General features: G+C 44.7%; 1 long non-coding RNA gene across 1 annotated transcript; it reads left to right on the top strand.

Moving 5' to 3' along the window:
* The first annotated feature begins 34,490 nt into the window (after positions 1-34,490).
* LOC116979376 lies at positions 34,491-42,029 on the top strand. The gene is made up of 3 exons (XR_004413690.1): positions 34,491-34,630; positions 40,573-40,575; positions 42,019-42,029. It is a non-coding gene; the product is annotated as an uncharacterized LOC116979376 (long non-coding RNA).
* Positions 42,030-72,089: the final 30,060 nt, after the last annotated feature.

The following is a 72,089-nucleotide window of genomic DNA, read 5'->3' as shown; positions in this document are numbered from 1 at the left end:
CAGTAAAAGGATTAGTCCAAGTCAACATGGATTTATGAAAGCAAAATCATGCTTGACTAATCTTCTGGAATTTTTTGAGAATGTGACAAGTAAAATGGATGAAGGGGAGCCAGTGTATGTAGTGTATCTAGACTTTCAGAAAGCCTTTGATCAGGTCCCGCACGGGAGACTGGTGACTAAAATTAGAGCGCATGGTATTGGGGGTAGGGTGTTGACGTGGATAGAAAATTGGTTGGCAGACAGGAAGCAAAGAATAGGAGTGAACAGGTCCTTTTCAGAATGGCAGGCAGTGGCGAGTGGAGTGCCGCAAGGCTCGGTGTTGGGGCCGCAACTGTTTACCATATATATTAATGATTTGGAAGAGGGAATTAGGAGCAACACTAGCAAGTTTGTGGATGTCACAAAGCTGGGTGGCCGTGTGAACTGTGAAGAGATGTTAGGAGGTTGCAGGGTGACCTGGACAGGTTGAGTGAGCGGGCAGATGCATGGCAGATGCAGTATATTATAGATAAATGTGAGGTTATCCACTTTGGCGGCAAAAACAAGAGGGCAGATTATTATCTCAATGGGGTTAGGTTAGGTAAGGGGGAGGTGCAGCGAGACCTGTGTGTCCTTGTACACCAATCACTGAAAGTTGACGTGCAGGTACAGCAGGCAGTGAAGAAAGCTAATGGAATGTTGGCCTTCATAACAAGAGGATTTCAGTATAGGAGTAAAGAGGTTCTTCTGCAGTTGTATAGGGCTCTGGTAAGACCACATCTGGAGTATTGTGTACAGTTTTGGTCTCCTAATTTGAGGAAGGACATCCTTGTGATTGAGGCAGTGCAGCGTAGGTTCATGAGATTGATCCCTGCCATGGCGGGACTGTCATATGAGGAAAGATTGAAAAGACTAGGCTTGTATTCACTGGAGTTTAGAAGGATGAGGGGTTATCTTATAGAAACATATAAAATTATAAAAGGACTGGACAAGCTAGATGCAGGAAAAATGTTCCCAATGTTGTGCGAGTCCAGAAGCAGGGGCCACAGTCTTAGAAAAAACGGGAGGCCATTTAAGACTGACGTGAGAAAAATCGTTTTCACCCAGAGAGTTGTGAACTTGTGGAATTCCCTGCCACAGAGGGCAGTGGGGGCCAAATCACTGGATGAATCCCACGGTACGAGTTCATTCCAAGAGCTCTCCCGAGTTTGCCCTGATTCGAACTCGGAGATTTATGGTAATGGCCGCTCATCGGTACTTGGGGCTCTCGTGGACATTTTTCAACATTTTCAACATGTTGAAACATCTTCACGATTCTTCCCGAGCTTGCCTGCCATTAGCGAGTCTTCCTGAGTACCTGCCGTTAGCGTTATGAGCCACTAAGAGACGTCCCCGAGCTCCGACATACCCGCTACGTTAATTCTCCGTGCTTACCACGAGTTTAATTTTTTTTGAACTCGGGAGAGCTCTTGGAATGAATTTGTACCGGGGGACAGGGCCATTAGATAGAGCTCTAGTGGCTGGTGGAATCAAGGGATATGGGTAGAAGGCAGGCACGGGTTATTGATTGGGACAATCAGCCATGATCACAATGAATGGCGGTGCTGGCTCGAAGGGCCAAATGGCCTCCTCCTGCACCTATTTTCTATGTTTCTATGTTTCTAATCCATTACCTCTTCTTACAGCTGAGAAGAAGGGCTTGAGATGAGATAATTAAATGCTTGACCAGAGAATAGTACCAGATATTGTTTCCAAGGTTTCATTTACGTTTAATATCTAGAAATTAGATTTCACACTTCTTCAGTGGCTTTAAACCAAAAGACAATTGACTTCCTGGAAAATAAATATGAAGTTGTCTCAATATATTTGAAATAGAGTACACAAAGAACTGTAAAAGCTGGTTTATTAAAAAAATACACTAATGTTGGAGTAACTCATTGGGTCAGGCAGCATCGTTGGAGAAGATTTGATTGGTGATGTTTCGGAAGGGTCTCGACCCGAAATGTCACCTATCCACGTTCTCCGGGGATACTGCCTGACCAAGCTGAGTAACTCAAGCACTTTGTGACTTTTTTTTTCTTTGATCCACTCTACTGCTTTTGCAGCTTTTTCTCCCCTTCTCCCATCAGTCTCAAGAAGACCCTCAACCCGAAACGTCACTGAACCCAAACCCGAAAGGGATGCTGCCTGACCAGCTGAGTTACACCAGCGCTTTGTATCATAGTTGAAACGGTGTCTGGGTGGTTAACACCCTGAAAAGGGCACTAATCCAGGTTCAGTCTGTGTCCTGAGAGGATATCACATAACACAGGTTCTGCCCAAACCAACTCCATCACAGGTACAGAATGTGCAATGTTCTAGTGGTGCCCACTATTGTTTCATTGTGACTATTCTATTCAAAGAGTTTATTCATATCTATAATACTAAAAGTCTGATCTTGACCACTTCCTATTGTTCTGTATACTGATTTAAAAAAAATGCTGCCACTTATGGCTGTGATTTTTGGGCATCTTACCCAGTTGATGCGCAGGACAAGAGGATATTTCCCATTGATGACAAATAAAAGAGTTATTAGTGTTTAAATGTTGAGATTCTCTCTCCTGAAGGCCACACCCCTTCTGGAGGGACTATAAAACCCGGAAGTGTTGAGTGCCTCAGTCAGTCTCTGCAAGATGGGGGAGCGAGAGGGTCATGTCTCTCAGTCTGAGCTGTGATTTTAGAAAAAACGCTACCATGTACGGCTGTGCTTTTTGGCCATCTTACTCAGAGTCCCCCTCCGCTCATCAGGTGCTGAGGATTTTTGCCCATCGATGAAAAAAAAAAAGTTATTAGTGTTTAAAAAATGTTGTGATTCTCTCCCCTGTCAATCACACCATGAAGCCCACGCCCCTTCTGTTAGGAGGGGGGAGGGGCTATAAAACCCAGAAGTGTGGGCGTGGCTCAGTCTCTGTAAGATGGAGGAGGGAGAGGTCACGACTTGCTGTCTTTAGTGGCCTTGCACCCTGCCTGAAATGGTATGAAACTGCACTTGAATTTGGTGGCCTTGCACCCTGCTTGAAGTGGTAAGAAACTGCATTTAAATTTGTGGCCTTGCACCCTGCTTGAAATGGAATTTCAAGGAATAACCGTGAGTCAACTACCAGCCCACCAGCCGTGAGTGAGTGAGCTGCCAGCACAACAGACTTGAGTGACTGAGCCGCCAGCCTAAGAATCCATTCGGCCCACAATGTCCATACTAGCCCTCTGGAAACCAGTCCCTTCAGCCTACAACACCCATACTAGTGCTCCAGAATGCCCCCCCCCTTATTGGAATTGGTGGAGATGTGGAATATTGCATTGGGGGACCAGCCCTCCTGTGTGAATATGGGACCCAACGGGTCCCACTTACTCTAGTATTCTTATATTCATAGAGTTTATTCATGGAGTTTTACAGCATGGAAACAGGCCCTTCAGCCTAACCTGTCCATGCAGACTATAAGGACTCAGCCAGATTCAGCACAGGCCTCTTCATCATCACAAGAAACTACAAGAAATGATCCAACACCAACAGCATCTGTGGTCAAGATTGAACCCTGGTCTCTGGTGTTGTGAGGCAGCAGTACTACCAGCTGCACCACTGTGCTGCCCAATTAGGTCTTACACTGGAAAAATGTCATATATGCTAACATGAAGACACATCCAGACCTGAAACTTCGACACTCTATGTTCTCAAGATATGCTCCCTGACCTGCTATGTAACTCCAGCACTTTGCATCTTTTTTTATGTTAACATGAAGATGGACATGGGATATGGGCTAAATGGGGCTAACATAGATGGGGCATCTTGATTGGCATGGATGGGTTGGGCTGTATCACTCTATGATTCTATGAAGAGTGCATTGAAGTCCAGCCTCTCCACTGTGCTATTTTACCTGTAATCGATAGCTCGGCCAATCTTACTACAGGTTAGTGAGTAAGGGGTGGCACAGTAACGAAGCGGTAGAGTTGCTGCCTTACAGCGCCAGAGATCCGGGTTCGATCCTGACTAGGGGAGGTGTCTATAGGGAGTTTGTACATTCTCCCTGTGACAAAGTGGGTTTTCACTGGTAACTTTGATTTCCTCCTACACTCGAAGGATGTACAGGTTCGTAGGTTAATAGGCTTTGGTAATTCAGTAATCGTAAAATTGTCCCTAGTGTGTAGGATGATGCTAGTGTGCGGGTGACTGCTGTTTGACACGGACTCGGTGGGCCGAAGGACTATTTCCGTGTTGTATCTCCAACCTAAACTAAAGTTACAAGGTCTATATTTGTATCTAACTAATGGGTTACAACTCAATCTACTTTCTAAACATCAAAATAATTCAAACACGAAGGTTAAAAATGGCTGGTAGCGCCACTGCCTTGCAGTGCCTGAGATTCAGGTTCAATCCTGACCTCGGGTGCTGTCCATATGGAGTTTGCACATTTTCCCTGTGACCCCGTGGGTTTCATTTAGGTGCTCTGGTTTCATAGAGTCATACAGTGTGGAAACAGGCCCTTCAGCCCAACTTGCCCGCAACAGCCAACATGTCCTAGCTACACTAGTACCACCTGCCTGCATTTGGTCCATATCCCTCCAAACATGTCCAATCCATGTATCTGTCTAACTGCTTCTTAAACATTGGGATAGTCAGAGTCTCAACTACCTCCTCTGGCAGCTTGTTCCATACACCCACCACCCTTTGTGTGAAAAAGTGACCCTCAGATTCCTATTAAATCTTTTCCCCTCCACCTTTTCCCCTCTAGTCCTTGATTCATCTACTCTGGGCAAGAGACTATGTGCATCTATCTGATCTACTCATCTCATGATTTTATCCACCCTTCATTCTCCTGTGCTCCAGGTATACTCAACCTCTCCTATACCTCAGACCTTCTAGTCCTGGCAACAGCATTAATTTTATGTGCACCTTTTCCAGCTTGACATCATCTTTCCTATAGCATGGTGCCCAGAACTGAACACAATACTCTAAATGCGGTCTCACCAACGTCTTATACAACTGCAGCATAACTTCCCAACTTCTATATTCAATACTCTGCCAATGTACCAAAAGCCTTTTTGACCACCTTATCTACCTGCAACTCGACCTTCAAGGAACCATGCACCTGCACTCCTAGATCCCTCTGCTCTACATTCCACAGAGCCCCGCCATTCACCGTGTAGGTCCTGCTCATGTTAGACTTCCCAAAACGCAACACCTCACATTTCCCTGTATCCATCAACCATTCCTCAGCCCACCTGGCCAATCGATCAAGATCCTGCTGCAATTTTTTACAACCAACTTCACTATCTGTGAAACCACCTACTTTTGTATCATCAGCAAACTTGCTGATCTTGCATGTATGTTCTCCTCCAAATCATTGATGTAGATGATAAACAGCAACGGGCCCAGCACCAAACCCTGAGGCATACCATTAGTCACAGGCCTCCAGTCCGAAAAGCAACCTTCCACCATCACTTTCTGCTTCCTTCCATGAAACTAATTTTCTATCCATACAGCTATCTTTCCTTGGATCCCATGTGATCTAACCTTACAACGTGCCTACCATCAGAACCTTGTTAAATACCTTACTGAAACCCATGTATACAACATCTACAGCTCTGCCCTCATCGACCATTTAGATCACATCTTCAAAAAACTCAATCAGATTTGTGAGCTACGACCGCCCACATACAAAACCATGCTGGCTATCCCTAAGGTAGACAACAATGCTGGAGAAACTCAGCGGGTGAGGCAGCATCTATGGAGCGAAGGAAATAGGCAATGTTTCAGGTCGAAACCCTTCTTCAGACTGATGTGAGGGTGGGGGTGGCGGGAAGAAGAAAGGAAGAGGTGAAGCCAGTGGGCTGAGGGAGAGCTGAGAAGGGGAGGAGAGAGTAGGGACTACCTGAAATTAGAGGTCAATGTTCATACCACTGGGGTGCAATCTGCCCAAGTGAAATATGAGGTGCTGCTCCTCCAATTTACAGTGGTCCTCAAGCTGGCCATGGAGGAGTCCCAGGACAGAAAGGTCGGATTCGGAATGGGAGGGGGAGTTGAAGTGCTGAGCCACCGAGAGATTAGGTTGGTTATTGCAAACTGAGCGGAGGTGTTCGGCGAAGCGATCGCCAGTGTCGAGCTCTGACCAGCGCGGCCAGTGGACTTCGGGAGCCGCAGTCTCCGGGGAGGAGGCAGCCGTTCCAGACACTCCAAGCCGCTGAAGAGTGTTCTCCCGATGCCGGAGCTCCATCATCCGGCGAGAGGGCCTGTAACATCGGGCCGCCGTTGTGGCGACTGCGGAGGCCTCAAATAGGCCCCGACTACGGGGTGAAGAAGAGGAAAAGGACTGTAGTTTGCAGCCTTCCCTCACAGTGGGAACCATTGTGTGTGTGGGGGGGGGTTGTTATGTTTTATGTTAAATTTTTCTTTAATGTTGTGTCTTATTTTTATTGGTGTGCTGCAAATGGCAACTCAAATTTCACTACACCAAAAATGGTGTATGTGACAATAAATGTCCTTTGTCCTTTGTCCTTTGTCCTTTGCCTATGCTTGGTCTCACCGATGTAGAGCAGCTGACATCTAGAGCAGCGGATGCAATAGATGAGGTTGGAGGAGGTGCAGGTGAACCTCTGCCGCACCTGGAAAGACTGCTTGGGTCCTTGAATGGAGTCAAGGTGGGAGGTAAAGTGACAAGTGTAGCATTTCCTGCACTTGCAAGGGAAGGTGCCCAGAGAGGGGGTGGTTTGGGTGGGAAGGGACAAATTGACCAGGGAGTTATGGACGGAGCGGTCTCTGCGGAAAGCAAACAGGGGAGATGTGGCAAGTGGTGGGATCACGTTGGAGGTGGCGAAAATGTCGGAGGATTATTTGTTGTATGTGATGGCTGGTAGGGTGGAATGTGAGGACAAGGGGGACTCTGCCCTTGTTACAAGTGGGGGGATAGGGAGTGAGAGCAGAGTCACGGGGTATAGAAGAGACCCTGGTGAGAGCCTCATCTATCGTGGAAGAGGGGAACCCCGTTCCCTGAAGAATGAGGACATCTCCGATGCCCTGGTTTGGAACACCTCATCCTGGGTGCACATGCGGCGTAGACGGAGGAATTGGGAGTAGGGGGTGGAGTCCTTACTGGAAGCGGGGTGGGAAGAAGTTTAGTCCAGATAGCCATTGGAGTCAGTGGGTTTATAGTGGATGTCGGGCAGTAGTCTATCTCCTGCGATGGAGATAGTGAGGTCAAGAAATGGTAGGGAAATGTTGGAAATGGTCCAGGTATATTTGAGTGCCGGATGGAAGTTAGTGGTGAAATGGATGAAGTCAGTGAGTTGTGTGTGGGTGCAGGAGGTAGCACCAATGCAGTCGTCGATGTAGCGGAGGTAGAGTTCGGGGATAGGGCCATGGTACACCTCGAACAAGGATTGTTCGACATACCCTACAAAGAGGCAGGCATAGCTTGGGCCCATGCGTGTGCCCATAGCTACGCCTTGTATTTGGAGGAAATGAGAGGAGTCAAATGAAAAGTTATTAAGGGTAAGGGTAAGGACCAGCTCCGCTAGGCGGAACGGAGTATCAGTAGATGGGGATTGGTTGGTTCTGCGTTTTCTCTCACTGACTATCCCTAATCAGCCCTTGTCAATCCAAATGCCTGTATATCCTATCCCTCAGAAAACCCTCCAGTAATTTTACAACTACAGATGTTAAGCTCACAGGCCTATATTTCCCAGCATTTTCCCTGCAGCACTCTTGAATAGAGGCACCCTCCAGTCTTCCGGTACCTCTCCTGTATTTAAAGACGACCTGTAAATTTCCCACATCCCAAAGACGTGTAGGTTTGCAGGTTAACAGCCCTCTGTAAATTTCCCCTAGTGTGTAGGGAGTGGATGAGAAAGTGGGATAACATTGAACTGGTGTGAAAGGGTGATCGATTATAGGTGAGGACTCAATGGGCTGAAGGGTCTATATCCGTGCTGTACTCCAAACTAAACCAGACTACATAAACCAGACTAAACCCCTCCAGATGATTCCATACATTATTTGAAAGCTTATTGCAATAACAGTTATGTAAATGGAATATAAATGGAGATATTAAAGCTCATTATCTTTTTTTCAATGTGTTAGAGAGTCTAATTAGATTCTCATTCTCAAAGTCAGTGTTCAGCACTGAGGCAACTTGTCAAAACAATGGACCTCGGAATTTTCTTCAATTAGTTATTCATGTGCAGAGAGGGAATTTACATCTGGAGAGGTTATGGCTTCACCATATTCTACTCTTCGACAAAGTACCTGCTTTTTAACTTATCTAGTCATAGAGTCATACAGCGTAGAAACAGGCCCAGCTCAACTTGCCCACACCGAGCAACGTGTCCCAGCTACACCAGTCCCACCTGCCTGTGCTTGGCCCATATCCCTCTAAACTTGTCCTATCCATGCACCTTTCCAAATGTTTTTCAAATGTTGTGACAGAACCTGCCTCAACTACCTCCTCTGGAGAGTTCATTCCATACACTCACCATCCTTTGTGTTTAAAAAAAGTTACCCCTCAGGTTCATATTAAATCTATACCCCCTCACCTTAAACTATGATCTCTAGTTCTTGATTCCTCGACTCTGGGCAAGAGATGTGGATTTATCCCATCTGTTCCTCTTGTGGCTTTGTACACATCTACAAGATCAGGCTCTATCCTCCTGCCCTCCAAGGAATAAAGTCTGAGCATGCTCAACCTCTCCCTATGCCTCAGGCCCTCAAGTCCTGGCAATGTGAGTACCAGCTTATGGTATTAGTACTCACCCTTACTGCTCTCTCTTGTCTGCAAGAAACCACAGAGTTGTGGACACAGCCCAGTCTATCACACAAAAGTAGCCTTCCTTCCATCGATTCCATCTACCTTGGGAAAGCTGCCAACATAATCAAGGACCACTCAAATCCTGGTCTTGTCTTCCTTCACTGCTCTCACCTCTTGCACTCAGAACTGAACATCTGAAGTGGAATTTGAACTTGCAACTTTCTTAAAATCCATTTCAACCAGAGTTTTGCCACAAAAAATCTGCTAAAGTTTCACAGCAAGATCCCAGTTATTATCAGACAGCAAGTGCAGTCAACCAAATGGCGATGTCATGTCCAAACATAACATTCCTTGACCCCCCCCATTGTTCCCCATTCACTTTGTTTGTACACAGTGCCTGAACCAACTTCAGCACTGGACATTGCAGTTCACCAATGAATCTGTCCTTAAAGGAACAGCACACTAAATTCAACCAGATTACATTCAGGTGAAACAGGTAAGCAAATACCTCTTCAATCACTACAGTTTCTGTGTTTGCCTGCACTTTCAAGGCTCCTGGTTTCAGCTTAATGTACTAACTTGATACAATGATACGATACCATGATAGTATTATTTGTTGTCTGCAGTCATACAAACAAGAAAAAGAACCAAGACACAACATAATTTACACAAACATCCATCACAGCGAATCTCCTCCTCACTGTGATGCAAGGCAAAGTCTTATCTCTCCCCTGCTCTCCCCATTCTCCTTCCGATGTCAAAGTCAAAGCCCCCGGCGGGCAATGGTAAATAAATTCCAGTTGGAATATTTTGGAGGACCAAGTAACCAAGAACCAAGAACCAAGAACCAAGTCCCGCGGCCATTAAGGCCGCGCCGGGCGATTCAAGGCTGCGTTCTGGGTCTTGATGTTAAAGCCCCCGATGGGCGCTAGCAAGTCCCGCAGCCATTAAAGCCGCGCCGAGCAATGTAAGGCCCCGCTCCAGGTCATTTTCAACCCCGCAACTCGGGCGGGAGAAGTTGCCGTTGTGGAAGCTACAAAAGCGGTCTTCCACCAGGGACCCGCGAGCTCCCGATGTCACCGTCCACCGGGCCGGTGGCTGCAGCCTCCGAATCTCCGGGGTTGGGCCGCATCAGCGCGTCACCACAGCTCCTCCCGTTCCGAACTCGGCCAGCTCCATGATGGTGAGTAGTCCACAGGCTCCGCGACTGGAGCCCCCAGGTCGTTCCGGTTGGAGGCCGCTCCACAGTGTTAGGCCCCAACGACAACGGAGACCCAACAGGGAAAAGTTTGAGTCTTCCGTGCAGGGAAGAGATTTAAAATTTCCCCCCACCCCCCCCCCCCCCCCCCCTCACACATACCCAGTTTTAAAAAAACACTATAACTACACTCAAACGTGACAAGAAAATAAAAAAAGACAGACGGACTGCAGAGGCCGCTGTGACGTGGGTCACAACATTAGCAAAACACGGTGCTGGAGTAACTCAGCAGTCAGGCAGCATCTGTGGAGGACATTGACTTATTCTACCACACAGATTCATTTCCAATACATTTTTCACCACATGTTTGCTTGTCCGTATTTACTTTGCCATTCCCTTCCTCTCTTACTAAGTCTTCCATTTCAACAGCAGAACATGTATTGGCCACAGAAGTTTGTGCCACATGCTAATGTGAGGAACAGCACAACATATTTTGCTTGGGTAGCTTACAACCCAGCAGTATGCACATTAAATTCTCTAATTTTAAGTAACTTTTAGTTACACTCTATCCCCTCCCCTGTCCCCCCTAGCCACCTTCCTCCACACCAGTTGTTTTACCAGTTCCACAGTTCTCCACATTTATCCCACCTTGAGATCACACCATCTTTAGCCAACAATGAACCTACCAGGACATTGTCCCGCCTGATGTCATTTGTCGCCAGCCGTGATTGCCCCTGGTCTTTTCTTGCCTCCAGCTCTTCACCCACCCTTCTCCCCCCCCCACCCTCTACTTTCAGTCTGAAGAAGGGTCCCGACCCGAAACTTCATCCATCCATTTCCTCCATAGATGCTGACTGACCCATTGAGTTCCTCCAGCACTTAGCATCTAACTCGGATCCTATGCTTGCCTCTTTCCTTCTTTTAGGAGTTCAGGATTATTTGTGTCTTGTAATTTATTCACCTTTAAAGATGCCAAATTACTTAAGATGTCATTTCTACCTTAGTTTACATTTCACTTTCGGATTCCTTAATGTCAATGTCTGTCTTCTTCCACTCTTCTGAGAATATTAATGCAAAATATTCATTCTGGACTATAGATACCTTCCTCCTCCACACTTGAGTTACCAATTTCCTCTCATATCCTCTTTCCTTCTTACATATTTATAAAATGTCTTTTAATGCAGCAATTATCGGTACCTCCCAGAAAGAGAAGCTTAAAATCAACCTGGTGAGTGGGCTGTAAGTGCAGTGGTATGGAATGGAGGCGTAGGCAGTGATGATCGATTCAAGCCAGACGACAGTCGTGAGCATCAAATTCCCAGCTGACGGAGCATGGTAGACATGCTACAGTGACAGAGTTGCCACCTTTTGACAGAGGATAAAATTACAGAACTTGTAAGTATTTTGGAGGCAGAGAAAGAGAGATACGTTCATGTTCGTAAGACATAGGAGAGGAGTTTGAAGAAGGCTTCCTAACCAAAACCTGTTCCTTTTCTCCAGAGGTGCTCCCTGACCAGCAGAGTTACTCCAGCATTTTGTGTCTATCCCCCAGAGATGCCGCCTGACTTCCTTCGTTACTCCAGCATTTTGTGGGGGGTTTTTGTAAAGCAGCATCTACAGTTCCTTGTGTCCTCAAGTCATGTTGTGTTTATGGCCATATGCACAAGAATGGCGAGGTACAGATGCAATAAAATCTTGCTTGCAGCAGCGTCACCATGAAACCTAAAGACATAGGAGCAGAATTAGGCAATTCAGGCTATTGAGTCTACTCCCTATTCAATCAAGGCTGATCTATCATCCCCTCTCAACCCCATCCTCCTGCCTTCTCCCCGCAACCTTTGACACCCTTACTAATCAAGAGCCTGTCAATCTCTGATTTAAAAATACCCAATGGCTTGAGCAATGAATTCCACAGATTCACCACCCTCTGGCTAAAGTCTCAAAGACTAAAGGGCCTGTCCCACTTACGTGTCCTTGGCACGGAAATTACGCGACCATGTGGTCATGTTGAGGCACACGGGCATCGTATGGCCGCACAGGGCCGGTCCCACTGAGAAGCGCGGAGAGGTATGTAGTTGTGCACGACATCGCGCGGGGCTCCGAAATTTTTGTAGCGAACTAAACCAGAGATCAAGAAGAAAACCAATGCAGGTCACGGGGAGAAGGTACAAACTCCGTACAGACAGCACCCATAGTCAGGACTGAACCTAGGTCTCTGGCATTGTAAGGTGGGTCCCGAGAAAATAGGGAGACCCAGCTGGGGGCTGCTGAGAATGTAGGGGGACCCAACAGGGGGCTGCGGAGAACGTAGCGGGACCCTGTCACCACCTGCAGCGGCAGGCCTGGTTCACCGCTGCAAGAAGATTAACTTTTGTGACTTTGTTAGCACCAGATCTGCTGTATAAATTTACCGAGTTGTATGCAAGACAGAGCATTTCACTGTACCTAGGTACATGTGACAATAAAGTATCATTGAATCGTTGATTTTGAGCTACATTTTAAAAAAAAAGCAGTTTCTCTGGTGTTGAGCTGAGCAAAGATTTTACCAGCAGGCAAGGCTTTTTTTTTTTAATTCAAAAAAAATATCTGTAACTTGGGAAAAAAACTGAACCTGACCAGAAGCTATATTATTTCTGATTTACAAAATGAAAACCTTCTACTTCATCAGCATTAAAATGGATTAAATTAAGTCCTATTTTGCTGTAATTTTGATGACTGTAATTCATCTTCATGTGAGATATGTACAAGTCAATAAGCTCTCTCTGTTGAAATCTGGGGTCATTTGGAATTCTGAGCTCCGGCATCAATAGTTTTGCATACATTTCCATGTGTTTATCAGTGCAAAGTGCCTCGATGGACTGTTGCTGAAAACATTTTGATCACAGTGAACGTAGTCGCTGAAAATTGATTTATTTTCCGACATTTGAAAGTTCTAAGCCTGTTGAAATGTCAAGGTTATCAAGAGCAGTTATTTCACACAGCTCCACAAAAGGGAGACGTGTACTTACGAACAACTTGTGCCACACTGAAATAATTGCTTTTGGTGTTGGAATGTGGCTTACTAATGAAAGTGCTGAGGTTGGATGTTATCGAGCTGGAAAGGGTGCAGAGAAGATTTACGAGGATGTTCCAAGGAACTAGCGTGACGTTTAAGAAACAACATTTAGACAGGTACATGTAGGATAGGTTTAGAGGGATATTAGCCAAATGATGGCAGATGGGACTAGTGTACATGGGACATCTCGGTTAGTGTGGTCAATTTGGGCCAATGGGCCTGTTTCCACGCTGCATCACTCTATGACACTATGGTATTGGTTTTGATTTTTTGTTTTCACATGAGCCAAATCTTTGTTTGTCGAGCTATCCGGGCAAAACATACCATATAGGAGTACAACAGGTAGTGCAAAAAGAGCCAGGAAATAGAGTGCGGAAAATAGTGTTACAGATACTAAGAAAGCGCAGATTTAAAATAGTGCAAGGGTCACAAGGAAGTTGATTGGGAGATCAGGAATACTGTACATCATAAATTTATGAGAGATCTGTATAAGAGTCTGATAACATCAGGAAAGAAGCTATTCTTGATCTGGCAATATGGGCTTTCAAACGGTTGAGGGGAGAAGAAGGGTGCAACTGGTCAGTGATTATATGGGCTGCTTTCTCAAGGCAGCGTGAAGTGTAGATGGGGTCGTTGGAGGGCGGCTGGTTTATGTGATGGACTGCAGGCACGGAAATCGCTCTCAAAACATGGGGGGGGCATAATTTCATGGCAGTCGCGTGCGCATGCGCTCACACACAAGGCTTCGGCCATGGGCCCTGCGGATGGCATCGGGAGCTGACCTGGCTGGTGACAGACTCCGAACTCCAGCAACAGCAGCTTCGTCCGCCCTGAATCATGGGTCTTCAATCGGTCCGTTCGCGGGGGCTTCAACAGTGGGACGCAGCAATTTGACTGCGGCGCGGTGGAAGATCCCGCGGCTGGGCCGGGCAATGAAAAGCCCCGCGAACGGCCAATTCAAACTCCGATCTATGATCTTTGTCTCCCTGCTTCAATCACCACGCTCTATCCTCAGTCCCACCCCCCTATTTCTGCCTCTGACCCACACCTCCTCCAATGATTGCGCTGAATCATCATGTCTCCCCCCCCCCCCCAACTGCTTGGTGACTGATGTCTCTCTCATCCAATCAGCGCCCTTGATCATTAGTCCTACCCCCACTGTCTCGCGGAAAGCGGAGATTTTCAATAGCACAGGGTTTTAACAGGGTTTTAAAATAGATTACATAAAATGGGGGGGGGGGGAATCATCCCCCCCCTCTCAAAACCTGCCCCCCCCCCGTGGATTTCCTCCTCTAATGGGCTCGTCTGCACTCAACTCTCTGCAATTTCTTGTGGTGAGAAAGACGGGGCAACTGTGTGGTGTAGGCCAGGAGCATTCGGCCCATTGACTGTAAATTGGGACAGAAAATCATGAGAGGAATGGATCGGGTAGAAACACAGTCTTTTGTCCAGAGTAGAGGAATTGAGAAGGTGAGGAGGGAATAATTTTTTAGGTTCCTGAAGGGTAACTTTTTTTTACAAAGGCTGATGGATGTATGGAACAAGCTACCAGAGGAGGTGGTTGAGGCAGGTACTGTCATAAGTTTTAAGAGACATTTGGAAAAGTACGTGCTATATGCCAGAGGAGGTAGGTACAGCAGGTATTACTGTATGATGAACTAATGTTTAAGTGACATTTGGGCAGGTATGTGGATAGGATAGGTGTAGAGGGATATGGGCAAGTGCGGGCAAGTTGGACAAATGTAGATGGGGCATGTTGGTCGTTGTGGGCAAGTTGGATCGAAGGACTTGTTTCCACGCTGTATGACTCTCTCTATGACTTTCTATGAGATCACGAAAAGTGATACCGCAAAGCAAAGCTCATTTCTTTACCTGTCATTGGTAGCTTACAGGGTTTACTAGAATTGCCAAATACATTAAATATATGTGGAGTTAATAACATGACAGCAAATTGTACTTAGACTTACTTCTGACAAACGTCTTCAATTAAACATGAGCATAAGCGATCTCGTGGCAGGAACTACTACATCTCCCATCTTCTTCAGATGTATTATAATTACAATGAGCTGGACTGCAGCTATAATTCTTACAATGCAACTTTCACTCCCGCAGCTACGAGGAGCTACCGACAAGAGCTGAAAATCCCCAAACACCGCAGAAATCTCCAGCACCGAGAGTAAAATTCAGCTCAACTTCAAACTTGAAAGAATAGGATCAGCAGTATTTTACATTTCCAACAGTAAATTATGGATTTTACTGAGGTTTGGCGGAATTGCACACTTAATCTGTTTGCCTTTGAAGAAATTCACAGCTATTTACTGCAGAATGAATGCCGGATACAAATGAAGCAAGAAAAACATCTGAGCAATCGGAAGGGAATTTGAATTTGTTTTTAAAAACTGCAATACTTTTCTAGCAATGGACATACTTTTGGGAATACGTTAATGATAAGGCTGAAGGATTTAGTGTCATCTGGAACATTGGAGATTGAGGAGAGACTTGAGGAGAGAGTATATAAAAATACGGGAAGAATAAATATAATCTTTTTTCCCAGGGTGGAAATTACTAGAAAGCAAAGTTATAAGGTGAGAGGGGGAAAGTTTAATGGAGATTGGCCCTACTAGGGGTAGTGATGGAGGCAGATGTGTGAAGAAGGGTCTCAACCCAAAGGTCATCTATCCCTGCTCTCCAGAAATGCTGCCTGACCCGTTGAGTTTCACTGGAGAACCTGGATCTCTGGAAAGCATGGATAGGTGGCGTTTCAGACTGAAGAAGGGTCCTGTCCTGAAACATCACCCATTCATGTTGCCCAGAGATACTGCCCGAACTGCTGAGTTACTCCAGCACATTGTGCTTTTTTTTTTTAGAAAGCAGCAACTGCAGTTCCTTGCTACTCAATGAAAGTTCACAGATGCTGAGATTAGTGTTGTGTGGTGTTCCAGAACCCCGATGTTACCTTTACTGATAGGCAACAGAATTGTCAGTTCCAGTAGCTGCTAACTTTGTTTTAAATTCCTTTATTATCACATGTACCGAAGCACAGAGGTTTTGTTTTTGCATACAGATCAGTAAGACTATTGCCATACATAACTACAATACCCGGTTAAGCACCTAATGTACAGAAACAGCCCACTGAATCTATATGCAAGAGACGCCAGGTTTTGACACTACTTCAGTCTCAAAAGCAGCTGGCCATAAGGCCCATTGCAGCCGTCACCTCCATCTAGTAGTACCGTGAACCGCTGTCCCTCTGATAACCAGCCCACCTTCAATCTCTGTGCCCCGGGGATGCATCCCACAATTTAGTTTAGTTTATTATTGTCACATTGAACTACAGTGAAAAGCTTTTTTGTTGCGTGCTAACAAGTCAGCAAAAAAACTATACGTGGTTACAGGCAAATCGTCCACCATGTACAGATAAAGGACCTTGCAGCCGACCTTGAATGTGCACAGGTGAGATCTCCCACCCCCCCCCCCCCCCCCCCCCCCATTCTCATTGGTGCTGCAATGGATTTCACTGGAGAAATTTAGGCTAAAAATCTCTACAATTATTTGAAAAGCTATCAACTGGAGGATTACAGCTTTGCAGTGAGGAAGGTTGGCGTAAGTGCTGCAATGTTGTGCCTTCGAGGAGGGGCTAAGCCAACGGCAGGAGAATGGACATCTGAGGATGGAACTGGAAGGGAGAAGAACTAAACTGGGTTCAGATATGGGGGCAAGTAGAAACAATGCAAAAAGGATAAGTGACTAGTACGAGCGGTAATGATGATGATCAGATTGTACAGGCATAAGAATGCTTAAGCCGGAAATATCAACTTTATTTTTGTATGAACTCTCCTCTGAACTTCCTTCAGACTTCAATTATCTGCAGTACTTTGATTTTCAAGAGTCTCAAGACTCAATAATCAAGAGTGTTAAATTGACATATGTACCAGCAACAGATATATATATATCTGGGGATCATGGGGATATAGGACTAGATGAGGCATCTTGGATGGTATGGACGAGTTGGACCAAAGTGCCTGTCTCCCTGTATGATTCTAAGAGGAGATACAAGAGGGAGAAAGGAATGGTAAGCCAAGCAGTAATAGAGGTAATTCATATTTTCTTATGATTGATCAGTTTAAAATGTTCTCTCAGGGCATGAATATTTGTTCATTGTTGCATTGACAATTTCCTTTTTTTTTAAAGTAAACATCTTATGGTGAATACTAAAGATAAATACAAAATGCCAGAGTAACTCAACGGGTCAGGCAACATTTCTGGAAAATATGGATGTGACGTTTTGGGGTGGGACCCTTCTTCAGTCCTGACATTAAACTTCATCTATCCATCTTCTCCAAAGATGCTCCCTGATCCCGTGGAGTTAGTCCAGTATTTTTTGGCAATCTTTGGCAACCAGCAAATCATAGAGTCATAGATTCATACATATACAAAAGGGACGGATTGCATCTTAACAGGTGTGTGACCAGCATTCTGGCAGGCAGGTTTGCCACTGCTACACGGGTGGTTTTAAACTGAATAAGGGGGGTGGGGTGTCGAATGGGCTAGTGGAGGATGGAGTTAAAGGGAAAGGGTTTCTTAAATGTGTGAGCGTAGAGACAGAGGGGTGTAAAATGAGGGTAGAAGCAATAGGTAGCAAGGTGAAAAGTAAAAGTGGCAGGCCGGAACATCCAGGGCAAAAATCAAAAAGGGCCACTTTTCAACAAAATTGTATAAGGGGTAAGAGTGTTGTAAAAACAAGCCTGAAGGCTTTGTGTCTCAATGCAAGGAGCATTCGTAATAAGGTGGATGAGTTGAATGTGCAGATGACTATGATATAGTTGGGATCACGGAGACATGGCTCCAGGGTGACCAAGGCTGGGAGCTGAACATCCAGGGATATTCAATATTCAGGAGTGATAGAGAGAAAGGAAAAGGAGGTGGGGTAGCGTTGCTGATTAGAGAGGAGATTAACGCAATGGAAAGGAAGGACATTAGTTTGCAGGATGTGGAATCTGTATGGGTAGAGCTGCGAAACACTAAGGGGCAGAAAACGCTGGTGGGTGTTGTGTACAGGCCACCTAACAGTAGTAGTGAAGTTGGAGATGGTATCAAACAGGAAATTAGAAATGCGTGCGACAAAGGCAAAACCGTTATAATGGGTGACTTCAATCTACATATAGATTGGGTGAATCAAATTGGCAGGGGACAGGCTAGATGCAGGAAGATTGCTCCCGATGTTGGGGAAGTCCAGGACAAGGGGTCACAGCTTAAGGATAAGGGGGAAATCCTTTAAAACCGAGATGAGAAGAACTTTTTTCACACAGAGAGTGGTGAATCTCTGGAACTCCCTGCCACAGAGGGTAGTCGAGGCCAGTTCATTGGCTATATTTAAGAGGGAGTTAGATGTGGCCCTTGTGGCTAAGGGGATCAGAGGGTATGGAGAGAAGGCAGGTACGGGATACTGAGTTGGATGATCAGCCATGATCATATTGAATGGCGGTGCAGGCTCGAAGGGCCGAATGGCCTACTCCTGCACCTAATTTCTATGTTTCTATGTTTCTATATAGCATGGTCCAACTTGCCCACACAGGCCAACATGTCCCATTTACACTAGTCCCACATGCGTGCGTTTGGCCAATATCCCTCCTAACCTGTCCTATCCATGTACCTGTCTAAATGTTTCTTAAATGTTTTGATATTATCTGCCTCAACTACCTTCTCCAGCAGCTCATTCCATTCACCCACCACCACTTGTGTGAAAAAGTTACCCCTCAGGTTCCTACTAAAATCTTCCCGGCCCCCCCCCCCCCCCCCCCTCCCCCCCCCCCCCCATTAAATGTATGTCCTCTGGTTCTCGATTCTCTTACTCTGGTCAAGAGACACTGTGCATCTACCCATTCTATTGCTCTCATGATTTTGTACACCTCTATAAGATCAGCCCTCAGCCTCCTGTGCTCCAAGGAATAGAGTCCCAGCCTGCTCAACCTCTCCCTATAGTTCAGAGCCTCGAGTTCTGGCAACATCCTCAGTAATCTTCTCTGTAGCCTTTCCAACTTGACAGCATCTTTCCTGTAACATGGTGCTCAGAACTGAACACAATATTCGAAATGCAGCCTCACCAACATTTTATGCTTCAACATCACCTCCCTACTTCTATACCAGTGTTTGTCCTGAATTTCTGGGGTGATTTTAATATGAAATTTATGTGAGAATCCTGAAAATTCTTTAAAAATAATGTTTTAGACTCAGGACAAGATGGGTTTTGAAGATTTGGTAAAGATAGATACTGGCTGTTTCACACAGTGGACTACAATACCAGTGGGAACAGATTGATGTTGAGTTACCTACATCTTGCATGCAGTTACAAGAAGCAGCATAATGTATGAGCAATTAACACGATTCACCCAGCAGTACGTTGCTCGTTATAAAAGTTGTCACGTGATAGAAAGCCTGCAATAATATCAATTTTAAGAGTGCTTTTAACATGGTAGAGCTCCCTACGGTAATTCACTGAAGCATTAGCAGATAACATATGATACAGAGATGCATAACCGAGGTATCAGCAAGAATGGGAAGTAAAAGCTTTGACAATAAGTTAGGATTTAAAGAGCATTTTAAAAACAAGAGAGAGGCCAAGTGAATTGGAGAGGGCCAGTCACAGATCAGTGGAATCTTATTTTAAGAAAGTGTTAATTTCTGTTCCAGAGAATCACATTTCTCTGCTTCTGAACCTTCCCCGATCAGATCCTGCCATGGGCAGCTTAATGTCACTGTTAGTTGCTCTGAGAACATGGAGGGCAGGATCTCCAGTTGGAAGGAAGGGTGCCTAGCACCATTGGATGGACACTTCCACAGTGAACAGTTCAAGGTGGGGCGGCCGGGTCCAGTCGCCGTCATGCGAGCTCCACGGAAACTTGTATGTTCATTTTAAATTTATTTCTAAGTACTAATACTCTAGCACTAATAACGTACGACTGGGAATCACTCGTAAAACTAACTTTAGCGTAACCGAAGACTTTTTAAACACTGTACTCACCGATCCAGAGTGGCCGGCAGAAATCAAAAGAGCGCGTCGCGGCTACAACAATGGGAGCACGGCTCTGAGAAAAAACAGGTTAAAACATCGAGGTAAGCGGGGGGGGGGGGGGGGGGTTGGGGGGGAATTCGGATTAGGCTGAGAACCCAAGCCTTCCGTCCACCTTTGCCCAGCATTCTTCTATTCTTCTGGCGAACGTCCAGTCCCTGGAGAACAAGCTGGATGACCTCAGATTCCAGCGGGACATAAGAGACTGCGCCATCCTCTGTCTGACCGAGACATGGCTGACCCTGTTGGTGCCGGATCAGGTCATCTGCCCAACCGAGTCCTTCACTGTTTTCCGTGCGGACAGAACGGAAGAATCCAGGAAATCCAAGTGTGGAGGTGTTTGCTTCATGACCAACAGTAACTAGTGCAGCCCAAGGAATATTAAAACGCTTTCTCATTCCTGCTCACTGGACCTGGAGCATCTGACGATCTCATGCCGTCCATTCTAACTTCCCCGGGAGTTCAGCTCAGTGATCATCACAGACGTCTACATTCCACCGCCTGCGGACACCGGCATGGCACTCTCGGCACTACATGATGGGCTATGTCGACACCAAAACAAGAACCCTGATGCGGCTATGGTGGTGGCTGGAGATTTTAATGTCAAATCTCAAAAAGGTCATGCCTAACTTCTGCCAACACATCACGTGTGCCACCAGGGAGGAAAGAACTTTGGACCATTGCTACAGGAAAGGATACTAGGCTGTTTCTCTCCCTCCTTTTCGAAAATCTGACCATGTTGCCATTATCCTGCTGCCGGAATATAAGCAACGGATTGTACGGGAAGCGGCAATGACGAGAGACGTAAAGCGGTGGTCTGACCATTCAGAGGCCATGATACAGGATGCACTGAGCGATGTTGACTGGAATATGTCCAATCAAGTTCCAGAGACGTCAGTGAGTTCGCGGAAGCGGTCACATAATTCATTGCAACAATAGCCAATAACATTGTCCCCATAGTAAGGGTTAGCATCTTTCCTAATCAAAAACCCTGGGTGGACAGGTCCATTTGCGTTGCCTTGAATGTTTGCACCGCTGCTTACAATTCCGGCCTGGCATCCGGCAATATGGACGACTACAAGGCCTACCGACTGCGAAGGGCGGTGAAGGACGCAAAAAGGAGGTTCAGGGACAGGATGGAGTCGCAGATGGAGCAGCAGGACACCAGACTTTGGCAGGGGCTACGGACTATAACTAACTACCGGAGCAGCTCCCCCCTCAACCGGAAGTGCCGGCACCTCCATAGCTGATGACCTGAACTCCTTCTATGCACGATTCGAGGCGAGCAACATCAACTCTAACTCACCGGCTAACAACAACACCTGGCGAGGCTGGAGGGAGGCCCACCGCTGGGGATGTGCACACATTCTCCAGCCTGCTTGAATGACTACCGACCGGTGGCCCTCACCTCGGTGGTCATGAAATGCTTCGAGAGGCTGATCAAGAACCACATCTGCGCCTTTCTCCCTCGCAACATGGACCTGCTACAGTTCGCAAACCGGCCGATCAGATCCACGGACGATGCGGACTCCCAGGTTCTGCACACCGCTCTCTCTCACCTTAACAGCCAGAAGGGGGGCTGTGTTACGATGCTGTTCATAGACTTCTGCTCAGCTTTCAATATGATAGTCACCACCAGACTGGCTGAGAAACTGCTGAAACTGGGGGCTTAACACTCCCCTGTGTGTCTGGGTCCTGGACTTTCTCACTGCCAGGCCCCAGGTGGTCAAGTTGGGGAGACATACCTCCAACCCCCTCACCCTGAACACAGGATCCCCCCAGGGTTGCATCCTTAGCCCCCTACTGTACTCCCTGTACACACATGACTGTGTGGCCAGGTTCAGCAGCAACTCCATCATCAAGTTTGATGATGACACTGTGGTGATGGGCCTGATCTCCGATAACGATGAGAAGGCCTACCGGGAGGAGGTGGCTGATCTGGCACTCTGGTGTCAGGACAACAGCCTCCTCTTGAATGTCACAAAAACTAAGGAGTTGATTGTGAATTTTAGAAGGGCACAACATCCGAGGACATACATGCCACTGGAGATAAATGGGACTACTGTGGATAGGGTGAGCTGCTATATGGAGTCCACATCACAGAGGATCTGACATGGACAACACACACTGCCACACTGGTGAGTAAGGCAAGGCAGCGCCTTTACCACCTCAGGCAGCTGAGGAAATTCAGAGTCTCTCTGAGGATCCTTCAGTGCTTCTACTCTGGGGCTGCTGAAAGCATCTTGCCCGGCCACATCACAAACTGGTTTGGGAACAGCTGCAGGACAGGAAGGCTCTGTAGAGAGTAGTGCGTTTGGCTGAACGCACTACGGGAACTACACTCGCCCCCCTGCAGGACCTATACACCAGGAGGTGCAGATCCAGACCCAGCAACATTATTGGGGACCCCTACCAACCCAGCAATGGACTGTTCCAGCAGCTACGGTCAAGCAAACGCTCCGAAAACAGAGAGGATGAGACGATGATTTTCTTCCCACAGACCATCAGAGCTGTAAACTCTTATCTCACCAGGGACTAATTTACTGGACAAATTTACTGTTGTGTTGTGCCTTTTGTACAAAATTATTTTCTAACATGTAAATACTGATTCTGTTCCATTTTGTTCTGTAGTTTTTGCACAATCCGCAGGCATTGCCACTTTGATTTCACTGCACATCTTGTATGTGAATGTGACAAATAAAGTTGACTTGACTTGACTTGATCCCTGAGTTTCAATCAGAAGAAGGATGTAGACCCATCTATCAGTAACTACAGCTGTCTGCTAGAACATGTAGCCCAGTCCATCACTCAGACTAGACTCTCGACCATTGACTCCGTCTACACTTCGCACTGCCCTTGGGGAAAGGGACCCAACATAATAAAGTCTGAAGAAGGGACTCGACCCGAAATTTCAACTATTTCTTTCCTCCAGAGTTGCTGCCTGACCAGCTGAGTTACTCCAGCATTTTGCGTCTATCTTCAATATAATGAAAGATTCTTCCCACCCTGCTCTTTCCTGCTCTACGCTCCCATCCAGTTGAGCGTACAAAAGCTTGAAAGGAAGCACCGCCAGACTCAGCAACTGCTTATTCCCCCTGTTATCAGGCTTCTGAACGGTCCTTCCATAAACATAGAAACATAGAAAATAGGTGCAGGAGTAGGCCATTTGGCCCTTCCAGCCTGCACCGCCATTTAAAATGATCATGGCTGATCATTCAACTCAGTATCCTGTACCTGCCTTCTCTCCATACCCCCTGATCCCTTTAGCCACAAGGGCCACATCTAACTCCCTCTTAAATATGGCCAATGAACTGGCATCAACTACCTTCTGTGGCAGAGAATTCCACAGATCCAAGCTAGGGCACTGTCCGATTCACCTCCACCCCATTGCGGACATTGGAATTTCTCTCTTGTAGATATGCAGCATGGAAACAGGCCTTTTGGCAGGAGCACCCAGAGAAAACACACATGGTCATATGGAGAATCAAAATAACTTCATACAGACAGCACCCGTAGAAAGGATCGAACCTCTGGCGCGGTAAGATGGCAACTCTACTGCTGTGCCACTGGGTTGCTCTTGTTTATAGAACTGGTGCACTACAATTATATTCTGCACTCTGTATCTTCCCCTTTGCTCTACCTGTTGTACGTGAGTTTGGCTTGATTGTATTCATGCATAGTATTAACTAATCTGATTGGATAGCATGAATAGCATGCTTTTCACTGTACCACGGTAAGCGTGACAACATAAACTTAAATGTAAATCTAGAGAGTTGAACAAGGAGCTGCAAAAGATGTTATGAGACCAGACAGCTACAGGTGAAAGCTGCTTGTTTCTTGGGTTAGATGTCACACAAGTCACAGCTGTACAGCATTGCAATGATGTGATACTTTCTGAGAAAGTTCACTTGAGCACAGATACTGCTGAGATCATGGAAAGGGTCAGATGGGGGTGTGGATCAGAGTGGGGGCATCATGAGGGGCAATCGAACTTCAGGGCCAGTGGTCTATACCCTTGGATGCCAGGGAAGTGGGGGATTAGATATGTGAGAGGTGTTGTGGTGGTGAACAGTCGGATAAATTAACAGGTCTAGTTTAGTTTAGTTTCAAGATACGATGCAGAAACATGCAAGTCCACACCAACTGGCGATCACCACATACACTAGCACACTAGGGATAATTTACAATTTTACAGAAGCCGATTAACCTCCAGACCTGTCCGTCTTTGGAGTGTGCGAGTAAACCGGAGCACCCAGAGATAAACCACGTGGTCACAGGGTGAACATGCAAACTCCACATTCACATTTTACAAAGAACTGCATTCATCAAATTGAGTCCTTGCATCTCCTCGTGAAAGATAGTGTTGCACGCCATTTAACGTTCGGTCAAGTAGGGTACTTCAGCACTAAATGCTCAGTTACCAGGAGCACTAAAGTTTGACACAACATGAGTCACCTCCCTGGGCTGCGCCGCGGAGTCGGACAAAGGAAGACCCGGTGGGCCGCAGCCTGCCGGGGGAAGCTCAGAAGCCGCCCCCAAAGAACGGAGCGCTAAGGAAGAGGGAGCCGCTGATGATGACAGACGCGAGGAGTGGACTGGTAGAAGGATCGGGGTATTGCCTCCAGCACCTTCAAGGCCAGCTGTAGGAGCTGTATGAGTAGACCCTGCAGCAGCCTGGGGCTTATCCAGATCATGAGCTTCTCCAATACATCAAACGGTGGAACCGGACTTGAACATTTGAACCACTGACGGATGAGGAAAGCTAAGATCCACGTTAGCATGTTCTGTGCTTTGATCGTCTAAGGTATCCTTCAATATTTCTGTTCATTATGTACCTTCTGCAGAAATTCACACTAGTGTGTTGTTTGACTTTGAAAAGGTGATGCTTCTGTTCAGGACCCTTCTTCAAACATGCCCGTTTCTTTATTAAGTATCTGCTGTGTCAAAAAGACAAGTGTCATGATTTGTAATAAGGGCACATTGAAAAGCTTCCAGGAACCAATGTTTCCATCTTATAGTGTCAATCTTGTATAGTGTAGTGGCCACACACAATCAGACTGAAGAATAGTCCCAACCCAAAACATCACCTATCTATGTTCTGCAGAGATGCGGCTTGACCTGCTGAAGTACTCTAGCAATTTATGTCTTTTTTTGTGTATACCTGTACCAGCATCTTCTGGTCATTGTTTAAGAAGGAACTGCAGATGCTGGAAAATCGATGGTACACAAAAAAGCTGGAGAAACTCAGCGGGTGCAGCATCCTCAGTTCATTGTTTGACTTAGTTTAATTGTTTAGTTTAGTTTAGTTTATTCTTGTTATATGTACGTAGGTACAATAAAAAACCTTTATGTTGCGTGCCATCCAGTCTTCAGAAAAACTATACATGATTACTATCAAGCCATCCATAGTGTACAGATACAGGATAAATTGAATAATGTTTAGTGCAAGATAGTCCTGTAAATCCAATTAAAAAGAGTTCAAAGAGGTACATGGGAGGTCAGGATTGCTCTCTGATTGGTGAGACCAAATGGTCTATTTCTGATCCTAGAACTTAAGAGTTTATGGTATCTGTAGTTCCAAGTGCAAATGCACCAGAGGTTGTACAATATAATCTAGAACCACTCGGCACCTAATCACCCCACATCGTTCCAAAGAGCCATTTTGTTGCTGCCATTCACCACATCCCCGTGCTGTCCTCCTTTTAAGTATTTAGATGCACCAATTTAGAATTCTACAGTTGCATAATTCACTTGCTTAATAAAAGTTTTAGATAGCAAAGGATACCTGTGCAGATAATTGGTGCTACATAGCTCCTTCATTACTGTCACAAGCATTAGATTTATTGTAAGGCAAATGTTCGAGTAAATTATCACTGAAGTGATTTATCCCGTGGCTTCATTTGTTTATCTGCAGAGCTCATTCTTGTAAACTTCAGTGGCTAAATCAACGAGCAAAGTGCGAGCTGTAGCTTTGCCTTTGTGAATCCGAAATGTTATGTGTAATGTTCTGCTCTGATGCAGAAGTCCATATTGTCCCTTCAAAGATACAGAGGGATATTGGGGTCCAAGTCGCCGGCACAGTGGCCCAGTGGTAGAGTTGCTGGCTTAAAGCCCCTGAGACCTGGGTTCGATCCTGACTACTGGTGCTATCTGTACGGAGTTTGTACTTTCTCTCTGTGACCCCGGGGGTTTTCTCCAGGTGCTCTGGTTTCCTCACACACTCCTGAAATTTACAGGTTTATAGGTTAATTGGCTTCTGTAAAATTGTAAATTATCCCTAGTATGTATGATGCTGCTTGTGGTTGGGGTGATCGCTGGTCATCTTGGATTTGCTGGGCCGAAGGGCCTGTTTCCACGCTGTATCTCTAAACTAAATTAAACTATACTAAACTCCTTGAAATTGGCAACATTCTAATAGAATGGTAAAGAAGGAGAAAGGTTTGTCCACCAATTTGCCAATCACATCCTCCACACCTCTATCCACCTCTCACTTTATAAACGGACCCGCCCACCTCTCTTCCAACTTTATCCCCATCGCCCCCCCCAACCCCCCCCCACCCCCCCTCATCAACAATCAGGCTGAAGGAGGGTCCCAACCTGAAACACGGATATGGAGGAATATGGATCATGTGCAGGCAGAGCAGATTAGTTTATCTTAGCATCGTGTTTGTCACGAACATTGTGGGAAGAGGAGCCTTTTCCTGTGCTGTAATTTTCTATGTTAGGTGCTCTGTGTTCTGTGTTGTCTACTACTACTTGGATTAACTTGTCAGTGGTGAGATTACTCTCTGGAATACATCCATTGCTTCTTTTCTTCCATTCTGCTGAGAGAACAGAGGATAAAAGAAGGTTCTAAATGAACAAAATCACATCATCTTTTCATGCCAGAAATTGCCTTCAGTCTTCCTATACACTGGAGACAGTTTGGCATAAAACCAAAATGGTTCATTTTATTCTTTGCTGTTTGAGTCACTATGTTTTACAGCAACAGTAGGAGATCATATCTGACCTGAGCAGATATGTGCATAATCTTATTGCACATTGCAATGTGATAGAGTCACTGTAGTACCAGGGAAAATCTGTCTCCCCTCAGCACATCCAAGAAGCCTTAGGAATCCACTACAATAGGTTTCAATTTCGGAGGAAGATGTTTAAGTTTAGTTTAGAGATACATCGCGGAAACAGGTACTTTGGCCCACCGAGACCGCACCAACCAGCAATCCCTGCACATTAACACTGTCCTACACACACTCAAGACAATTTACACTTATACCAAGTCAAGTAACCTACAAACCTGAACATCTTAGGAATGTGGGAGGAAACTGAAGATCTTGGAGAAAACCCGTCGGTCACGGGGAGTACGTACAAACTCCATACAGACAGCACCCGTAGTCGGGATCGAACCCGGGTCTCTGGTGCTGTAATTGAATTGAATTGAATTGAATCCTTTATTTGTCATTCAGACCTTTCGGTCTGAACGAAATGCTGTTGCCTGCAGCCATACATGTAATAATAACAAAACACAATAAACACAAATTAACATCCACCACAGTGAGTTCACCAAACACCTCCTCACTGTGATGGAGGTAAAAGTCTTAGAGTTACTGTCTCTTCCCTCCTCTTCTCCCTCTGCGCCGAGGCGATACCCCACCGGGCGATGGCGGCCCGGGGGGTGGTCGAAGCTGCCCGCAGCTGTTGCAACGGTTGCTCCGGAAAACAGGCACCAGCCTGTGACCTGCGAGCTACCGACATTGTCCTCCATTGGCCCGCGGCCGAGCCCCGGATCCAGGTCGCCGCCGCCAAAACGCCGCCTCAGCCGCCGTAGCACCGTCTCCGCTCCGCACCGGGCCGCCCACAAGGCAGCGTCTCAGCCCCGCACCGGGCTGCCCCCACGGAAGCACCTTCCAGCCGGGAGCCGGTCCGCCCACACGGCAGCGTCTCAGCCCCGCACCGGGCTGCTCACACGGGAGCGCCTTCCAGCCGGTAGCCGTGCCGGCCGCACAGGAGTGTCTCAGCTCCGCACCGTCCGCCCTCACCGGAGCGCCGAGTCGTGCCGCTACCTGGACGTCGCCACAGCTCGAAGACGGCCAGCCTCGCGTTGGTGAGTCCTGGCTGGCTCTACCTCCGGACCCTCGAGGTCGGTCGCAGGTTGGAGGCCGCCAGCTCCGCCATTAGGCCTCAGCGCAGACGGGGGAAGAGAAGGGGGATACGCCAAAAAGTCGCATTCCCCCGAAGGGAGAGACAGAAAGCTCTGTTTCACCCTCCCCCTACACACATAACACCACCTAATAACCAAAAAAATTACTAAACTAGACAAAAAAAAACGACATAAAAAGTAAAAACAGACAGACTGCAGGCGAGCCGCAGCTGTATCACAGCGCCGCCACTTCCGATAAGTGCTGTAAAGCAGCAACTCTACTGTTGCGCCACCATACCGTCCTATTTTGTCAGTGCCAAAATGTGGCAGCACTTGTGTACTGCCTCGGTGAGGTTTACTTTAGTTTAGTTTGCTGTCATGTGTACTGAGGTTCAGTGTAAATCTTATGTTGCGTGCTAATCAGTCAGTGAAAAGACAATACACGATTACAATCAAGCCATTCACATTGTACAAACACATTATAAAGGGAATAACATGAATAACATTTAGTGCAGGATAAAGCCAGTAAAGTCCTAAAGTTAGTCCGAGGTAGACAGTGGTTCAGAACTCTTGTTGTGGTAGGATAGTTTGCTGTATGATTTTACTGGGCTGCATGTAAACCAAAACATTTCACTGTACCTAGGTACATGTGACAGTAAAGTATCATTGAATCATTGAATTATTTAATCTAAAGTGAATATGTTGTTTAAAAAGGAAACTACAATTGAAGTCATAAGAGAAAATGTAGACACAAGGAACTGCAAATAAGTAAGTAAGTTTATTGGCCAAGTATTCACATACAAGGATGTTCTGCCCACAAGTAACAACATGACATACAATGACAGTTACGAATGACTCAGAAAACACTAAACATTAATAATAATAAGACATTAATGATAAAACACCATTGATCAAGCATGAGAACCAACAAAATACCAGATCAAAGGGAGGCTACAGATTTTTGGCTGTTGAATAGAGCAACTACTCGTGGATAAAAACTGTTTTTATGTCTGGCTGTGGCAGCTTTGACAATCCAGAGTCGCCTTCCAGAGGGAATGATTCAAAGAGTTTGTGGCCAGGGTGAGAGGGGTCAGAGATGATCTTGCCTGCTCGCTTCCTTGACCTTGCAGTGTACAGTTCATCAATGGAGGGAAGGTTGCAGCCAATAACCTTCTCCGCTGATCGGACGATTCGCTGCAGCATCCAGGTGTCGTGCTTGGTGGCTGAGCCAAACCAGACCATGATGGAGAAGGTGAGAACAGACTCTAAGATGGCCATGTAGAATTAGACCATCATTGCCTGTGGCAGATTGTGCTTCATCAGCTGCCGTAGGAAGTACATCCTCTGTTGGGCCTTTTTGACTGTGGTGTCAATGGTAGCCCCCCACTTAAGTTCCTTGGAGATGATGGTTCCCAGGAACTTAGAAGACTCCACAGATGTGACTGTGGTGTTGTTGATGGTGAGTGGGGTGAGGGGAGGGGGAGCTCTCCTAAAGTCTAAATCAATTCCACTGTCTTAAGAGTATTGAGCTCTACGTTGTTGCGATGGCACCAGGATGTCAGCTGTGACCCTCCCTGCCTGTAGGCAGATTCCTCCCCATCCTGGATCAGTCCAATCAGGGTTGTGTCGTCCACAAACTTCAGAAGCTTGACAGAGGTGTCTGTGGAGGTGCAGTCATTAGTGTAGAGAGTGTAGAGGAGAGGAGAGCGTACGCAGCCTTGCGGTGCTCCTATGCTGAGCGTTTGCGGGTCCGAGATGTGCTTTCCCAGCCTCACAGGCTGCTACCTGTCTGTCGGGAAGCTGGTGATCCACCGACAGCAGGCAGGGACAGTACATGTTTGCAGGGCCTGGTTAAAAATGTCTATATAGACCGATGCCAGCTGTTTGGTACAGAGTTTATGAGTAGAGGGGGAAACATTGTCAGGTCATGGAGATTTCCGGCTCTTTTGTCCTCTGAAAAGCCTCTCCACCTCCTCTATTTTTATTGTTGATATTGGATAAATTATGTTGTGCAGCACAGAGGGTGTGGGTGATTGGGTGTGAAGTGGTGATTGGAGGGGGGTGGGTGTAGAAGAGCCCAGTCTTTGCACACTAAGTTCAAGCTGTGAGTGGGTGTGAAGTGTTGGCTGGGATGGGAAACCATCCAGTCTTTTCATACTGGAGTCCTGCCTTAAGTAGGTGTCAAGTGGTGAATGGGAAGGAGAGAGTGCAGGGTCCATTCTTTGTAGACTGGGGTCTGGCTGTGTTGATTGGGGAGGGGGAGAGGTGGTACCAGGGTTATCTTTCTGATTTTCAAACCTGCAGTAAAACTCATTCAGGTCGTTGGTCAGCTGATGATTGCCCAAAGAGCGGAGGGCTTTCCTCTTGTAGCTGGTAATTTCTTGCAAGCCCTTCCAAACTGAAGAAAAGTCACTGGCTGAGAACTTGCTCCTCAACTTCTCAGAGTACCTTTCCTTGGCAGCTCTGATTCCTCTTCTCAGTTTGTACTTGACCTGCCTGTAGAGGTCTGCATCCCCCCCTCCTGTAGGCCTCCTCTTTAGACCATCGGAGCTGTCTGAGTTCTGCAGTGAACCAGGGCTTGTTGTTGTTGAACCATATCCAGGTCTTAGTTGGAATGCAACTGTCCTCACAAAAGCTAATACATGATGATACAGTGTCTGTATACTCATCGAGGCTTGTGGTTGCTTCCCTGAACATTCTAATCTGTGCAGTCAAGGCAGGATTGTAAGTTCTCAATGCCCTCGCTTGTCCCCCTTTTCGTTGTTCTGACCACAGGCTTAGCAGCTTTTAGTTTCTGCCTGTAGGTCAGAATAAGGTGAACTAGACAATGATCAGAGAGACCCAGACCCGCCCGGGAAACAGAGCGATATGCGTTCTTGATTGCTGTATAACAGTGATCGAGTGTTCTCTCCCCTCTGGTGGGGCAGGTAACATGAAGTCTGTATTTTGGAAGGTCACGGCTGAGGTTAGCTTTGTTAAAGTCCCCCAAAACAATGACCATGGAGTCCGGGAAGTCACTCTCTACCCTCAATAACTGGTCAGCGAGTTGCATTTGCGCCTCACGTATGCAGGCTTGGGGGGGAATGTAAACTCCAGCGAGATTAAAGGAGTTAAATTCCCTCGGAGATGCTGGCCTACCAAAGAAACAGCACTTCGTATTTCGCTTGGGCAGCTTACAACCCAGCGGTATGATTATGGATTTCTCTAAGTCATCCTTGCTTTCCCTCTCTCTCCATCCTTCCCCCATCATGGTTCGCTGTCCTCCTGATTGTATGCCTCCTTGCTACCTTCCCCTCAGCTAACAATGAACCATTCTACATTTTCCTTGAACTTTGTTCCCTTTGATTTGTGTTTTTACACCTTGCATTACCATATCCCCTGTCGCTCAATCTGAAGAAGGGTCTCGACCCGAAATGTCACCCATTCCTTCTCTCCAGAGATGCTGTCTGTCCTGCTGAATTACTCCAGCATTTGTGTCTATCTTCAGCATCCACAGTTCCTTCCTGCACAATTCTACAGTGCACTTCTTTTCAACTTTCTGCAGCCTGATGTTGAGCCACCAGTAATGTGAGGGGAACATAAGTTATTTATGAATCACTCTCACTGCAAATGAAAGCAATGTCACATTGCATTGAATGCTATTTAATTGAGGTGTTTAGTGTAATTTTAATCGATAATTGCTGCCTGCCACATAAATCAAATGTGCACAGTGCAACGATGTTCTCCAAAGCATTTCTTTGGAGACGTACAAATTAAGAGGAGATATTAGGACAAACAAATGAAACGTTGTTTTTTAATCACTCCTGGGCCTCAACCCTACATTTCCTATGCTCCACTTTTTATTTATTTTCACTTCCTTATCTGTTATAAACCCTTTGAGTCATAGAGACAGGAGCACAGAAACAGGCCCTTCAGCTCAACTCGTCATGCCTTTTGTTATCCGTGTTTGGTTTATATTAGTTTCTAGTTTAGATATACAACAGGGATACAAGCCCTTCGGCCCACCGGACCAGGGATCCCTGCACACTAGCACTATCCTACACACGAGGAACAATTTACAATTTTACCAAACCAATTAGCCCACAAGCCTGTACACCTTTAGAATGTGGGAGGCAACCTGAGCACCCAGAGAAAACCCACACAGGTCGCAGGCAGAACATACAAATTCCATTCAGACAGCACCCATGGTCATGATCGAACCTGAGTCTCTGGCGGTGTAAGGCAGAAATTCTACCACTGAGCCAGCATGCCGCCCTGTGCTTGTCCCATTTGCCCCTGTTTGGTCCATATCCCTCCAAACATTTCCCATCCCTCCACCTATCTAAAAGTCTTTTAGACATCACCATCATACCTGCATTGACAACTTCCTCTGGCAACTCATTCCACATAGCACCATCCACCGTGTGAAGAGAGTGCCCTTCAGATCTATTTCAAATCCATCTCCTCATTTTAAACCCATGTCCTGGTCTCCTGATGTCTTATGTTATGGTTTTTCCTGTAAGTCGTGTTCGCGGCTGAACAGGTTTTGCTTCAAGTATTCTTTTTGGGTAACCATTGGCATTCACTGCCTTGTTGCTAAGATCTCACCGTAGCAACCAACAACATTTCTGGAAACTTACAAACACAAAAAAACACTAATCTGCAGGGATTGATAAAAGTGACAACAGGACTCGTTGACATAATGAAATTGTTCTTGAGTTGAAAGAATCATCTATTTTTTGCCCACCCTATCAACTCTTTATTACATCCCTAGTGCAAGCTAAAATCTCACACATGTCTGAGCACCAACAATCAGGATGTAAGCATTTCTAAAATTAACACAGAGTCTTAAAATATCCCTGTAACAATGGCACGCATTATCCTGTTTATTGTCTGCAGTGCCCCACAAAACAGTAGTCATTCAATCTTACACTCTTGTATTTGGGCACAATGTGCTTATGTAAATAAGATTTTACTGATTTGTATGCAAACAAAGAAGTTCACTGTACCTGGGTACATATGATAATAAACTTCCACTGAACATTGAACAACACCAAAAGCAAAATACAAACAGACAAAGCTCGAAACACTCAGCAGGTCAGGCAGTGTATGTGGAGAGAGAAACAGGTAGCATTCTAGACTTTAGACTTGAGAGATACAGTGTAGAAACAGGCCCTTCGGCCCACTGAGTCCGCGTCACCCAACAATTACTCTGTACACTAGTTCTATCCTCCACATTAGGGACAATGTTGCCGAAGCCAACTGACCAACAAGTTGGTACACCTTTGGAGTCTGGGAGGAAACAGGAGCACCCAGAGAAATCCCATGCAGTCACAGGAAGAACGTGGAAACTTCATACAACCAGCACGTGTGGTCAGTATTGAACCCAGGTCTCTGGCGCTGTGAGGCAGCTGCTCTACCGCTGCGCCACTGTGTCACTTTTAGGTTGAAGTTACTTCATCGAAAATTAAGAAATTAATTTAGCTTTAAGATGCAGAGGGTGTGGCAGAGGGATGGACGAATGAAAGTAAATGTCTCACACATGACTGCTCTGATGATGCTGGACTCCATTTGTGGACTCCATCTAGGCCACGCTGCCTCGGGAGGCATTCTACATATTCAATGACCATTATCACTCCGGTCATTACCTGTTTTCCTCGCTGTCACTGGGAAGAAGGTACAGAAAGCTGAAAGTGTGCACCACCAGACTCAAGAATAGCTTATTCCCTTCTGTTATCAGGCTTCTGAATGGTCGTTCCATAAGCTAGGAGGTAGTCCTGATCTCCCAACCTACCTCATTGCGGACATTGACATTTTTTTCTTTGGAACTGTCATGCTACAATGTTGAAAAACGATAATATGAGAAAAGAGCGGGACTAGATTGGGGATGATGTGAACTGGTTGGGCTGATAACCCTGTTCCCACACTGTATGTCTTTCTACACATTTAGAGTCAAACAGCATGGAAAGAGGCTCTTTGGACCAACCTGCCCCTGCCGACCAATGTGCCCCATCTACTCTAGTCCCACCTGCCTACATTTGGCCCATAAACCTCTAAATATATCCTATCTATGCACCTGTGTAACATGCGATAGTACCTGCCTCAACTACCTCCTGCAGCAGCTCAATTCATACACCCACCACCCTTTGAGTAAAAAAGTTACTCTTCAGGTTCCAATTAAATCTAACCCCCTCACCTTTAACCCATGTCCTCTGATTCTCGATTCCCCTACTCTGGGCAAAATACTTAGTGCTTTTACCGATCTGCCAGTCTCATTATTTTGTACACCTCTCTAAAATCACTCCTCATCGTCCTGGACTGCAAAGAATAAAGCCCTTGCCTGCTCAACCTCTCCTTGTAGCCCAAGCACTCGTCCTGGCAACATCCTCGTAAGTCTTCTCTGCACTCTTTTAAGCTTGACAACAGCTTTCCTATAACAGTGCGACTAAAACGGAAGGGTCTCGACCCAATACGTCACTCTTTCCTTCTCTCCAGAGATGCTGCCTGTCCCGCTGCGTTACTCCAGCATTTTGTGTCTATGTACGATATTCTAAATGTGGCCTCACCAATGTCTTGTACAATTGTAATTTGACCTCCCAACTTCAATGATCAATACTCTGACAGAGAAAGTCCAATGCACCTAAAGCCTGTTTGGCCACTGACTAACTGTGATGCTACTTTCAAGGAACCATGTACTGAGATGATATATCCTGAGTACAAGAGATGGCCCATGTTGCCTGACCTGCTGAGTTAATCCATAGTTCTATGTTTCTATGTATCTTTCTGTAAACCAGCATCTGCAGTTCCTTGTATCCATATTAGCTGTGATATTCTGTTGCTAAAATAGGATTTGCATGTGGTCTTACCAAAGTATTGTACAGCTGTAACATGACCTCTCAACCCCTGCACTGAATACCCTGACTGATGAAGGCAGGCATTTCAAACGTTTTCTTCACCACAATGTAGGGAGAATTAAAAAAAGGATTAATGTTGATAGTGAGTGTGAACGCAAGGGATGACCATTGCTGTCATCTATATAACTAAAAGTCTCATCTTGACCACTTGGTAGACAAAAGTGCTGGAGAAACTCAGCGGGTGCAGCAGCATCTATGAAGCGAAGGAAATAGGCAATGTTTCGGCCCAAAACCCTTCTTCAGTCTGAAGGGTCCTGTCCCACTGCGGCGACCTAATTGGCGAGTTTAGAAGAGTTTGCCCTCGACTCATACTCGCAGCATGGTCGACACGAGGTCCTAGGAGGTCTTTCTAACTCTCCTCCATGCTCGAGAGTAGTCCCCACATACTCAAGGCCTCAGCTAGGTCACGGCGTATTTTTCAACATGCTGAAAAATGCCCGTGAGTAAAAAAAGGTCGCCATGGAAAAAAATCAATATTTTTTTACTCGTAGGTTTAGTCAAGGTAGGTCATAGTAGGTTGGCGTGTTATTTGGAGGTAATCGAAGGCAATCAAAGGTAATCGAGGGTAGTCGAAGGTAAATGTTAAATGCCCGCTAAACTTTATTAAAAGTTGTCTGGCTTCTTAAAAGTGTCTCCCCTCCTTCTCTCCCCCCCCCCCCCCCCATGCTCTATAAAGGACTTGCCGAGCTTGAAGGTCGAAGACAGTCGCTGATAAGTTGCGTTAGTGGGACTGCCCTTAACTGTGCAGGCCGTCTTTAACCTTGCTGTTCATTGCGGGTGTGAATTTGAGACAGCGGTCCTCTGCTTTCCCTGGCCCCCGCCTTTGTGATGTGTTTGTTTGTGTGTGCAGACAGTCGATCCGGCTCGCAGTTTCATCGCTGATGGTCGATCCAGCTCGAGATTTTTCAGGCGAGTGCCCTCGAGCTTGAAGGTCGAAGACAGTCGCTGAAAAGTTGCATTAGTGGGGCAGGCCCTTAACTGTGCAGGCCGTCTTTAACCTTGCTGTTCGTCGCGGGTGTGAATTAGGCCATTTAGGAATCAGCACTCAGGGCCTTTACTAGCCACCTATAACACATCGATATCCCTCTTTCACTAAGTAGACCAACATCATGTACTGCTTTGAACGGTTTATAAAGTCACTTCAATCTAAGGTTGTGTTTCTTTGTCTCCTGAAGATTAAGGGGTGATCAACTGAAGCTGTTTAAAGTAATTGAAGGATTTGTAGTATGGAAAAAGTAACTGCCCCCCATCTGTGAGAATTCTATGATACCAAACAAAGTCTTGAAAAAATACAAATACTGCTGATTCTCTCCTGCCTATACACATTTGAAAAAGCAACACTCCCTGAAGTCTAAAGAAAGGTCCATTCTCTCCCCAGATGTGGCCTAACCCATTGAGTTCCTCCAGCATTTTGCATCTGCAATCCCTTGTAACACCATAAAGTCAATAAATCTTTATCCCAATGGCCAAATTGTATTTGAGCCCATCAGTGTCGAAATAAAGGCTAATAACAACAGCACCTCGTATTTCGCTAAAAAATTACCTTAGATGAAATAACTTTCAAAAAAACATAATAAAGGCACGTCATAAATGTTTTTTCTTACTGATGGTATAAATCTCCTATCTTCTGTTTACCGTAATGACTGCCTGTGGAAAACAAATGAGGATTTGAAAATCTAAGTGTCAAATTATTTCAAGTGACTTCCATTAACTTGAGGCACATTTATCAAATAAAGTCATTCTGACAATTTGACCATAGTAATTTAAAGAAATATTTATCAATTTTAAAATCACATTTTCTGGAGCTCAGCTGAATTAGAGCTTTGCGATGGTAGGTGCAGATATTAGGAAAGAAATTGTGTCTTGGTTTGGAAACAGCTCTTGCGAAGACTGCAAGAAATTGCAGAGTTGTGGATGTAGCCCAGTCCATCACACAGACTATCTTTATAGTCCACTCAAGTCTCTTTTTGTACATCCCCAAGCAAGTCTATTACAGTAGAAAATATTTTTTTCTCTGAAATCTCAGAGGTTGAGGGGGAACCTGATAGAAGCATATCAAATTATGAGAGGCATAGATAGGGTAGACATTCAGAACCTTTCTCCCAGGGTGAAAATATCAAGGACTAGAGGGAGTAGCAGTAAGGTAGGGTTAAATTAGATGTGTGGGGCAAGTTTTGTTTTTTTTTAACAAAAATAGTGAAGTATTGCTGGAATGTATTAGGAATTGTGATATTTTGACCAGAGTAATTTAAATAAATACTTATCATTTTTTTAAATTACTTTTTCTGGAGCTGAACTGTGCTTGGGCTTTGTGATAATTGCTAGAAAAAAATGATGGGAAAAAATGGTGCCTTGGTTTGGGAACTGCTCTATCCAAGACCACAAGAAATTACAGAGTTGTGGATGTAGTCCAGCCCATCACACAGACCAGACTTCTCACCATTGACTCCATCTACTTCACTTCACCCCAGGAAAGAAACCAACATAATCAAGGACCTTTCTCATCCAGGGATCATTCCCTTTTCTCCCGCTCCCATCAGGCAGAAGATACAAAGTATTGAATGTACATGTCACCAGACCCAGGGTGTAGGAAGGAGCTGCAGATGCTGGTTTAAATCTAAGGTAGACACAAAATGCTGAGTAATTCAGCGGGACAGGCAGCATCTCCGGAGAGAAGGAATGGGTGACATTTTGGGTTGAGATCCTTCTTCTGACTGAAGAAGGGTCTCGACCCAAAACACCACCGAATCCTTCTCTCCGAAGATGCTGCCTGTCCCAATGAGTCATTCGAGCATTTTGTGTCTATCACCAGAACAGCTTCTTCCCTTCTTAAATAAAAAAACTGAACAGTCCTCCCATAAGCTATGATGTAGTCTCAATGTTCCAAACCAACCCATTTTGTGCCTTGGGCTTCTTCACTGGAACTGTAATGCTACGATGATATAATTCTATATTTTGCACTCTGGTATTTTTTTCTCTTTGTACTATAGACAATAGACAATAGACAATAGATGCAGGAGTAGGTCATTCGGTCCTTCGAGCCAGCACCGCCATTTAATGTGATCATAGTTGATCATCCCCAATCAGTACCCCATTCCTGCCTTCTCCCCATATCCCTTGACTCCGCTATCTTTAAGAGCCCTATCTAGCTCTCCCTTGAAAATATCCAGAGAACCGGCCTACACCACCCTCTGAGGCAGAGAATTCCACAGACTCACAACTCTCTGTGTGAAAAAGTGTTTCCTCATCTCCGTTCATAATGGCTTACCCATTATTCTTAAACTGTGGCCCCTGGTTCTGGACTCCCCCAACATCGGGAACATGTTTCCTGCCTCTAGCGTGTCCAAACCCTTAATAATCTTATATGTTTCAATAAGATATCCTCTCATCCTGCTAAATTCCAGAGTGTACAAGCCCAGACGCTAATTTGGAGGGTGGCAGCTAAGGCACTGTAAGGTAGCAACTCTAACATTGCGCCATTATTTTTGCGCTGTTCTATCTTTTAAATAATCACAGAGGTGGAACATGATAGAATTTCATAGTTCTGACCAGATGTAACGGAGTTGAAGTACAAAGTGTGGTGAGTCGTGAGATTTAGACACACTTGCCAATATTCCTGGATTACAGGAATTAGTTGCCAACTCTTTTGGCATTAGCTTAAATACCTGACTGCTCTCCCGGGCCGACAAGTTTTGTCAGAATGTCAATCAGGAGCTAATGCTTTCGGAGTTAGCAATTTGTAGTAGAAATGCATTTGCTTTAAAATTCTAGACACACTTCACCTGTAGCTGGAGCAGATTGAGTTCACACCTGCCTAGTTAAAAAGAAACATTCTCAACAACTTGTTATAATCCATTTTACTCAAGTGTAATATATCTAAAATGAGTTTACAGTGTAACTGACCTTTATACAGGTTTCTATTCATTACTAGCCTACTTTGGGCGATAGCGCATTAAATGTGAACTTTCTTGTCTCAGATAGGTTATGCTTGCTATTATCCAATGCAGTTTGTGAATCTTCACACAGGATATGTCACTGAACTCTCCCTTATGATTTATTCTGCAATTGCCCCCATGGAACTCTTGTGAGAAAAGACAGGGGACAACTTTAAGGGAATATCTGGGGGGAAATATTTAATAGGAACTTGAGAGGTAGCTTTTTTCACACAAACGAGCTGCCAGAGGAGGTAGTTGAGGCAGGTACTATCATAACATTTGATAGACATTTGGACAGGTACATAGATAAGATAGGATTAGAAGGGTGTGGGTCAAACGCAGGCAGGTGGGATTCATAGTTGGGGTAGACAAGTTGGGCCGAAGGGCCTGTTTCCACACTGTATAACTATGGCACTTTCTATCAGCTGGCTAAGGAAGGTTTAGAGCAAGGGTTCCCAACCTGGGGTAAATGTAAAACGGGGGGGGGGGGGGGGGATTTACTTTCAAAAAGTTGTTTGGGGTAAACGGGACAAAAATGTTTGGGAGCCCCTGGTTTAGAGGGATATGGGCCAAATGCAGGCAGGTGGGAGTGGCATAGATGGGGCTTCTTGATCAGCATGGAAAAGTCAGGCCAATTTCTGTGTTGTCTGACTATGATTCTATGAGGTTGACCCATCATTTATCTTGTTGCTATTTGTAATCGATTAATGTATGTAAATTGGCCATTAAATTCAGCCTTACAGTCAGAAAAATTTACAACGCTCAGCAGATTAAGCGTCAACTGTGGAGAAAGAATTAGTTAACATATCATAGCGGCACAGTGGCACAGCAGTAGAGATGCTGCCTTACAGCGCCAGAGACCCGGGTTCAATCCTGACTAAGGGTGCTGTCTGAATGGAGTTTGTACTTTCTTCCTGTGACCACATGGGTTTTCTCTAGGTGCTTCGGTTTCCTCCCACATCCCAAAGTCTTACAGATTTGCAGGTTAATTGACTTCTATAAATTGTCCATAGTGTGTTGGTTAGTGCTGGTGTACGGAGTGATCGCTGGGCTGCGCGGGCTCGGTGGGTCAAAGGGTATGTTTCTGCACTATATCTCTAAAGTCTAATGTCTAATATTAGATCCAAGACTCGCTTTCAGAATTTGGAGAGAGAAAACAAGTTAGTTTTATGGTGGATAGAAGGCGCAGACATGACAAACTGCAGTCGCTGAAATCTTAAGCAAAATGCAAAGTTGTGCAGGAACTCAAGAGGTTAGGCAGCATCTGTGGAGGGACTTGACAGATGACGTTTTGGATCAGTACTCTTTTTCAGACTGATTATAGTAAGGGGGGGTGGGGGCTTGCTGGAAAAGAGATGCGGGGGTGGGACAAAGCCTGGCAAGTGATACGTGGTTACAGGTGAGGAGGGGCTTGATAGGCAGATGGGTGGAGTAAGTGACAAATACTAAAGGTGGAAAGGAGATAAAAGGGTGTCAGAAATGGAAAGAAGAGGAATGGAAAGTAAAGACAGAGAGAGGGATGTGGGAGGAAGTGGGTAAGGCGAGGGGTGGGCACACAGGAAAGAAAAAGGTGGAAAGAAGATGGCCATAGTTCAAACAAATAGACTATTTCTAATGGATTGAGGCTAAATGGCTTAAGAAACAGTTACCAACACTTTAAATAAAGTACTGAAGGAATTCAATGGGCCAGCCGGCATCTGTGGTTGGAATGGACAGGTGATGTTCTGGGAGCCTTCTTCAGATCCAAAACATTTTCTATCCATCCAGGCCCACTGAATCCCTCCACTACTTCATTTAATGTCCTGGTAACTGCTTCTTAACCCATTTGGCCTCACTCAATCAGGAACTGTCCATGCCCATCTTCTTTCCCCCTCTTTCTTTCCTATGCCCTCATCCCTCCCCCTGACCTCTTTCCACAGATGCTGCCTGACCTGCTGAGTTCCTCCAGCATTTTGATATTTTGGTCAAGATTCTAGCCACTGCAGTTCTTTGTGTCTCCAGCATCTTCTTTGAGCTTCTTTGACTGGGGAATCTGCTGTAAATGGTGAAACTGCTGACTAAGTCTAGTCCATTGAAATTGTGTACTCTGAAATTTTAATTTAGGATATTTTGAGCATCAAGTTTGAAGCATAAATGTCATCAACTGTATGCACTGGGCCAAATGCACTGAAGCTCTAGCCAAGAGTGTACACCGATATCTCTACTTCCGCAGAAGACGAAGGAAGGCTCAGAGGACTCTTACGAACTTCTACAGATACACTCTGAAAGTGTCCTACCGGGATCCATCACAGCCTAGTTTGGGCACACCTGTACTCAAAACTGCAAGAAATTGCCGAGTGTTGTGGAAATAACCCAGCCTCTACATCTACACTTCACGCTGCCTCAGGAAAGCAGTCAACATAATCAATAACCATTTTCATCCTCCTCTCCCTTCTCCTGTTGGGCAGAATGTACAAAGTTTGAAAATGCAAACCAACATAGCTTGTGTGGGAAGGAATTGCAGATGCTGATTTAAACTGAAGATGGACACAAAATGCTGGAGTAACTCAACCAACATAGCTTCTTCCCTGCTGTCATCAGACTAGTGAACGGTCTTTCCATAAGCAAGGGTGTAGGATCTACCAACCAACTGCATTGTGGCCCTTGCCTACTTATTTTCTGCATTTTCTCTGTACTGTAATACTATATTCAACTCTGTATTTTTCTCTTTGCCTATCTGTTGTACTTGTATATGAGTAAGAAAGAACTGCAGAAGCTAGTTTAAATTGAAGGTAGACGCAAAATGCTGGAGTAACTCAGTAGGACAGGCAGCATCTCTGGAGAGAAGGAATGGGTGACGTTTTGGGTCGAGACCCTTCTTCAGACTGATGTCAGGGGAGTGGGCGGGACAAAGATAGAATGTAGTCGGAGACAGTAAGACTGGTGCGAGAACTGGGAAGGGGGAAGGGATAGAGAGGGAAAGCAAGGGCTATTTGAAGTGCTCAGAACTTCAACTCCCCCTTCCATTCCCAATCTGACCTTTCTGTCCTGACTTGACTATGACTTGTGTATGACTTCATTTTCTCATGACTTTAGACTTTAGAGATACGTAAAGTGCGGAAACAGGTTATTTGACTCACCGAGTCTGTGCCGACCAGCGATCACCCAGTACACTAACACTATCACGCTAGGGACAATTTACAATATTTTTGCCAAAGCCAATTAATCTACAAATCTGCATGTCTTTGGAGTGTGGGAAGAAACCGGAACACCCGGAGAAAACCCAAGTGATCACAGGGAGTACATACAAACTCCATACAGACAGCACCCATATTCATGATCAAACCTGGGTCTCTGGCACAGTGTTCAAAAGGGAACTGCAGATGCTGGAATATCGAAGGTACACAAAATTGCTGGGGAAACTCAGCGGGTGCAGCAGCATCTATGGAGCGAAGGAAATAGGCGACGTTTCGGGCCGAAACCCTTCTTCAGACTGATGGGGGGTGGGGAAAGAAATAAGGAAAAAGGGAGGAGGAGGAGGAGCCCGAGGGTGGGCGGATGGGAGGGTGGGAGGAGACAGCTAGAGGGTTAAGGAAGGGGAGGAGACAGCACGGGCTAGCCAAATTGGGAGAATTCAATGTTAATGCCATAAGGACGCAAGGATCCCAGACGGAATATGAGGTGCTGTTCCTCCAATTTCCGCTGTTGCTCACTCTGGCAATGGAGGAGACCCAGGACAGAGAGGTCGGATTGGGAATGGGAGGGGGAGTTGAAGTGCTGAGCCACCGGGAGGTCAGGTAGGTTATTGCGGACTGAGCGGAGGTGTTCGGCGAAACGATCGCCCAACCTACGCTTGGTCTCACCGATGTAAATCAGCTGACATCTAGAGCAGCGGATGCAGTAGATGAGGTTGGAGGAGATACAGGTGAACCTTTGTCGCACCTGGAACGACTGCTTGGGACCTTGAATGGAGTCGAGGGGGGAGGTGAAGGGATAGGTGTTGCATTTCATGCGGTTGCAATGGAAAGTGCCCGGGGAGGGGGTGGTGCAGGAGGGAAGGGAAGAATTGGCGAGGGAGTTGCGGAGGGAGCGGTCTTTGCGGAAGGCAGACATGGGGGGAGATGGGAAGATGTGGCGAGTGGTGGGGTCACGTTGGAGGTGGCGGAAATGGCGGAGGATTATGTGTTGTATTTGCCGGCTGGTGGGGTGAAAGGTGAGGACCAGAGGGACTCTGCCCTTGTTGCGTGTGCGGGGATGGGGAGAGAGAGCAGTGTTACGGGGTATGGATGAGACCCTGGTGTGAGCCTCATCTATGGTGGCGGAGGGGAATCCCCGTTCCCTGAAGAACGAGGACATTTCCGATGCCCTGGTATGAAATGTCTCATCCTGGGAGCAGATGCGGCGTAGGCGGAGGAATTGGGAGTAGGGGATGGAGTCTTTACAGGGGGCAGGGTGGGAAGACGTGTAGTCCAGATAGCCATGTGAGTCAGTGGGTTTGTAATGTATGTCGGTCAGGAGTCTGTCCCCTGCGATGGAGATGGTGAGGTCAAGGAATGGTAGGGAAGTGTCGGAAATCGTCCAGGTGTATTGGAGTGCCGGATGGAAGTTGGTGGTGAAGTGGATGAAGTCAGTCAGTTGTGTGTGGGTGCAGGAGGTGGCACCAAAGCAGTCGTCAATGTAGCGGAGGTAGAGGTCGGGGAACTGTGCTCTGGCACAGTGAGTCAGCAACTCTACCACTGTGTCACATTATATACATTATGTATATTATGATCTGATAGCAAGGAAAGAAAATGTTTCACCGAAGATAGACACAAAATGCTGGAGTAACTCAGCGGGTCAGGCAGCATCTGCGGAGAAACAAAATATGTGACATTTTGGGTCGAAACCCTTCATCATACTCACCCGAAAAATCACCTATACTTTTTCTCCAGATATGCTCTCTGACCCCATGAGTTACTTCAGCATTTTCTGTCTATCTTCGGTGTAAACCAGCATCTGCAGTTCCTTCCTACACAAGATTTTTCACTGTATCTATTTCTGACAATTCATGACAATAATGAACCAACACACCTTTGTCCAACAAACGTGTGTATCTATCTTCTTTGACAGTCAGAGCATTAAAAAAGAGTTTTCACGCAAAATGTGCAGGTATTTCCTAAAAGCAGGATTTAACTTCCGCTTTGTGACATCAGTGATTGGTGGCAACAGTATCGAGCTTGTTTCCACTTTAAATCAACTTGGCACATCACTCAGTCTGTAAGTCACACATTTATCAAGCAAGCAAACAGCATATTATTCTACTGGCAAAGGTGATTAAGAACAATCAGCATTACCAAGTCTAAATGAATTTCCCCAGAAGGTATGAAATCACTACTTCTCGCCAGAGTCCACTGTGCAATCTACCCAGAGCTTTAGTCAATATAAAACTATGAGAGGCATAGAGAGGGTAGACAGTCAGAACTTTATGCCCCATCGTTCAAATGTCAAGGACTTGCGGGTATAGCTTTAAGTTGAGAGGCGCAAAGTGGGGCAGTTTTTGTTTTACTTTACACCGAGTGCCTGGGTGCCTGGGACGCGCTGCCAGGCTTGGTGGTGGAGGCAGATATGATAACGGCATTTAGGAGACTTTTAGATAGGCACATAGATATGCAGGGAATGGAGTGATATGGATCACATGTAGGCAGAGGAGATTAGTTTTACTTGGCATTATGTTGAGCACGGATATTGTGTTCCTGTGGTGTATAGTTCTCTGCTCTAACACAAAGGATCCCACCAATGCCATGCGGCAGGTAGCCCTGATCGCTGGGATTTAATCCTTAAAAGTTTTAGACTTTAGACTTTAGAGATACAGTGTGGAAACAGGCCCTTTGGCATGCCGAATCCATGCCGACTAGCAATCACGCCGCACACTGGCACTATACTACACTCTAGGGACAATTTACAATCATTACCAAAAGCCAATGAAGCTACAAACCTGAAGTAGCTCAACAGGTTAGGCAGCCTCTCTGAAGAAAAAAGAATAGGTGATGTTTCAGGTCGGGACCCTTTTATAGACGGATCTGAAGAAGAGACCCAACTTGAAAATTCATCCATCCTTTTTCTCCAGAAATGCTGCTTAAACCACTGGGTTACACAAGCACTTTGTGTCTCTTAGGTATAAACCAGCATCTGCAGTTCTTTGTTTCTTACCTACAAACTTTCACTTCTTTGGAGTGTGGGAGGAAACGGAGCACCCGGAGAAAAGAGAGAGATTGTACAAACTCTGTAAAGACAGCACCCGCAGTCAGGATCGAACCCGGGTCTCTGGCGCTGTAGGGAAGCAACTCTACCACTGCACCACCGTACCGCACAACTGTAGCTTTCTTGTGCTCTGGTTCTAAACTATCTTGGGAATCACTGATTGTTCTTTGCAGTACATCCTGCATTGTTGGACATTGTAACCATACCAGGAACATATTGAAGACCTGCTGAACCAACACCGAATAAAGATTGACCAAGTTGTGGAATTCAATGGCACAGTCAGCTGTGGAGGCCAAGTCAATTGGTATTTTCAAGGCGCAGATTGACAGGTTCATGAATATTAAGGATGTTAATGGTTATAGGAGAAGACATGAGAATGTGGTTGAGAGGGAAAGATAGATCAGCCATGATTGAATGGTGGAGTGCTCGATGGGCTGAATGGACTAATTCTGCTCCTATTACATGAATTTATGAGCATGACATGAAGGAACAAGGACCTCCCTCTGGCATAGAGGGACCCTATTATTTCACTGCATTAAGAAATCTCTCCTCATCTCCATCCTAAATTGATGTTCTCTTTATCCTGAGGCAATATCACAAGTTCTATACTCTCCACCGGAATGGCGGTTCCTCTCAGCTTCGAGCGTCCTCTTTTCTCAGAATCCAATCAGATTTCAGTAAAGATGGGATTTAATGGTCAGCATGGACATGGTGGGCTGAAGGACCTATTTCTGTGTTGAATGGCTCCATGCTGCTGTGATTCAACGGGGTCATATCTCATCTTTCAAAACTCCAGTTGGTGAAGATCAATTTGGTTTAGAGTTTAGAGATACAGCACAGAAACAAGTCCTTCAGCCCACCGAGTCCACATCGTTCACCCGTACACTACACACTGGGGACAATTCTACAAACCTGCATGTCTTTGGAATGTGGGAGGACACCGGAACATCCGGAGAAAACTCACATAGTCACGCAGAACATACAAACTCCATACCGACAACACCCGACACCAGGATGGAACCCGGGTCTCTGATGCTCAAAGCAGCAACTCTAACACTGTGCCACTGTGCCGCTCTTCGGTATTTGGAGTTTGAACCTTTTTTTGAATAATCCCCATCTGCATGGTGACACAGCTGGCAGAGTTGCTGCCTCACTGCGCCAGAGACCCAGGTTCGATCCCGACCTTGGATGCTGTGTGTGCGGTGTTTGCACGCTTCTCCTGTAACTGAGTCGGTTTCCTCCAGGTACTTTGGTTTCCTCCCACAGCCCAAATATGTGTGGGTTTGTAGGTTAATTGGCTTCTGTAAATTACCGAGTGTGTAGGGAATGGATGATAAAGTGGGATAACCAGTGTGAATGGGTGCTCGATGTTCGGCATGGACTTAGTGGGCTGAAGGGCCTGTTTTTATACTATATCTTTCAATCAATCCTAAAAATCAGTCATAAAATAAGATACTATATATTCATTTATGCGCAATTTATTGATAGGAATAAAAACAAATGAACGCATCATTATCATATTGCGGCTGCTTACTGTGTGCAAGTTGGGAGCTGGATTTGATTCCATTAGATTAGTGGTTCCATTTTAATTATATTTCATGGATTGTAAAAATGCTTTGCAAAGTTACATAGATGCCAATCATCAGTTGTTTTCTTTCTTTCAACAAGTAAATTGCAACAACTTCCCAATGCTCCAGTGCTACATTTTTGTAAGAACAGTGCTGCAAATGCTTATATTGACACTTGCGCTCAGTCTGCCAAGGCCTACTGGATCTCCCCCGTTGCTAATCATTTTAACTCCCCTTCCCATTCCCACACTGACCTTTCTGTCTTGGGCCTCCTCCATTGTCAGAGTGAGGTCACACGCAAAGTGGAGGAACAGCACATGTTCTGCTTGGGTCGCTGACAATGCAACGGTATGAACATTGATAGACACAATAAGCTGGAGTAACTCAGCAGATCAGGCAGCGTCTCTGGATTGTGATTGTGATTGTGGGAGGAAAACGGAGCACCTGGAGAAAACCCACACGTTCACAGGGAGTCCATACAGACAGCATCGGTAGTCAGGATCGAACCCGCGGCTCTGGCCTGTAAGGCAGCAAGTCTACCATTAAGCTGCCCACAAATTTATTGTTTTTAATATATTTTTGTTTTTAAGTTCTTAAATAGTGTTATAATGTATTGCAGAAACAAGGAACTGCAACTGCTGGTTTATAAAATATATTGCAGGTTCTGTTTAGGCAGCCTTATGCCCCTGTTCCACTTAGGAAACCTGAACGGAAACCTCTGGAGACTTTCAGCCCCACCCAAGAGCATCCTCTCAGACATAGAAAGTTCCTGCCGGGCGAAAGACACAAAAGCTTCAAAGCACATACCACCAGATTTGGGAACAGCTTCTTCACCTCTGTTACGAGACTACTGAACAGTTAGTTATTCTGTAAACTAGGATGCCATCCGGATCCTCCAGCTAACCTCATTGCTGACATTGAACTTTTTCTCAAGAACTGTTCCATTATAATGCTGGTATATTTCTCATTGCTGTCCCTGTTGTACTTGTGTATGTCTTGATTAAATTCATGTGTAGTATTATCTGACTGAATAGCTTGCCAACAAGTGCTTTATACTCTATCTCGGTACATGTGACAATGATAAACCAATTCAAATATCTGTCCAAGTGTCTTTTAAAAGTTGTAATTGCCTCCACAGATCTTTCTTTGAGATTTTCACACATAGTAACTTATTTTGGATACACCAACTGTGGGCCTGTGCACAAAGAGTTTTAATCCAAACCCTATCTAATGCTTTTCTCATAGAATATAGAATGCTTCACCATAAGATCAAGTCCTTTGTGTTGAACATGATTCTGACCAAATCTTATCTGCCATCACATGATCCATATCTCTCCATTTGATTAGTAAGGGAGTCAGTGCTTCCAGTGAGAAGGCTGGTGAATGGGGTTGAGAGCATAAAATAAATCTACCAAGATTAAATGGCAGTTGACTCAATGGGTCGAATGGCCTACCTCTGCTCCTATGACATTATTCCTTGCATATCTACATGCCAATCCAAAAGTATTATAAATGCCACTATCGTATCTGCCTCAATCACCACCCCTGACAGTGCATCACAGGCAGTCACCACCCTCTGTGTGTAACAAAAAAGCCCTGTGCATCTCCATTACACTTTGCCCTTCTCTCCTTAATTCTAGGCACTCTAGTATTTGATTTTTTTTCCATCCTGGGAAAGATTCTGATTGTCTGGCTAATCCATGCCTCACATAATTTTATATACTTTATCAGATCTCCTTGTAACCTCCAGCGTTCCAGAGAAAACAATACACCTCTGTCCAACCTCTCTCCATAGCTAATGCCCACTAATCCAGGCATCATTCTGGTAAATATCATCTGTTGGATACTTCAGAAGTTTATTAATTCTGGCTTTTTCAACGGTGTCACATCTGGTCTTCAGTCCTGAGAAAGTGTCTCATGCCATGTACTCTTTCCATTTGTGACAGACAACGAGAAAGGTTTCAGTCACAAGCTGCTAGAGGTTTTATCAAGACTTGTGAAAGCAAATGGAAGGGTGGGAATAGCACTCAAATGTAGAACATCCGTTTTGAGTCGCAGAGGAAATTAATGGTCAATTTATATATTTTACGAAATGGCATACCTCTGAAAAATGGCATGGGTCAACCATTTCTAATGGCCAAAGCTCACTAAATCTCTTACAATAAACTGCTAAAGTCATAATGTGAGATTGAATTACACAAAAGAAAGCCTGCAGTATCGTTGGTGACCAAGAGGAAATTGCGAAGAGCGAATCTTTCTCCTATTGATTTGTATTTTTCTTTCCTGAGCAGCTCTCTCTTTGATTTTGCAAGAACTATTTACCTGAACTTTATTTTCCCCAGTCCCTTTCTTGATGCAATTGATAATCTTTCCAATTTTCACGCTGATTTTGGGGGTAAAATGCAGATGTTGGTTAATACAAGAGCTCACCAAGTGCTGGAGTATCAGAGGATCAGACAGCATCTCTGGAGAACACAGATGACGTGTTGCATTGGAACGAACACCATACAGACAGCACTCGTAGTCAGGATCGAACCCGGGTCGCTGGTGCTGTAAGGCAGCAACTCTACCTATGTGTCAGGAAAAAAATCTTCCCGATGTTGACTTGATAAAGTTACCAGATAAGGATTATTATCAGATTTATAAATTGGGTGATTACATGTTCCAGGGACATATGAAGTCAAGAGCTGTTCTAACCATAGGACCATCACCCATAGTTTAATTTATTGTCACGTGTACCAAGCTGCAGTGAAAAGCTATTGTTGCCTGCTAACCTGTCAGTGGAAAGACCATACATGATTACAATTAAGCCATCCACTGTGTACAGATACATAATGGAGCAAATAATGTTTAGTGCCATATAAAGTCCAACAACGTCTGATTAAAGATATCCAGGGGTCTCTAATGAGGCAGATGGATGCTACATCTACCAGGACTGCTTTCAAGTTGTTGATAAGATGGTTCAGCTGCCCGTTAACAGCTCAGAGGAATTATAGAGTATAGGCTTGGATAGATAAACCCATTTCTGATGTTATAAAGGACAAATAACATAGAGATTTTTTGTTAATATTAATTTTTCAGAAATTGACAGGACCAGCAATTATTGCCCAACCATAATTACCTTTGAGAAGGGTTCTTGATGATAGATGCCACCATCTTAAGGCGGTGCCTCAGTAGATGCATTCAATGGTGGGCAGATCTGTGCCCTTGATGAAACAATTTGTATCCACAACGCTCTGTAGCCTCTCCAGCTGAGTTTAGAGATGCCGCGTGGAAACAGGTCCTGCGGCCCACCGAGTCTACGCTGACCAACGATCGCCCATTTATATTAGTTCTATGTAAGCTCAGATTTGTGTCTGAGGGGCAATTTACAGAAGGCAATTAACCTACAAACCCGTACTTCTTTAGGATGTGGGATGGAACCAGGACACCTGGCGAAAACCCACGCAGTCACAGGGAAAATGTACAAACTGCATACAGATAACACCCGAGGTCAGGATCGAACCTATGAGGCAGAAACTCAACCACTACACATACTGAGCCTGCACTGCACTGCACTGCACTGCACTGCATTTTTGGTTCCAGTGCTTTGGAAATGCTGCAGAAGCACAAAGGTTAGGATACCTTCTACAGTGCATCTACAGGAATTTGTTAGTATATTTGGTGATGTGCTGAATCTCTTTAAATTCGAGAAGTGAATTAATTAATCTCAGAAATCAGATGGGCTGCTTTGGTTTATTATTGTCACATGTACGGAGGTAAAGTAAAACTCTTTTTGTTGCGTGCTATCTTGTCAGCAAAAAAGACTACACATGATTACAATCAAACCATCCACAGTGTGCAGATACAGGATAAAGGGTATAATGTTCGTGCAAGATAAAGTCCAGTAAAGTCCGATTAAAGATGGTTCGATAATCTCCAATGAGGTAGATGAGAGTTCAGGACCGCTCTCTCGTTGGTGATAAGATGGTTCATTTTTCCTGATAACAGCTGGGATGAAACTGTCCCTGAATCGGGAGGTATACGTTTTCACACTTCTGTACCGCTTGCCTGATGGGCTAGTGTGTCTCATTCATGATATCATCTATGTGTTGGGTCCCGGATAGGTCATCCGAGATATTAATGGACAGGAACGTGAACCTGGTCCCTCCACCAACGACCTACCAAACAAAATTGGCATATGGTGTCAGCACCATTTTCCGTCACTTCCCTGATGACCAAGAATGCACTGAGTGGTAATTAAACAGATTGGATTTGCCTTGCTCTTTATAAACATTACATAGCAGGGCATTGTTCCAATGTGCTGGGTGGATGCCAATGTGGTTACTGTACTGCAACCGCTTGGGAGCACAGTCCTTCAGAATGACAACTGTGACTTCGCCCTTGAACCTTGACTGAATTCAGAGCTACATTCCTAGCAATTGGGCTCAATAGACCAACGGCAACTTTCCTACATATTATTTTTTCAACATCAATGATGCTCAAAGTTAGCAAATTAATACTGACTGTACTTGCATGACTTTTATGTCTGATAATTTTGTTTCGTTGAAAATAATTGTATTCAATGGATTTAATAAGTTAAAGGACAATGCAATACTGCAGTACAAACACATAATTGTGATTGCTGAGAGTAAATATTCTCAGTAAATGACTGAGAAATTAGCAGGAAGGCAAGGTACACATCACCTTGAGAGACTGGTATGCAAACATCTTTCCAGCATTACACTTGATCCCTATCAATTCGCCTACAGAGCCAACAGAAGTGTAGATGATGCAGTGTCCCTCTTTGTGCATTCCATCCTCCAACACCTGGAATCCAGATCCACATATGCTCGCATTCTTTTTGTGGATTTTAGCTCCGCATTCAATACCAACATTCCTGTAAAGTTGATACACACTTTACAGGAACTGGGGGTCAACTCATCTCTATGTAAATGGATCTATAGCTTTCTATGTGACAGAAAACAGGTGGTAAAAATTGGTAACCATGTCTCACTGGCTAGGTTCCTGAACATCGGCGCCCCCCAGGGTTGCGTTTTATCACCTCTTCTGTACTCTGTATACACACATTTTTGCTGTTCACACTCTGACTCTTGTTATTTAAGTTTGCAGATGACACATCTGTGGCAGGTCTTATTACCAATAACATCGAAACCGTTTACCGTAGTGAAGTAGAGGAGCTAGTAAGGTGGTGTGAGAACAACAACCTCATACTTAACATCTCAAAAACTAAGGAGCTGGTTGTTGATTTCAGAAAGAAGGCCACCCCCCACCTCCCTCTCTTCATCAATGGAGAGGTGGTTGAGAGGGTCACCTCCTTTAAGTTCCTCGGGACCACCATACATCAATCCCTATCATGGGAGCTCAACACCAGTCTCATAATCAGTAAGTGCCACCAGCGACTCTACTTCCTGCGGCAGCTCAAAAAATTCAGGGTCAGTCGACCAGCCATGACCCACTTCTATAGGTCTACCATAGAAAGCATACTCACATTCTCCATGCTTGTCTGGTATGGTCACACAACCTCGCAGGATAAGATTCGGCTGGAGAGAATAGTGCGCCGAGCTTCTAAGATCATCGGTTGCAGCAGACTTCTCTCAGTGACATCACTTTACTCAACAAGACTCACCAGAAAGGCCAAAAAAATCATAGCAGACCACTTTCACCCGGCACATTACCTCTTTAATCTCCTCCCATCAGGAATGAGATATAGAAGCATTAAAAGTAAAACATCTCGCTTCAGAGACAGCACCTACCCCCAAGCCATCAGATATTTGAATTTGCACTAATCACTCTGCACTTTCTTTTGCACTTGCACTTATGCTTAACATGACGCTGCTGGGTACTGTCCTTCCTGTATATATTGTCCTTCGTACAGTATTGTCTGTATTATTTATTGTGGTGTATGTGGTGGTTGTATTGTACTGTATTGTATCTGTCTGAGAGCGAACCAAGACACATTCCTATCAACTTGTTGACATGGCAATAAACTTCTTGAATCTCAAGTTCAAGTGAGTTTATTGTCATGTGTCCCTGTATAGGACAATGAAATTCTTGCTTTGCTTAAGCACACAGAAAATAGTAGGCATTTACTACAAAACAGATAAATGTGTCCATATACCATGATATAAATATATACACACATGAATAAATAAACTGATAGTGCAAATAACAGAAAATGGTTGCTAATAATCAGAGTTTTGTCCGAGCCAGGTTCAATAGCCTGATGGCTGAGGGGAAGTAGCTATTCCTGAACCTGGTTGTTGCAGTCTTCAGGCTCCTGTACCTTCTACCTGAAGGTAGCAGGGAGATGAGTGTGTGGCCAGGATGGTGTAGGTCTTTGAATCGTGAATCTTATTTAGAGATACAGCATGGAAACAGGCCCTTTGGCCTATCGAGTTCTTACCGACTATCAATCACCAGTTCACACTAGTCCTATGTTTTCCCACTTTGGCATCAACTCCCTACACATTAAAGGCAATTTCTAGAGGCCAATTAAGCTACACACTCGGGAGGGTTGTGGGATGCGGGAGGAAATCGGAGCACATGGAGAAAACATACACGGTCACAGGGAGACCATAAAAACTCTACTTAGACAGCACCCAAGCTCAGAATCAACCTGGGACTCTGGTGTGTTGGGCAGCCGCTCTAACAGCTGCTCTGCAAGTAGATGATGTGTTTTGAGTTTTAAATGACTGTCACTAATCCAGTAACTATTGGTAAAGTTTGTCTATTAAAAAGCAGATAGCAACAAAATTGTTAAAGGTAAACCATGGCAATCTTTAATTGATTCGTTAGATGGGAGTGGCAAGATCTACAATGAGCACAAACATTGCTCAGTGCTTCTCGGGCTCCACTCACAGAACAAAGGAAAGTTAGTGCAATCATACATTTTTCTTATCAGTAAAACACTCCTACCAAGTCTGAATATGGCATGACTGAAAGATTCTATAGCCTTACAGAATATAGGAAAAGCTGGGTCCAAATCAAGCTCATCCAATAACAAGTTATTACTTATCTCTGGAGAATCAGCTATTTTTTTCAATCTTGGCTTCTTTATGGCCTTGAAAGAGCACATGTTATTGTGCAGGTTTCCATCTAAACATCTTTATTAAAAAGACAAACTGTCCTCCATCTTGTGTTCCATATAATTTGCAAAGTCATTCAGACTTGGCACCGAGCCATTCTTTTGTCCTACTAAACCATGCTTTGGTAGAAGAACTACTCCTCGATACTCTGCTGTTAAAACACTCTGTACATGAGGCTGAGAACCACAGCTACTACCATGGTGACCAAAATCTGTAGACCCTGTGGGCTTGCAACCAAGACACCGTTGTTTAACATCTGCTTAAAGTCACCAGACACAGAATTGCTTAACGGAGATTGTGAAAGTGATTGCGCTGATGATATTTCAGTTGCTGCAACACATCTGCTAGCCTTTTGTCCATGTTGTACTGAAGCTACTGGTGAAGTATTCACTTTTTGAATGAAGTTTTTCAAGATAGTCCAACACTTATAAAACTGAGCGTGACAGCTCCTACAGTTATACAGTGGCAAAGTGGTATCCTGCCTCACCACAACACCAACTAGCTTCTTCCCCTCTGTTATCAGAGTTCTGAACAGTCATTCCAATTGCTAGGATTCTGCCTGACTCACCTCTACCCCATTGCGGACATTGGACTTTGTCTCTGGAACTGGAGTGCTATAATGCTCAGAACTATATTCTCCACACTAACCTTTCCTTTGCTCTACCTATTTGAGGTGAGCCTGGCTTGATTGCATGTATGAACACTATTATCTGATCTGATTCAATTTCAATAGGTTTGTTTTTATCTGTATTCTTGGTCGAGGGATGAACCATAGACATATGAACATTCAAATTGTGAGCCTTCTCAAACTGCTTCTCACATTGGTCACAAGCAAATTCAAGTTCAGCTTTTGCCTTGTGCTTGGTCATATGGTATTTCAAGGATGCTCTTTGCCTGCACTGGAAACCACAAACTTCACACTGCAAATGTTTTGCTCCAGTATGGCGCATTTGTTGAACTGACAGGTGTTTCCACTTTGAAAGTCTGTCCACATTCATCACAAATGTAGTTTCTTTTCACAAATGAAGTCATTCTTTATCCCAAGTTGCCCATCAGCGTGTGAAACCAGCGTTCTTCTTCCCTCTCCATCAATGCCAACTGTCTGCCTGCATCGGTGACCACATTTCTCATCTGTTTCAACTCAGTCTATAGCTCTGGGCTAAGCTGCCACCTTTTTCATGGTTACTTCAAGAACCTGTGGTAATGGATCCATCTTGGTCAGTGTTATAAACGTAAGGACAGTTGTCAGCCTTATTCTGGACATCTTGGTGCAGGGGTTGTTCCCCAACTCCAGCCCATCTGGGCCAACCTCAGGATAAAAAGGAGGGTCAATAGCCCCATTGTCATTTCTTGGTTCTCCTCCATTTACTGTCAATCATATCAGATGTCTCCAATGGTGGTAATCTTCAATCTTCATGGCGGTTAGAGTCGTAGTAGCATCTGGTACAGTCCTCTCCAACAGTCCCAATTTTGTCCGATCCCACTACCTTAACAGTACATAGTCTCCCAGTAGTATGGACTGTGTCTGGGTTCAACTGGTAGTGGCTTCTACGTTTTCAACCCCTGTGAATGCAAGACTGACAAGGTTGTGCGTATGTAATTAATTAATCGCTGAGGGCCTGTAGGTCATAACTAACTTTCACACACTTTAGTGTCCTATTCATTCCCTCCACTAATCCAGAATTATACAGGTGATGGGGGATGTGAGATCACTCTTTAACTACCTATAAGGCAGATCCTTTAAAAATAGATCATTATGAAAAAAAAATATATATATATATTCCCAATTGTTCCAATCTATCTCCCCAAATTTACAATTTCAAATTAACAGATTTTGTTCTGAGATAAAGGCATCTCCAATCTCATCTAGCACATCTACCTGGATGCCACATGGCCATCATTGAATTCAGGACTCTATTTGAACTCAATTCAAGAAATAGAAAGAAAATAAACTTAAAGTTAAGAGAAAACAAAGAATTAACAATTAATTTTCATAGATTGCAAGCTCATTCAATGACATCCTATTTCACATCACACAGACCATTTCATCAAAAGAGGCATATACCATATATGCCTCTTTTGCATATAGCAAAAGAGGCATTATATATATGAATATATAAATATAGCCTGGCACTGGATGTCAAGTATCCTGATAGGCTTTGGGAGAAATGAAACAGACTGAGCGAAATCCTGAATACAGGAAAAGTATCTTGTCAGCATAGCCTTGAAAAGAACTGTGAGCACTCTAGTCTGATAAGGGACAGAACTGGATGAGTGACAACTCGAAAGAACATGAAGATCCATCTAGCCTGATAAGGGACAGAACTTGGATGAGTGACAACTTGAAAGAACATCCTAGAATACTATGAGAGAGCTTTGGGTTTGAACAAATACTTCCCTTTGAACATTGAAAGAAAACTACTACAAAAGTACGGGCAAAACATACATCAGTTACATAAGTTTATCCGAGACGAGTGAAACAAAGTGGCGCAGTACTCTCGTTTCCAAAAAATCGTGCAAAACATTAGAGGCGTCCGTATGTATGAATTTTAAATTCCCTTGTCTTGTCTGACAGAGGGTTTAAAATAATCTTTGTTTCTGTGGGGACCAATGTGCAGAATTCGCAAGCTAGGGCTCCCTCTCTCCCTCTCTCCCTCGCTCCCTCTCTCTCTCTCTCTCTCTCTCTCTCTCTCTCGCTCTCTCGCTCTCTCCTTTCCAATACATATTAGTGACAAAAAATTTGTAGTCTGCTGTGCCCAATGCCTTACTTGTGACAAAACTCTTTAGTCTGCCGTGCCCAATCCTGTACGCATCTCCAATTCAATACACAAGCCAATCCTTTATAAAAGTGGTCTTACCTTCACTGCCTGCTTCTAAGGATCTTGTCTGGGAAGCAGATCAACATCAGCCTGAGGGACCTTAGTATTCTTCCAGGAGCTTTTTCGAGAGGTCGGACTCAAAGGATCCGACTAGAGCTCAATTTTCTCCCCTTCAGATCCCGGTTAACTGCACCCTCTTACTCAGTCATCTGTTGCTGGTCCCAGAGAGATCCCTGCCGACTAGAGCCAAATGTCAAAGTTTGTCTCTTAAAAATCAAATAGCAACAAAATTGTTAAAGGTAAGCCATGGCAATCTTTAATTGATTCGTCAGACGGGAGTGGCAAGATCCACAATAAGCACAAACATTGCTCAGTGCTTCTCGGGCTCCACTCACAGAACAAAGGAAAGTTAGCGCAATTATAGATTTTTCTTATCAGTAAAACAGTCCTACCAAGTCTGAATATGGCATGACTGAAAGATTCTATAGCCTTACAGAATATAGGGAAAGCTGGGTCCAAATCAAGCTCATCCAATAACAAGTTATTACTTATCTCTGGAGCATCAGCTATTTTTTTTCAATCTTGGCTTCTTTATGGCCTTGAAAGAGCACATGATATTATGCAGGTTTCCATCTTAATGTCTTTATTAAAAAGACAAACTGTCCTCCATATTTTGTTCCATATATTTGCAAAGTCATTCAGACTTGGCACTGAGCCATTCTTTTGTTCTACTAGACCATGCTTTTCCAGAAGAACAGCTCCATTTTATAAAATAGATTAGATTTGACTATTAGCTCTTTCACTGTGATCCCTTCATACTCCGTGTAGATTATTGTGTTATATATATATATATACATCACCACATAGATTATGCATGCTGCACATTCCTTATATCACTCATACTGGTGATCCGCCCACAGACTTGATAGTGAGTTATCTTTTTTTTTCTATCTCAGTTCAGTTTGACAAGCTGAATGTATGGAGATGAAATCACCCACTGTTTCCTCCGTAGAGTTGCTAATAAAAGACTATGGATTCTAATCACTAATTTCAACATGGTGTCAGAAATTTCAGAACCTCTCCTCGTTTACGTTTATTTTAGTTTTTGTTTTTTTGTTCAGTTAGTGGTTTTACAATGGCTGCTTCTCTTCACAAGCCTGAGCCTTTAGTGTTTGATGGTGATGTCGCCAAGCATTGGCGCTTCTTTGAAGAGCATTTCACTGTGTATGTTCATGTGGCACATGCTGCCGCCGCTCCAGATGCTCGTGCCTCTATTCTCCTCAACCTGGCCAGTACAGAGGCCACTCGACGTGTTATAAGATTTCATTATGTCCCGGCACAGTTCAATGCTGCGGGTGTCCAGATTGTTCTGGCTGAATCTATTCAAGACCCTGATTGTCTACTTAACAAGTTCAGAAATCTATGTCAGTTACGCATTAATCTTGTGATGGAGTGCCAGAATTTTTTTTTGCGCAGCCAAAGGCAAGGTGAGCCTGTCGAAGCGTACATCAGTTCTTTGAAGCACATCACCAGTCGATGCGGTTTTGACAATTTGTGCGGTAGTCTGATACGAGACAGACTGGTTTATGGAATTCTCAATGATAAGGTACACGATGAACTTCTACGTGATGCTCATCTCACTGGAGACTGCTGAAAATCGCTGTCATATTGCTGAAAAGACAGATTCTCACACCAAATCCTTGGGGCAGGGTCCCCATTCTGCCTATAATGTTAATATTGCTAGCACGCTTTATCAGGCCCAACGCCAGTTTTCACAGGTGCCTGATAGATCTGGTGTTAAGTTCATTAATAATTGTGTGAACTGTGGAGGTTCGTATGCAGGCATTCATGAACATTGACCGGCTTATGGAAACATTTGCCACTTTTATAAACGCATATATCACTTCATTCATTGTTGCCATTCGCTTGGAAACAGAATACAGACAAAACTATTTGTCCACCTGCTCCAGCATGAGAGCTTAGATCCAGAGCCTTCCCATGCAGCTCCCACACAAGCTTCTCTGAATAACGAGCACATACTGCCTGCCAACGAGAGACTGGATATCAACACACATTACTGGTCGGATTTGTCTCATAAACATCAAGATCCCATGGTCAATCTCCTCACTAACGGAATGAATGTTATTATTAAATGACACAGGAGCTTGTTGCAGTGTTTTATCCATATCTGAACTCAACAGGATTAAAAAAAACGAGGTCATCAATCAAACAGCCGCCACTTTACTTCCATTTGCAGGTGGCACAGTGTTCCCTGACAGTCAAGTCGATCTACGATGCTATCTTGATTCACGTGTCCACAGCCTGAGCTTCTTTATTGTCCGGGAAAAAGTGCCTCTCTGCTAGGCATTGATGCTTGTAACGACCTGGGTCTGGTCACCTTCAGTACATCTATCTATCTATCAACTGTCTGCTACATGTGGCTTCACTCAACAAATCCTGACACAATACAAAAGTCTGTTCAACGACAAGTTGGGCAGGTTACCTGTCAAGTACACAATCACAACTGACCCCGACGTACTCCCAGTTGTCCGTCCGGCACACCAGATTCCCCATGCTATGCGGGACCATGTACAAGGTGAACGCGACAGAATGGTGATTATGGGTGTGATTAACTCCCATCGCTGACTCATCGGATTGGGTCTCAACCAATGTTCGTAGCAACGAAAAAGAATAAGGAAGAAATTTGGATTTGAATCAATCCTAAAGTTTTAAACACTGCCATTAAATGACAACACTATCACATGCGCACAGTGGAAGAGATTGCAGCGCAACTGGGCAGGGCGACTGTATTCACAGTGATAGATGCCAAGAGTTAATTCTTGCAGATTGCCCTGCATCACAACTCCTCCAAGTTAACCACCATCAGCACACCCTTTGGACGTTACAGATTTCTTCGTATGCCATTTGGCATAAGCTCTGCTCGTGAAGTATTTCAAAGCGCTATGGAACAATTGTTTGCAGGTTACCCATGCTACATCGTAGTTGATGATATCTTTGTTGCTGGACAAACTATTCAAGAACATAATGCAAATTTAATGAAGGTTCTGGACCGCGCTAAAGAAATCAACCTCAAGTTAAACGCTCTCAAGTGCAAATTCAGAGTAAATGAGGTGAACTACATAGGCCATGTGTTCACTAAAGACGGCCTCAAACCCGATCCATCAAAAACAGGTTTGAGGCTACCAACGAGTTACCAGCACCCACAGACGTGCTCAGCCTGCAGAGATTCCTTGGCTTGGTAAATTACTTGGGGAAATTCATTCCAAACTTCAGTGAACTATCGGCCCCACTGCGCCAGCTAACCCACAAAGACACTGTTTGAGTCTGGCATGAGCAACAGCAGAGGGCGTTTGACACTTTCAAACAACAGATGTCTTGTGTCCCTACTCTCGCCGACTTTAATGTTAAATTACCGGTCACAGTGGCTTGTGACGCCTCGCAGTACGGTTTAGGAGCAGCTTGCCTCCAAGATGATGGTGACAGCAACAGGCCTGTTGCCTATGCTTCGCGTACCATGACAAACACGGAACAACGCTAAGCCCAATTTGAAAAGGAGCTGCTAGCGGTCGTTTTTGCATGAAAGAAGTTTAATGACTTTATCTTCGGGAAAACGGTCACGATTGAAACTGACCATCAACCTCTGATCAGCATCTTGAACAAACCAATACACGTCTCTCCAGGATGACTTCAACGGATGTTGCTACAGCTTCAGAAGTATGACATTGTTCTAACCTACAAATGTGACAAGGACATGCACCTGGTCGACACCCACTCTCGTGCTCCTCGAACACCTGCGAGGGTTCATCCACACCAGATGACGGTTTTGTGGTTATTAATGTTTCCTTTATTCCCTTTTCCTCCTTGGAGAACCTGGTAGCCCACACTGCCGCTGACGATACCTTACGATCGCTCTCCTCTGTCATTAAGCGTGGTTGGCCTGATAAGCAATACAATCTACCACTTCCAGTTCGACCCTTCTTTGCTGTCCATGATGAACTAGTGCTACAAGATGACATTATCATAAAGGGCCACAAAGCTGTAGTTCCTGCCTCTCTACACAGCAAGTATTTTGCTGCTGGCCATGTGGGACACCCAGGTGCCGAAGCAACTGTCCCGCAAGCAAAAAACATGTTTTTCTGGCCTGGCATGGCCGATTACATTCACGAGACAGTGGAATCCTGTGCAGTGTGCAACAGTTTGGCACCACATCAACAAAAGCAACCACTTCTCTCACACCCGGTTCCTGCCCTCCCGTGGTCCACAGTGGCAACTGACATATTTGAGTGGCATGGCAAACAATACCTAGAAACATAGTAACATAGAAAATAGGTGCAGGAGTAGGCCACTCGGCCCTTCGAGCCTGCACCGCCATTCAATATGATCATGGCTGATCATCCAACTCAGTATCCTGTACATGCCTTCTCTCCATACCCCCTGATCCCTTTAGCCACAAGGGCCACATCTAACTCCCTCTTAAATATAGCCAATGAACTGGCCTCAACTACCTTCTGTTGCAGAGAATTCCAGAGATTCACCACTCTCTGTGTGAAAAATGTTTTCCTCATCTCGGTCCTAAAATATTTCCCCCTTATCCTTAAACTGTGACCCCTTGTTCTGGACTTCCCCAACATCGGGAACAATCTTCCTGCATCTAGCCTGTACAACCTCTTAAGAATTTTGTAAGAGTCTATAAGATCCCCCCTCAATCTTCTAAATTCTAGCGAGTACAAGCCAAGTCTATCCAGTCTTTCTTCATATGAAAGTCCTGACATCCCAGGAATCAGTCTGGTGAACCTTCTCTGTACTCCCTCTATGGCAAGAATGTATTTCCTCAGATTAAGAGACCAAAACTGTACGCAATACTCCAGTTGTGGTCTCACCAAGACCCTGTACAACTGCAGTAGAAACTTCCTGCTCCTATACTCAAATCTTTTTGCTATGAATACTAATATACCATTCGCTTTCTTCACTGCCTGCTGCACCTGCATGCCTACTTTTAATGACTGGTGTACCATGACACCCAGATCTCGTTGATAATCTCCCCTTTTCCTAATCGGCCACCATTCAGATAATAGTCTACTTTCCTGTTTTTGGCACCAAAGTGGATAACCTCACATTTATCCACATTATACTGCATCTGCCATGCATTTGCCCACTCACCCAGCCTATCCAAGTCACCTTGCAGCCTGCTAGCATCCTCCTCACAGCTAACACTGCCCCCCAGCTCCGTGTCATCCGCAAACTTGGAGATGTTGCATTCAATTCCCTCGTCCAAATCATGAATATATATTGTAAATAGCTGGGGTCCCAGCACTGAGCCTTGCGGTATCCCACTAGTCACTGCCTGCCATTCTGAAAAGGACCCATTTACTCCTACTCTTTGCTTCCTGTCTGCCAGCCAGTTCTCTATCCACATCAATACTGAACCCCCAATACCGTGTGCTTTAAGTTTGTATACTAATCTCTTATGTGGGACCTTGTCGAAAGCCTTCTGAAAGTCCAGATACACCACATCCACTGGTTCTCCCTTATCCACTCTATTAGTTACATCCTCGAAAAATTCTATAAGATTCGTCTGACATGATTTACCTTTCATAAATCCATGCTGACTTTGTCCAATGATTTCACCACTTTCCAAATGTGCTGCTATCCCATCTTTAATAACTGATTCTAGAAGTTTCCCCACTACCGATGTTAGACTAACTGGTCTGTAATTCCTCGTTTTCTCTCTCCCTCTCTTTTTAAAAAGTGGGGTTACATTAGCTACCCTCCAATCCTCAGGAACTACTCCAGAATCTAAAGAGTTTTGAAAAATTATCACTAATGCATCCATTATTTCTGGGGCTACTTCCTTAAGTACTCTGGGATGCAGCCTATCTGGCCCTGGGGATTTATCGGCCTTTAATCCATTCAATTTACCTAACACCACTTCCCGGCTAACCTGGATTTCACTCAGTTCCTCCATCTCATTTGACCCCCGGTCCCCTGCTATTTCCGGCAGATTATTTATGTCTTCCTTAGTGAAGACAGAACCAAAGTAGTTATTCAATTGGTCTGCCATGTCCTTGTTCCCCATGATCAATTCACCTGTTTCTGACTGCAAGGGACCTACATTTGTTTTAACTAATCTTTTTCTCTTCACATATCTATAAAAACTTTTGCAGTCATTTTTTATGTTCCCTGCCAGTTTTCATTCATAATCTATTTTCCCTTTCCTAATTAAGCCCTTTGTCCTCCGTTGTTGTACTCTGAATTTCTCGCAGTCCTCTGGTAGGCTGCTTTTTCGGGCTAATTTGTATGCTTCATCTTTTGTTTTGATACTATCCCTGATTTCACTTGTTATCCACGGATGCACTACCTTCCCTGATTTATTCATTTGCCAAACTGGGATGAACAATTGTTGTAGCTCATCCATGCAGTCTTTAAATGCCTTCCATTGCATATCCACCGTCAACCCTTTAAGAATCAATTGCCAGTCTATCTTGGCCAATTCACGTCTCATACCTTCAAAGTTACCTTTCTTTAAGTTCAGGACCCTTGTTTCTGAATTAATATTGTCACTCTCCATCCTAATGAAGAACTCAACCATATTATGGTCACTCTTGCCCAAGGCGCCACGCACAACAAGACTGCTAACTAACCCTTCCTCATTACTCAATACCCAGTCTAGAATAGCCTGCTCTCTCGTTGGTTCCTCTACATGTTGGTTTAGAAAACTATCCCGCTTACATTCCAAGAAATCCTCTTCCTCAGCACCCTTGCCAATTTGATTCACCCAATCTATATGTAGATTAAAGTCACCCATTAAAACTGTTTTACCTTTGTTGCACGCATTTCTAATTTCCTGTTTGATGCCATCCCCAACTCCACTATTACTGTTAGGTGGCCTGTACACAACTCCCACTAGCGTTTTCTGCCCCTTAGTGTTTCGCAGCTCTACCCATATCGATTCCACATCCTCCAAGCTAATGTCCTTCCTTTCTATTGCGTTAATCTCCTCTCTAACCAGCAATGCTACCCCACCTCCTTTTCCTTTCTGTCTATCCCTCCTGAATATTGAATATCCCTGGATGTTCAGCTCCCAGCCTTGGTCACCCTGGAGCCATGTCTCCATGATCCCAACTATATCATAGTCATTAATAGCTATCTGCACATTCAACTCATTCACCTTATTACGAATGCTCCTTGCATTGAGACACAAATCCTTCAGGCTTGTTTTTACAACACTCTTACCCCTTATACAATTATGTTGAAAAGTGGCCCTTTTTGATTTTTGCCCTGGATTTGTCTGCCTGCCACTTTTACTTTTCACCTTACTACCTATTGCTTCCACCCTCATTTTACACCCCTCTGTCTCTACGCTCACACATTTAAGAAACCCTTTCCCTTTAACTCCATCCTCGACTATCCCAATTGACACCCCACCCCCCTTATTCAGTTTAAAACCACCCGTGTAGCAGTGGCAAACCTGCCTGCCAGAATGCCGGTCCCCCACCTGTTAAGATGCAATCCGTCCCTTTTGTACTGTTCCCCCTTACTCCAAAACAGATCCCAGTGATCTAAGAATCTAAATCCCTGCCCCGTGTACCAGTTCCTCAGCCACACATACAGGTCCCGTATCTCCCTGTTCCTGCTCTCGCCAGCACAAGGAACTGGAAGCAAACTGGAGATAACAACCCTGGAGGTCCTGCTTTTCAGCATTTTTCCGAGCTCTCTGAAGTCACGCAGCAGAATATTCATCCCCTGCTTTCCGATATCGTTTGTGCCGACATGCACTACCACTTCCGGCTGTTCACCTTCGCCCTTGAGGATTTTCTGCACTCTGTCCGTGACATCCTGGATCCTGGCACCAGGAAGGCAGCACACCATCCCCGAATCCCGTCTGTTGCCGCAAAACCCCTGTCCGTACCTCTCACAATGGAGTTTCCCACTACAATGGCGCTGCCTGACCTCCATACTATCCTGACCGCACAAGTGTACTTCCATCCACATCCAGCCTGACCTGGTTCTTGTCTTCTCGTATTCTGGTTGGTTTGACATCTTCTTAGTAGCCACACTTCTCATGAGGTAGTTTAGAAGCTGGAAAGCCATTTCTCTGACCGCGGAGCTCCATGACAACTATTATCTGACAATGGCAGTCAATTTACCAGCCAGTACTTCAAAGACTTTGCTACATGCTGGGGTTTTTGTCACATCACCAGCAGCTCTGAGTACCCTCAGTTGCATGGACTAGCTGAACGTGCCATCAGGAGTGCCAAACAATTAATGGAACGGTCCCACAGAGCCAAATCAGATGTGTAGCTGGACCTGCTTAACTTGCGCAACATCTCCCGCGACCCGATATTGGGTTCGCCCGCTCAGCGTCTGATGTCAAGGCAGACCCGAGCCACTTTGCCTGTGGCGAAACAGGGATTGGTACCACATGTATTCCCACCATCAGGAGTCCAGTGCAGACTACAACAAAAACGCGACGTTCAGAAAGGGTGGCATGATAAGATGAGCAGACCACTTCCACCGCTAGCTGAGGGACAAGTGGCGCGTCTACAAACTGACAAAAGTCATGACCGTCTCGGTGTAATTTCTGGAACTGCCTCCGAGCCACGTTCATACTTGGTCAATGCTGATGGCAGCACCTACTGACGTAATAGGCAACATATCTTGCCTGTGAATGAGCCAGCACCACCTCCGTACAATCCTGACCGCACAAGTGTACTTCTATTCACATCCAGCGGCATCGGCCCAACTGAACCAGCACGACAATCCGGTTACTTCGCCGATGGCCACGCCGCCTCCACCTGTGCCAAAGTCTCCTGTTTCGTCACCAGGAATGCCGTTTCAATCTCCAACGCCTACTTCACCACCGATCATGTCCCCAGTGATGGGAAGAGATGCAGGACTGTACCATACGCGTACCATACACATAGTGCTTGTAAGCTCACCGTAAAATACCCGGGCTATGTTTGAACTTATTTACAGTTTATTGACACATACTATATGTGCTCTGCATAATCAGTAGTTTTACATTTGCATTCAATTCTTTAAGATGGAGGATGTAGATTAGTGTGTTAGTACTATACATGTTACTATACATGTTACTATATATGTTACCACACAGATTATGCATGCTGCACATTCCTTATGTTACTCATACTGTTGATCTGCCCACAGGCTTGATAGTGAGCTCTCTCTCGCTCTCTCTCTCTTTCTCTTGTTAGATTAGCTGAATGTATGGAGATGAAAGCACGTAGTGTTTCCTCCATAGAGTTGCTAATCACTATGTGTGAGCCTGATCATTTCAACACTCACCAAATGCAAACATCATAATATGTACCTTGTTTTGCTCCCAAAAGATTGATCTTGTTTCACCCCTCCTTCTTGTAAAGTAAAATAAATATTGAAGAGTGCATTCTGAAGGTGGTGGGGGGGGGGCTAGTTTCCATGCTCTATTTTAAGTGATTCCGCACTACAGATGTCTCTCCCTCTCTTGTTTGTCATAAGACCTCCCTTTGTTTCTATGAGAGGGTATTTTGTATATATTCCTCTGCTGAATGATGGCATGTTTGAAATTGCAAAACACCTTCAACACAGGGTGGCACAGTGGTGCAGCGGTAGAGTTGCTGCTTTACAGTGCCAGAGACCCGGGTTCAATGCTGACTACGGGTGCTGTCTGTACGGAGTTTTACGTTCTCCCTGTGGCTGCATGGGTTTTCTTCGGATGCTCTGGTTTTCTCGCACAATCCAAAGACTTGCAGGTTTGCCGGTTAAGTGGTTTCTATAAATTGTCTTTCGAATGTAGGATAGAACTAGTGTGAATGGGTGATCGCTGCTCGGCGCGGACTTGCTGGGCCAAAGAGCCTGTTTCCAAGCTTTTATCTCTGAACTAAACCAAACTGTATTAGAATTGGCAACCATAGGCATTGGCAACTTGTGTTCCTGAAGTTGTGCTTGAAATCACACCAGATGCAAAATTCCACCTAATAAGCCATGTCACAGATTCCACTGAAAGCTAGCCCAAAATAAATTAATTACCGTGACCAAATTCATCACCTTTGCATGGCTGACAAAGTCTCTGTATCATTTTCTTGGGATAATTTAATCAATATCTCCACAGACAGATCAGTGAACTTAGATGTGTACACTTTATTGGGATTGGATATTATCTTGGCAATGTTAACTGCTTTTTGACATATAGATAGTGCAGAGTTTTCAACTTGCCAAGTATTTTTGTTGAAGCCAATAAAAACCTCTCTCAGGATTTAACAGGTAATTATTTGCAAGAATTTATATTTGAACTGGATTTTTAAAAAATAATTCTGGGAATTCTGCAGACTCCTTTATTTCTTAACAAAAATGTTTTACAGTACAAGAAAACCTGACTAACTATTGTTACTTTAGCAAAAATAAGTGGAGTCAATTGAGGTTTCAAGATTGAAAAGGGCATGTAATGGGAAGAAAGATTTGCAATTATATATTTCCTAAGAAGACTAAGGTCATTCAGAAGGTCTTCAACAATTCTTACCAGCTTTTACAAATGCACCATAGAAAACATTTTATCAGGATGCTTCACCGCTTGGTTTGGCAACAGCTCTGCTCTTCGATTACACCAACTTGCTGATATTTGTGGATGTAGCTAAATTCATCACACAACCAGCCTCCTCATCATTGACTCCAGGCTGCCTTGACAAAGCAGCCAACATAATCAAGGACCATTTTCACCCTGCCATCCCCCCTTCTCCCCTCTCCCATCAGGCAGAAGTTACAAAAGCTTGAAACCACACATCACCAGATATAGCTACTTTCCCATTGTTATCAGACGATTGATCTTCCACCCACAGTTCCGATCTTCCAACCTACCTCATTGCACTTTTATTTTAATTTGCTCTCTCTCTGTAACTGTAACTATAATGTAATACTATTCACTGCACTACGTATTGTACTTGTATAGGGGAATCGAGAATGAGAGGACATACGTAGGTTTAAGGTGAAGGGGGAAAGACTTAATAGGAACCTGAGGGGTCATTTTTTTACACAAAGAGTTGTGGGTGGATGGACGAGCTGCTGGAGGAGGCAGTTGAGGCAGGTACTATCAGAACATTTGAGAAACATTTAGACAGGTACATGTATAGGAAGGGTTTAGAGGGATATGGGCCAAACGCAAGCGAGTGGGACGTGTAGAGTGTGGCATGTTGGTAGGCAGGGCAAGTTGGATTGAAGGGCCTGTTTCCATGCTGTATGACTATGACTATGGCTTGATTGTACTCATGCATAGAATGATTTGATTTGACTGGATAGCAAGCTAAAAAAAAAGCTTTTCACTGTATCTCGTGACACAAGACACCAATAAACATTCCAATACAACTTTCACTTTAGATGCACTCAGAGTGATTCAAGTGAAGGAGCACTTTGAAATGTAATTTCATTGTAAAACAGGGAAAGAAAATGCCTCTGTGAGCACAGGCAGCAACACTGCGGCTGTCAAGTCATGAGTGTTTAATTGTCATATGTACCAACAACGGAACAGTTACATTTCACCTGTAGCAGCTTAACAGGCATGTAAATAGGTACTCATAGATAACATAATAATCAAAACAAAAACAAAATGTTTTTAAGTCTATAGTGCAAAAAGCCCAAAGTTCTTAGAGAAACCAGGACAATTAATTGTTTATCCCAAAGATAGATACAAAATGTTGGAGTAACTCAGTGTCTCTAGAGAAAAGGAAGAGGTGACGTTTTGTGTTGGAACCTTTCTTCAGACTGAAAGATAGAGATGGGAGGAGGGGGAATACTGGAGGCGAGAAAGAGGACATAGGTTCAAGGTGAAGTGGTAAAGATTTAATAGGAACCTGAGGGATAGCTTTTTCACACAAAGGGTGGTGGGCGTGTGGAACAAGATACCAGAGGAGGTAGTTGAAGCTGGGACTGTCCCAACATTTAAGACACAGTTAGACAGGTACAAGGATGAGACAAGTTTGGAGGGATATGGACCAAGCGCAGGCAGGTGGGACTAGTGTAGGTGGAACATGTTGGCCGGTGCGGGCAGGTTGGGCCGAAGGGCCTGATTTCGCATATATCACTCTATGACTTTATCTATGACTCCAAAAGACAAGAACAAATGACGGCCGGCAACACATGACCTCAGGAAGTGTGGAGTACATTTTGGCACATTGTTGGCTGGGGAAGGTGTGCTAACGAGAAGGATACAAGGATGCGAACAGTGGAACTGGTAAGAAGGCTAGATTTGGGGAGGGAATAGAGAGAGGGGAGAGGGGGAGAAGGGAATGCAGAAGTTATTGAAATCAGAGTGATCAATGTCCATAACACTGGGACATTGTTCATAGTTAGATGATGTTTGTAGTATTCAAGAGCCTGCTGGTTATTGGGAAGAAGCTGGGATTGGTAACAAGCACCGTTTGTGTGGTGTTTATCCTATTACAGAACTGAGATGCCCTCCAATGTAAATTTGCACTTGCTACCCTTGTATAGACCATTGCCTTGGTCACTACTGTGTGTGTGTGGGGGGGGGGGGGGGGGGGCAGGAAAAAGAAGAGGCACCCCCCCCCATCACTGAAGAAGGGTTTTGACCCGAAACATCGCCGACTCCTTCGCTCCATAGATGCTGCCTCACCCGCTGAGTTTATCCAACATTTTTGTCTACCTTTGATTGTTCCAGCATCTGCACTTCTATCTTAAACATGCAAACAATCTTCATGTCTACACATTCAACATTGCCAGTATTTTATCCATGTGTTAGCACCTCCCTTTTTCTTTGCACATAACACCCTTGCCACTTGTGCCATCAGGGGGTGATATCCTTTCCTTTGTTTAAGGGGTGTGTCCACCATACTCAGCCCCTCAACGTCCAGCAGCTGAACAACCCTAGACTGTGGTCCTCCCCCACAGAGCCTTGGCATTGGTTGCACTAAGCTTCAGCGAGTCCCTCAGCACCTAGTCCTGCAGTCTGGAGCGGGCCAGTCAGCACCAATTCCTGATGGATATCTCGCTCTGTTGGAAGACTTGGAACAGATTCCAGATCTGAAAAATCCCACACGTGTAGCTTCACTGGTGTTTGTCTTATCATTCTTGGAAACCAGCTCAATTATCATCGTGGCACAAACCACAGGAAGCTCCAATTAGTCAGCTCATTTCTCACCTATTAATTAAATTTGTTTCTTTGATCTCACTGGCAACATTAATTTTCAATGGAAAGGCTTTACACTGCAATGGAAAAGCAGTCAACATAATCAAAGACTTTTGTCTGACCCCGATCAGTCCTTCCTCTCCCTGCCCCCATTCAGCAGAAGGTACAGAAGCTTGAAAGTGCACACCAACAGACTCAGGTACAGCTTCTCCCCCTCTCTTCCCCTCTATTACCAGGCTTCTGAACTGTCCTTCCATAAGCTAGGGTACTGCCTGATTCACCTCTTACCCCATAGACTTTGTCTCTGGAACTGTTGCACTACAATGCCAGGAACTATATACTGCGCTCTGTATCTTCCCCTTTGATTTACCTATTGTACTTGAATCTGGTTTGATTTTATTTATGTATGGCATTAACTGATCTGATTGGATAGCATGCTAAACGAATCTTGACATGGTACCTTGATATAAATGAAAATAATAAATCTAAACCTAAGCCTAAAGAAGTCTAATCTATGATTTGTGCATTTGATGCAGACCATGTAAGACCAGACTCTAGATTCTAATGCTACAAAATGGAGCAGACTCGATGGGCCAAATGGCCTAATTCTGCTCCTATGTCTTATGATCTCAGGAAAATGGGAGCAATAAATTGATAAAGCAGAAACTGCAATCGCTACAATCTTGAGCAAAACTCAAAGTGCTAGTGGAACACAGTGTAAAGAAGGGTCCCAGCCCAAAATGTCATCTGTCTATTCCTTCCACAGATGCTGCCTGACCCACTGAGTTACTCCATCACATTGAGTTTTGCTTATTAAATTGAGTCAGAGAAACCAGGTACCATTTCTGCTTGTTTCAATCATAACAGGACAGAATGTGTTTCAACAGCAGGAGATGGTTTAACTCCGTGAGAATATTCCATCCTTGGAACAAGCTTCCATGGTACAGTGGTGCAGCTGGTAGTGCTGCTGCCTCTTAGTGCAAGAGACCTGGTTCAATCCTGACCTCAGGTGCTGCCTATGTGGAGTTCACCCATTCTCCAGGAGACCATGTGGGTTTCCGCCGGTTTTCTCCAATACCCCAAAGGCATGTGGGCTTGTATGTTAAATAGTCCTCTGTAAATTGCCCTTTGTGCACAGGCAGTGGGTGAGAAAGTGGGATAACTTAGAACTAGTTTGAACAGGTGATGGATTGTTTGTAGTGGACTCAGTGGGCCGAAGAGCATGTTTCCATGCTGTATCTTTCAATCAATCAATCAAGCTCCAGAATGGATGCTGAGCTATTAGGTTCCTCCCAAGGGATTGGATCCATTTTCAGCTAGGACCAAAATTACTTCATTCATGCGGCAATCACTGCATCAAATTATCAGTGACAGTGCAAGTTCCTGGAATAGATTAGTTGTTCATAGAGTTCTGACGGGAATATCCGTTTTGTTTTACACTAATTACCATGTTTTGTTTCACTTTTCCCCAGATGTTACAGAGGTCACTGACAATATTATTGTGTGGATAACCTAATTAGTCTTTACTCGTCAATTATTCTGAAATTTTTACATAAATTTTTGCCTCCGTCAAGTGGTGGCAAACACAATACGAGAGGTATGGAAATGTAGGTGATAAATTGGATGAGGCATTAATGATTTGAATATAGGATTAACTTAGAACATATTATCACAAGAACAGGCCCTTTTGTCCATGACAAACATGATACCAACTTAGACTAAATTCCTTTGCCTGCATGTTCATAAGTTAATTCTCCCTGTGAGCAAGTGGGATTTCTTAGGGTGCCTCTGTTTCCTCCAATATTCTAAAGACGTACAGGGTTGCAGCTTTGGTAAAAAATTGTAAATTGTCCCTAGTGTGCAGGAGCTGGTGCTGGGATGATCACAAGTTGTTGTGGACTCGGTGTGCCAAAGGGCCAGTTTCCATGCTGTATCCATGCTGTATCAGAGGAGGACAAAGGGATTAATTAGGAAAGGGAAAATAGATTATGAAGGAAAACTGGCAGGGTACATAAAAGCTGGCAGCAAAGGTTTTTATAGATATGTGAAGAGAAAAAGATTAGTTAAAACAATTGTAGGTCCCTTGCAGTCAGAAACAGGTGAATTGAGCATGGGGAACAAGGACATGGCAAACCAATTGAATAACTACTTTGTTTCTGTCTTCACTAAGGAAGACATAAATAATCTGCCGGAAAT

The sequence above is a fragment of the Amblyraja radiata genome, chromosome 12, assembly GCF_010909765.2.
Source record: "Amblyraja radiata isolate CabotCenter1 chromosome 12, sAmbRad1.1.pri, whole genome shotgun sequence".
Classification (NCBI taxonomy): domain Eukaryota; kingdom Metazoa; phylum Chordata; class Chondrichthyes; order Rajiformes; family Rajidae; genus Amblyraja; species Amblyraja radiata.
This window is presented reverse-complemented; position numbering and strand designations above follow the sequence as displayed.